Source organism: Phalangium opilio, unplaced genomic scaffold (assembly GCF_054372755.1).
Source record: "Phalangium opilio isolate 3A_F unplaced genomic scaffold, DU_Popi_V2 ptg000053l_1, whole genome shotgun sequence".
NCBI lineage: Eukaryota > Metazoa > Arthropoda > Arachnida > Opiliones > Phalangiidae > Phalangium > Phalangium opilio.
The window spans coordinates 5,169,688-5,228,104 of NW_028324172.1; the positions used below are offsets into that span (position 1 = coordinate 5,169,688).

The window sequence follows — 58,417 nt, forward strand, 5'->3', positions numbered from 1 at the left end:
CAGTTCACCTGGCATAGTTTAGAGCATATGTGAGCACAGAGTGTCGAGGATTGACAGTGACAAAACGGTCTATATGAAAGTAGTCTAAGCCGCGTAAGCGGACAAAGGTCGTAAGATCCGTCACATCGCGACGAACACACAAGGGCTGGAGATTCAAAGTTTGGAGACGCGACGCGTATGGGATATGGCCAGGTAAATGCGGCCGTGATGATTTAAGATAGTACCGGGTAAATCCTCTTTGGACAGACTCGAGTAAGAAGACATCTTTGTGGAGGGAGGGGCTCCAAACTGGGGAAGCGTAATCCAAAAATGGGAGACAGAAAGTCCTGTACAGAGTCAAGGAGGCACGCGTATGCCCAGTAGTACGCCTAATTAAGCCGCAGATCCGCCTAGCTTTGTTGACAACAGTTCTTGTTTGTGAGGTCCACTTCAGATCACTCGATATAATTACGCCCAAGATTCGCATGGTGTAAACTTGAGTTAGCGGGAAGGGATTTAAAGTATAACTGGCGTGATCAGTGAATCGACGTCTGGTTAACACAAGAAAGGTACACTTCCTGACGTTGAGTTCTAAGTTGTTTAAGAGACCCCAATCAGAAACTCTGTTTATATTATCCTGCAATGTCATACTGTCGGCGTTTGAGCGAATGGGGATAGAGATGTAGGAGTCATCGGCGTACTGGGACATCGTACAACCTTCCGTAAGGACCGAAGGCAGATCAGCCTTGAAGATATTGAACAGCAAAGGTCCAAAAATCAAACCTTGTGGTACGCCCGAGGTCACTGGCAAATAATTGCTATACTCTCCACGATACACCACTCGCTGCAAGCGCTGCGCTAGAAAATCTTTGAGCCACTGAAGAATAGCACCGGAAACACCCACGTTCTGAAGCTTGAAAAAAAGTCTCTTATGGCACACGGAATCGAACGCTTTAGACCAGTCGAAACAAACCACATGAACATCCGGAGGATCACGTTCATCTAAGAGGGTTGCCCAGTAGTGGAATGATTGTAGTAGCTGATGTTTACAAGATCGATGACTGCAAAAACCAAACTGAGAAGGCGGAAGAACATCTTTCTCTTCGAGGAAGTCTGTCAATTTCTCTGAGATTATGGACTCCAAAAGCTTGCCAACCACAGACGTCAGAGAGATGGGTCGGTAATTCGAAATATTGTTCCTTTTCCCACTGTTTTTGTAAACAGGAACTACGTTAGCTAATTTCCAGGCCGATGGCAAAGATGACGTAGCGAGTGAAAGATTGAAGAGACGTACAAGTGGGTCTATAATGGCTGGGGCCATGGCTAATAGTAGTCTCGGAGTAATACCATCTGGTCCACATACTGACCGCGGTTTGAGGCGCTATAAAGCAATTTCCACATCTAAACGAGTGACATAATCTATGGAAAAGTGAGGTCCCTGAGCATCTGTTGTGTGCTACACTACAATGATTACGACTAGGTCGGTGTATAAAACTGAAGTTTATTATTTACATGGTTAAAAGGTTTAAGTTTAGAGACCCGCGTTATACAATCGTCAGTCCAGTCGTGCCCCGCAAACATTATCAGTTACAGTTTATATACATGTTGCTTATCTTATCAGTAGTCTACTTTGGTCTACATTAATGTTTTTTTAATAGATAAACATAACATCACATTCTTCCTTTTTTTTTTTTTTTTTTTTTACAATCCGAGCCGATTTACTGGTTTGCGGGGTCTTTGCGAACGGCGAGGACGGACTTGGCAGGTTGTGTCGTCTGCTGCGTTGGTTATGATTGCTTGGCCGGAAGTTGCGTTGGTTTGTGCATCTTCCACAGTTGCTTCTATATCGTGAGCGATTTCGGTAGACGTTGGAAAGGGTGTTGGAAACCACAGATCTTCATTGTCGGATATGTTCGGAGGAAGTGATGGGTACCAGGACTTTGATTGATCTCCGGATTCATTTCCGCGGTACGTGTCTTCGGATGGGGCTTGTCTTTTCCTTAATTGGTTCTGATGTCTTCTCATCACTTTGTCGTCGCTGATAACCTCGTACATAGTATTGCCTATTTTCTTGTTGATGCGACCATGAATCCATCTAGCTCCTCTGGAATAATTTCTGACGAAGACTTCTTCGTTAAGGTGGAACTTGGCCTTTAAATCGGTTTCGTTCTGATTATCGTCTGGCTCATTTCTTGGATGACTCAGGTCCATGCAGGTGACTATGTTTCTTCCCAACATGAGTTCCGCCGGGGATTTTCCACACGCTAGTGGGGTTCTTCTATGACGCATCAAGATTCTAGCTATCCTCTGTTCGAGCGATCCCAAGTTGAACGTCTTAAAACCAGCGTTGAGAATGTCGATGGTTTGGTCATGTCCTCCTGATAGTTTCTTAAGAGAGCCTTTTACGGTCCGGACGGTCCTTTCAGCTTGGCCGTTAGATTGTGGATGATATGGCGCTATGGTGACGTGTTTGATTCCATTCATTTTAGTGAACTCCTTGAATTGGTGACTTGAGAAACACGTTGCATTATCAGTGACAAGTGTGCGTATGATTCCAAATCGAGCCATCTTTGTGCGCAGGGATCGAATTACGCAATCAGTCGATGTAGTGGCGACAACGTCGACCTCAATCCATTTTGTAAATGCGTCTACGGTTATTAATAGAAACTTGTTTTCTATTGGACCGGCAAAGTCGCAATGCACCCTGCTCCAAGGTGTTTTAGCATTGGGCCATGGTACGAAGGTTTTCGAAGGTTCTGGTGCTAAGGCTTGACAGGTTTCACACTGTTTGGTATAGTCCGTGATGTCGTCATCGATCTTCGGCCACCAATACATGGAACGAGCCAACGATTTCATTCGCACGATTCCCTGATGCGTTTCATGGAGTAGCTCCAATATCCTCAATCTCATTTCCTTTGGAATGATGACCCGTTGTCCGATCATGAGAACATCATGCATCGTTGATAATTCTTGTCGACGAGCGTAATATGGTTTTGCCTCGGTTGAGTCTCGATCTTCTTGATTCCAGCCGTTGATTACGTTCGATTTAATTCTTGAAAGCAGTTTGTCGTTCTCCGTTGCGCGTCTTATGTCCACGACGGTTATTGGACTTTTATCTAACTTCTGGATCAATAGTACGTATTCAGTTGGCAAGGGTGTTTCGTCGAGATCTACTGGAAGCGGCAAACGACTCAGCGCGTCGGCGTTTGAGTGCTGTGTTCCTTTCTTGTATTCGATCGTATAGTCGTATGCGGATAGAACTAATGACCATCTTTGGATACGTGCAGCGGACATCTGCGGTATGGGCTTGCTCTCGGACAGGAGGCTAACCAGCGGCTGATGATCGGTTATCAGTTTGAAGTGGCGACCCAACAAGTAGTCTCTGAATTTTGTTACGCCATAGACTAGGGACAAAGCTTCCTTCTCTAGTTGAGAGTAGTTCTTCTCTGCCGTTGAAATAGTTCTTGACGCAAACGATATGGGGCGCTTTTCTCCTTCGATAACATGTGAAAGGACAACTCCGATGCCGACGGGAGACGCATCACACGCGAGCCTTATCTCCTTGGTGGGATCAAAGTGTACCAAAAAGTTTGAATTAAGAAGGAACTCCTTGGCTTTCTTGAACGTGTTGCGCTCCAGATCGGCCCATCTCCATTTTGTAGATTTTTCAAGTAGTTGATATAAAGGTGATAACTTCGTGGCGTAGTTAGGTATGAATTTGGAATAATAATTTAGAAGTCCCAGGAATGAGCGTAGTTCCTCGACGTTTTGAGGTTCAGGAGCATCGGATATTGCTGCAGTTTTGGTCGGTAATGGATGAAGTCCTTGGCCGTCCAAATGATGTCCCAAGAAGTCTATGGAGGCTTTCGCGAACTGGCACTTCTCACGCCTTAATTTCAAGCCGGCGTCTTTCATGACACGGAGTAGGGAGTCTAATTTTCTCAGATGATCGGCTTCATCGATTCCTCCCAACAGAATATCGTCTTGAAAAGGTGTGACGCAGTCTTCATTCCGCAATAAGGTTTCCATATGTTTTTGGAAAATTGCAGACGCCGATGAAATTCCATAAGGTAAGAAATTATATTGGAATAATCCTTTTTGCGTGTTGATAACGACCAAGTCCTTGGATGATTCTTCTAGTTCCAGTTGACTATACGCGTCTCTCATGTCGAGTCTGGTAAATATTTTGCAGCCGGATAATTTGGCGAAGATGTCCTCTGCTTTAGGTAGAGGGTATTTCTCAGTTTCTATTTGCCGATTTGCCGTGACCTTGAAGTCTCCACAGATCCTAACGTTGCCGTTTGGCTTCAGAACCGGAACTATGGGTGCCGCAGACTGGGCGAAGGGTACTGGAGATATGATTCCCGTTTCTTCCAACCGCCGCAATTCCTTGTCGACTTTTTCCTTGTAGGCATAAGGTACGGACCGCGCTTTATAGAACTTCGGCTCCACAGTAGACTTTCTATGTAGTAGAACTTTGACGCCTCTCAAACATCCATTTTTCTTCATGTCGAAAACTTCTTCGTGTTCATCTAGGATCACTTGTAGGGTCTTCACCGGATCCGAGATTCGTAGAACTGCATTCGCCTGAGGTAATACTCCTTTTTGGATAATCGGGAGAGAAGATGACATCCACGACCTTCCGCATAATGTTGGTCCACTTCCCTTGTATATTACTATCGGGAGTACGTCCTCGTGCGAGCGATATGTGACCTTGACTTCGCTGGCGCCAACGACCTCTATGTTATGGCCCGAGAATGATGTCAGTCGAACGTCCGAGGCGGTTATGTGTTTCGTTTCAATTACCCCTTCGGCTGCATGGCTTGAAATCAGCGAGAACGCGGAGCCCGTGTCGACCTCCATTGTGACCTGCTTTCCGTTGATTGCGCAGTCAACTCTGTATGGATCCGACGATCTTTCGTTCTTTCGCTGAGCGGGAATGTAGAACACGTCCTCGGTTTGCCTCGCCAGTTGCGTTGTAGTGTTTGGAATAAAGAACACTTCGTACTCTTTAGATTCTTGAGATTTCGTTTCCTCAGCTTCTATGTACTTCATCGCATCGTTCCCTTTTTGCTGTTTCTTGTAACAGGCTCTGGAAATGTGACCTTTCTTTCCGCATGCGTGACAGGTCGAGTTTACGTAAGGACATTTGGCTGCTAAATGTTCTTGTGCTCCACATCGGTAGCATTTATTTCGAGCTTCTTCAGTGGCTTGCTTAGAGGCTGAGACTTGTTTCCCTTTTCTGGTTGGACGTCTCTTCTTTGACAGTACGGATATGGCATGCACTTTCTCTATGGAGTCTCCGTTTTGTTGATTCCTCATTGTACTGACGTTCTGGACTGCTTGTTCCATGGCTTGGGCAATTGACATGGCCTTGACGAGAGTTAATTTTTCTTCTGACAATAGCCTTTTCTGTAGCGAGTCTTCCTTGCACCCGCATACGAGCCTATCTCTTAGCATGTTATCCAGAGTGGTCCCGTAATTACAAAATTCGCTCATGCGACGAAGTTCGGAAACGTACTTCGCTATTGTCTCTCCTGGCCTACGATCCCGTGAATTGAATTTAAACCGTTCGACGATCTCTGATGGAACCGGGTTGAAGTAGTCCATCAATGCTTTAACCAATTCATCGTAATCTTTGTCGGTGGGTTTAGCTGGTCCCACGATGTTCCTGAGTGTTGCGTACGTAGCTGAGCCAATGACTGTCAGCAAGGTCGCTCTCTTCTTTGCCTCATCATTGATATCTTTTGCGATGAAGTGCTGCTCTAGCCTCTCCGAATACAGTGTCCACGAATCCGTTTGCTCGTCGAAGGGACTGAATTGTGCGGCAAATGACATGATGCTACGGGCAGTCTTCGTGACAGCAAGATATCTTCTTATGAATTGATGACGTAGAACTATCGATGGGATCTCGCCTCCGTCGCCAATTTGTTGTGTGCTACACTACAATGATTACGACTAGGTCGGTGTATAAAACTGAAGTTTATTATTTACATGGTTAAAAGGTTTAAGTTTAGAGACCCGCGTTATACAATCGTCAGTCCAGTCGTGCCCCGCAAACATTATCAGTTACAGTTTATATACATGTTGCTTATCTTATCAGTAGTCTACTTTGGTCTACATTAATGTTTTTTTAATAGATAAACATAACAGCATCCAAAGTCGGAAAAGTTAGATCTGGATCCGGGATACTGAAGCATTTATAAAAGAAGTCGCCAAACACACGCGCCACCATGAAAGGACAGGAGACTTTGCCAAAATCTCCCGTAAAGGAGGACGGTGGCGGTAGTTGATTCTTAGAGCGTATAAAGGTCCAAAAACGTTTAGGGTACATTGCGAGGGTTTCATGAAGACCCGCTACATAATGGTCGTAAGCGATACGCTTTCTACGTCGTAAACCATTGCTAAATACTTTGTAAGCGCTCCAATCCGACTCACGTTGTCTTCGTTTGGCTTTATTAAATAGCGAGTTCTTCACATGACTTTGATGCACGAGGTCACCAGTGATCCAAGGTGATCGTTTATTGCCTCGTAGCGTAGTGCTTGGAATATTAATAATAATAATAATAATAATAATAATAATAATCTAAGCTTGGTCTAGGAAGGGATGTCCACACTAAGTCAACTCGCGACTTATTTACAGGTGGGCCCCTTTACAATGCATAGAGGGGTGGTGGCTAGCCCCTATGCCACAGCTAGCCTACAGCGCCCTATACTAACTATTACCGTTAACCTCTGCAAGTTTTGATGGAAAGGAGAAACCGGGTTAGACCGCGGAGGAAAACTCCTTTTAACAAGCGGGGAGAGAACTTGCAAACTCTACGCAGAAGGATTTGTTCCCAGGTTTTCACCCGGTGCCACAGTCCGGGATCGAACCCGGGATCCTCTTGCTGCGAGGCGAAAGCGCTAACCGCTACGCCACCCCTCCGTAACAACAACTTAACAAGAGCCCAAAAAAGATCCAGGAAAAGGTCCCATGTTTCATTGATGTTTGTCGAGAACGCTAGCTCCCATGGAGCATATCTGACTGAGTCTTGTAGATCAGCCGAAACGATGTTTTTGTAGTTTAGTATAGTTCTGTTGACACGCTGAACGAAGTTACGGGGAAGGTCCAATACACCAGTGACAGCGAGATGATCACAGCCAGGAAGGTGGTCACGGACCAACGTCTCGCCCAAAAATCTAATGTCGTTAACAAAGACTAGGTCATGCCTGCTAGAGCCACGAGTTGGTGCTAATACAGTTTCCTGAAGACCCAAGTCAGTGATCGTGTCGAAGAATAACTGTTCAGCAGCGGATTTCGGAGAAGGGTGTAACCAATCAATATCCATGTTAAAGTCTCCCATCAAAACGAAGAGATCATGTGGAGGTAGAGTTTCATGGAGCTGACCAAGTAGGTCACACATCGTAAGTAGAGTAGACATAGAAGATCTAGGAGGTCTATATAGGCAACCAACAACAGCAGAGCGAGTACAACAACGAAATAACGCAAAAACACCCTCGATGGGCGTACCATCTTCCGCTATTAAAAGTTCCTCAGGAAACTCGATCGGTAACGGACATAAAGAATCATGTAGGGCAAGCTGTACACCACCACCTCTAGTGGGTCGATCCCGACGAAAGAAAACATAGTCTTGGGGGAAAATTTCCGAGTCTAAAATGGAGTCGTCTAACCACGTCTCAGTGAAAGCGTAGATATCAGTGGGAGTTGAAAACAGCTGTAATGAAATGTCCACAAGCTTGTTCCGAACACTTCGCACATTTGAAAGAACAAATGTAATTTTCTTAGAACGAGATGTCCCCATAGCGTGTGGTAAGCTGTCATCACTGGATGAATCCGGCACAGCAAAAAACGAATCACTAAAGGCCGGAAGTGAACATGTTGGGCAAGTGTATGGTAATATTATTAATATTGCACGTCGGACTCAAGAATGGTACAAGAGGTTTTCGAAAATCTATGCAACTCTAGTTTTGTTCCTTCAGAGGTGGTCCCGACTCGGACACATTCTCAACTATTTCAGTTTTCAATAAACATTGAACTTTTGCAAAAAACATTTAAATGTTATATAAAATTAAGAGGGTATACAGTTACAGTTACATATATTGCACGTCGCGCTCAAGAATGGTCTAAGAAGCGTTCGAAAATCTATGCAACTTTGGCTTTATTCGATCAGAGGTGGTCCCGACTCGGACACATTCTCAACTATTTCAGTTTTCAATGTAAATTGAACTTTTGGAAAATATTTAAATGTTATATAAAAATAAGAGGGTATGCAATATTGCACGTCGCACTCAAGAATGGTACAAGAAGCCTTCGAAAAACTATGCAACTCTAGTTTTCTTCTATCAGCGGTGGTTCCGACTCGGACACATTTTCTACTATCTCAGTTTTCAATGTACATTGAACTTTAGCAAAATACTTAAATGTTACATAAAATTAAGAGGATATACAGTTGCAGTTACATATATTGCACGTCGCGCTCAAGAATGGTCTAAGAGGCGTTCGAAAATCTATGCAACTTTGGCTTTATTCGATCAGAGGTGGTCCCGACTCGGACACATTCTCAACTATTTCAGTTTTCAATGTACATTGAACTTTTGGAAAATATTTAAATGTTATATAAAAATAAGAGGGTATGCAATATTGCACGTCGCACTCAAGAATGGTACAAGAAGCCTTCGAAAAACTATGCAACTCTAGTTTTCTTCTATCAGCGGTGGTTCCGACTCGGACACATTTTCTACTATCTCAGTTTTCAATGTACATTGAACTTTAGCAAAATACTTAAATGTTACATAAAATTAAGAGGATATACAGTTGCAGATACATATATTGCACGTCGCGCTCAAGAATGGTCTAAAAAGCGTTCGAAAATCTATGCAACTTTGCTTTTATTCTATCAGAGGTGGTCCCGACTCGGACACATTCTCAACTATTTCAGTTTTCAATGTACAGTGAACTTTTGGAAAATATTTAAATGTTATATAAAATTAAGAGGGTATGCAATATTGCACGTCGCACTCAAGAATGGTACAAGAAGCCTTCGAAAAACCTAGCAACTCTAGTATTCTTCTATCAGAGATGGTTCCGACTCGGACACATTTTCAACTATTTCAGTGTTCAATGTACATTGAACTTTAGCAAAATACTTAAATGTTACATAAAATTAAGAGGATATACAGTTGCAGATACATATATTGCACGTCGCGCTCAAGAATGGTCTAAAACCGTTCGAAAATCTATGCAACTTTGGTTTTTTTCGATCAGAGGTGGTCCCAACTCGGACACATTCTCAACTATTTCAGTTTTCAATAAACATTGAACTTTTGGAAAATATTTAAATGTTATATAAATTAAAAGGGTATGCAATATTGCACGTCGGACTCAAGAATAGTACAAGAGGCCTTCGAAAATCTATGCAACTCTAGTTTTGTTCCTTCAGAGGTGGTCCCGACTCGGACACATTCTCAACTATTTCAGTTTTCAATAAACATTGAACTTTTGCCAGATGGCCACTATCAATTTACCACGATGCCATTCGGCTTATGTAATGCCCTTGCCGTGTTCCAGCGCATGATGAACGCTGTCTTGGGACCGCTAAGATTTACGATTGCATTAGCCTACATGGATGATGTGTTGGTACCTTCCGCCACGATCGAAGAAGGATTTGACCACCTAAGGCAAATATTGGAAGTTTTCCGGAAGGCGAATTTGACACTCAATCTTAAGAAATGCTTCTTCTTCCATGGCGAGATTGATTTTTTGGGCTATGATATCAGCGAACGAGGAATCAGGCCGGGCCAAAGGAAGATATCTTGCGTGAAGAATTACCCGAAACCCGGTGACATCCATGAGCTACGACGGTTTCTGGGTCTTTGCAGTTACTTCCGAAGGTTCCTAAAGGATTTTGCTGTCAAAGCGTCACCACTGTCATATCTCCTACGTAAAGAAGCGACATGGGCATGGACTGAAAGTCAAGAACACGCATTTAACACGCTGAAGGACGAGCTAACGAGGAGACCCGTGTTGGGACCATCTAGGACCCTTTATCAAGAGTGTGTGTCTCTGACCCGCTTGAGTAAATTTCTTGACCAAAATGCGCTGAAATATATATTTATGATGGGCTAAGGGACTTTGAGTCCTTTTGAATTTCCGGTGGAAGTAGGCTTTCCTACGTAAGGCAGTTGAGAACAATTTTGGGGTTTTCTTTTTCTTTTGTGGATGATTGGTAGCATTTTTAGTGTGCCCGATAATCCCATTTTTCCCCCAAAAAAACCAGATTTTAAATGCCCGATAGTCCCATTATCCCCCCCAAAAAAGCCGGATTTAAATGCCCGATACTCCCATTTCCCCCCAAAAAACCGGATTTCAAATGCCCGATAGTCCTAGGTTACCAAAGAAAACCGGATTTCAAGTGCCAGATATTCCCATGTCTCCAAAAAAAGCAGGTTTCAAATGTCAGATATTCCCATTTCTCCCAAAAAACGCGGGTTTCAATGTCAGGTTTTCGCAGTCTCCCAAAAAGACCGGGTTTCAAATCTTTCATATTCCCAGTCTCCCAAAAAGACCGAGTTTCAAATCTTTCATATTCCCAGTCTCCCAAAAAGACCGGGATTCAAATCTTTCATATTCCTAGTCTCCCAAAAAGACCGGGTTAAAAATCTTTCATATTCCCAGTATCCCAAAAAGACCGGGTTTCAAATCTTTCATATTCCCAGTCTCCCAAAAAGACCGGGTTTCAAATCTTTAATATTCCCAGTCTCACAAAAAGACCGGGTTTCAAATCTTTCATATTCCCAGTCTCCCAAAAAGACCCGGTTTCAAATCTTTCATATTCCATATCTCTCAAAATTACCGGGTTTCAAATCCCTGATATTCCCAATAAGCCAAAAACCGGATTTCAAATCCCCGATATTTCAAGTTCCCAAAAAACCAAGTTTCAAATCCGTGATATCTCAAATCGCAGTTAAACGCGCATTGTTGGAACAAAGCACTTCACAAAGTGAATTAGCCGCGCATTTTAGCCAGTTGCGCCTCACTGACCCTATTGTTTCGAGCATCTCACCACCAACAATGTCCACTCCGCCCGTTTCTGTAAGTCAAACTGGTTATCCATTTTCTAATATTAATTCTAGAGTACCGCAAATTAGGTTTAATACTATACAGACAGGTTTCAACCCCTTTTCTGTTGCGCCTTCACAACCAAGGCTTACCACTAATACGCATGCCAATGTTAGTGTGCCTAGCTCTTACGTGAACGTTAGTACTAGGCCCATAACCAGTACTACTTAAGTGGTAGGACAACAACCTGTGGTTACCACAAGTATTTATCCTTCCACAATTCCATTTGGTAAAATATCACCAATTTGGAACATTTCCTCAGTGTAAGGCCACCAACAACTTCTGGTCCTTCACATTATTTTCCTCAAGGAACTGTACCAGTAATAAGTCGGGGTTCTGTAGCTTTGTTAAACGCTAAGCTTACTGAATTAACAGAGCTAGTGTCTACTTATGTAGCTTCCAGTAACACGAACAAATTGAATGCTACTATAGCTTTAAACATGTCACAAGGTGCTAAGGTATGAAAACCGGTTTTTCGATTTAGTGGTTATTTTGCAGAAGCGGCCAATTTCCTGTATCAATGAGACGGGTTTCAATTGCTACATTCCTTCCAGAAGTGATAATTCTCGAAGTATGACCGCAACTACTCAGGATACCCAAGCCACGTCTAGTTCTAGTAGCTCTACTAAGCTAGTTTGCCATCCTGTAAGTGTATCATTTATTTAGTACGGAAATTCCCTACTGGCACTTCCCATAATTTATTTCACTCTACATATGTAAATAGTCATTATCATAAATTATTATTACTAACACCAAAATTATTATTGTGTATAAATACAACTACCCTAACGAACCTGGATAATAAAGAGATCATTATATGCAACCTAAATTTTGGTCTCCATTATTTCTTGACCTGGTAACCACAGCTTTTTAAGCCAATCAGTTATAGGGGATAAATAATTGGCGAGCTTGCCAGGAACCGAATATTTCGAGCGTTAGGTTAGATTAAATTAATTTAATATATTGCATAGCGTAGGCTTAGAGCCGAAGTCTTTAGGATCGGACTTTTAGGCTTATCGGTTAGTGCTAACTTTTTCCCCTCCGATAAACCAGTTTGAACCAGTTTTACAATGTGGCGCAATCGAAACAATGCACCCCTTGACACGACAGCGACTCGGACGATTCCCCCGTGTTGGCTGCGGGAGCTTGTCGCTCAAATAGATTATCCCATCAGAGAGCCGCTAGCGCTGGATCACGTTCAAACGGTAAATCTCTGCAGCCTGCGACCGCGAGTCGCGTGATCCAGGGGGCAATCCTTCCGGCGAAAGGGAATAAGGTGGATTCGAAATTTTTGAGAGAGGGGACTCGCTCTGTAGACTGTCTCTTTAAACTCTAAGCCTTGGCTGCTTTGGCGGGTGTCGCGGGTCTTAAGTTAAAAATAATCACTTACTGGGTCAACTTGAACTTCAACCTTCAAATTTGAGAATATATTTTAGTTGTGCCCTCTCAGTAAGTTGGGGAGATTATAAATATTTACAATATACATTGATTGAATTACTCTTTGCTAAATTGTGGACATCCATGGAGGAAAAATATGCCAATGAATTTGACCGTCCGAGGAAGACAAGAGAACAGGCAATTGCTGAATTCTTTTGTGGCGGGGGCTCGGGCTTCATAAACATTGCCGTAACTTTCCCTATCTACAAAATAATGTTCAGGCAAATGTTACACGGCATAGACATGAAATACGCTTTTAACCAGATACGTAAAGAAGGTATAAAAAACCTTTACAGAGGGTGTCTACCACCCTTAATCCAAAAACCTGTTTCAATGTCTTTCATGTTTGGGACTTATTACGAATATGGGCGGTTTCTAAAACACCATTTTCCCAATATACCACCTCCGGTGTCATTAACTTCGGCAGCTTTATTAGCAGGGTCAACAGAAGCCATCTTAAGTCCTTTAGAATGAGTTCAAACCCTTTTACAAGACCAAAAATATCACAGTCGATTCAAGAACACGTTTCACGCATTCCAGGAACCTAGAGTTTATGGTTTTAAAGAATGCTATCGAGGGTTGACTCCAATTTTAATGCGAAATGGGCCGAGAAACGTCATGTTCCTCGGTTTAAAATCCACAATAAAAGATGTCTTTCCTGAAAGAGAAACGTGGTTAGTTAACTTAATTGAACATTTTATTAGTGGGTCGCTAATTGGGGCCTTCATTGGCACAATTTTTACCCTATCAACGTTATTAAAATCAAAATGGAAGTGTCCTGCGGAACGGAATTCATTTCATTCCGACAAGCGTGCAAATTGACTTACATAGAGAGGGATAGGAGTATAAAGAAAATGTTTTACGGTGTGCATGTAAATTATAAGAGCCTTGCTTTCATGGGGTATTACCAAAAGTGAATAGACTACGTCAGAAAGTCAAGAATTCCAGCGCTCGTATGAAACGTGTTAGTTCCCTCGCTCTCTTAAACGGGCCCGCCTAAGCGCAACGCCACCGTAATGCGGCGGCGAATCACTTGTACCAGCTTGTAGAGTTGTATCCCTACCTCTCGAAAACTTAGTTCCACGGGAACGCTTGCATAGGCTAGCAGACGATTTATTTGTTCTGATGGTTTTTGTTGTTCAAAGTATGAAAACATTGAACTAAAACGATGTAAGGTTTCAACTTTTCGTAATTTAAAATAATGCCCACAAAATTAATTAATGACAAATCATGTCTTAGCAAACATATCAATATGAAGGTGAAAAATGCCAAAAAGACCAAGAGAAATGAAAGTAAAAACGTTGCCAAAGGCTTAGCTCCCCTGCCCGGGGAAGACGATTTCAATCTGAAATAACTAGCTAGATAACTACAATGAGGAATTTTTTGTCATAGATTCAACTGGGAAAGAAAGGGTATTTTAGCGTATCTAGAGACAGAGGGGAAATTGGAAATGTTATTTAATGAAATGAAAGAGACTTATAAAAACTTAGGTGAAAAACTGAAAGATTTTAATCGAGCCTACTCGATCTTTCTGTACGAATGGGCCGAATATGTTCCTCAAAGCATTATGAGGCTTTTAGAATCTAAGTGCTTGAATGCATTTACTGAAAACGAGGTTTTTGTTACCCTCCAGTGGATGGGAATGAGATTTGAAGACGTTGTTTCTACTATTCGACGAGGAAGCTTACCACACCCTAAAGAAAATAAGTCGCCTGGAGTAATTAAAAAGAGTAAACATAAGCCTGTAAGGCATGAAAAGTCAGACAGGCTATATACATTAAATAGGTTAGGGGGTGGCTGTTTGGGAGAGATTTGCAAGTTAAGCAAATCCCGAATGCAGGTTAGGTATAGAATTTTGAAAGGATTAAAGCCTCTGAGAAAAAGACAAAGGGATGCAGCCCACACTCTGGACAAAATAAGGCTCTCCCTACGAAATATGGACCAGTATCCTGACATAACGCTGCCTGCAATCACTGTGATTAATAAAGGAGGGTTGCTTTTGCCAGATGTTACTCTAATCCCGTACATATGCAGAGTTAGTGATCTCGTCGTGCAGGAATACACAAAATGGTCCAGAAATAAACTCGCAGGACACTCTCTCAGTATGTACTAAAGTATTATCTCAAACCGAAGGGTTAATTAATATTTAATTATATCATTACCTAGAACAAGCAATGAATCACCTAGTCCAAGATAAAGAATGCAAATTTCTTTTTCACAAAACTGTACCTGATATTCCTAACATTAAGGCCCAGGGTTTCACCAAAGAGGAACTAGAAGTTTTCCGCAAGGAATACCAAAGGAAGCTTGGCCACGCCAAGCTAGCAGATCTTGTAAGAAGTCCCGTTTTGCAACGAAATGAAAGGAAGGGAAAAAGATCAAATGGAGGGAAAAAATCTCAGATGCAGTCTCTATGGTTTAAGCAAGAGATCAAAGAAAATCGGAAAAATAACGGTTCATAAAAATAATTAAAATAAGTTGGCTGAAAGTGTAAATAAAGATGTCCACAACAAAAAAATGGTGAAGATGCCCACAACAAAAAGAAAGATAGTGAAGATGCCCACAACAAAAAGAATGATGGTAAAGATGCCCACAACAAAAAGAATGATGGTGAAGATGCCCAAAAGACCAAAGCTATCCGAAAGAAGAAAGATGGCCCAAAAAAACTAAACCCAAAAACTAAGCTACCTAAAACGTCCACACCAAAGAAACGTTTGTCTCGTGAAAAGGTTAACGACCCTAGTCAACCATGTACTTCCAAAGATTTTAACAGTCCAACGAGGCGATCGAGATGTGGTAGGGTGATCAAGAAAAGAATTATTTAAAATTTTAAATCCTAGACTTAGTGATATTTTTATTGCAAAATTAACAATCCAAAAATGTGATATTTGAAACTCAATAAAATATGTGATAATATTTTAGGTCGGTAGTAAATGCTTTACGTTAGAAAAAAGAGCAAGGTATAGTTCATGATAAATCGCATGTCTTAATTTAAAATATCAAGGCCAACCTTCCTATAAGAAGCCTCAGCATTTTGAGATGTTCTAGTACAGTTTTTAATTACTAAGGCTCTCATGCCACTTTGGTAGTTTAAGCTAGTTAGTTTTCCTCCGGTAATGTATTTCATTTGACTAAAAACGGTTTCAACCGCGGAACCATTGACTTTGACAGGATAAATATATTGGGTTGGATGTCTTTGAAGGAAGTCTTCAATGAAACCAATAAATCCATAAACGGTGATACGTAACAATTCTCACGTTTGCCATGCAAGAAACCGTCCATCAGTGAGAGTATTCCCATTTTCGAGCCTTTCCGTTGCCCAATTCTCAAAATATTTGAGCCCTTCCAACATAGACTTTATTGGTTCAGAATCCAAGGAAGAAACCTTCTTGTGCGAAAGTAATCCTTCTTCAAATAATTTGTGACAGGCAAAAAAATAGTCGTACGCAGCCATGACTTCCTTCTCATCTTTAGGTTTTTTTTCGTAAAGAGGGTTAGCGCAGTTATACAACTCTCCCTATACAGGCATTCTTTGCATAATAAGAGCAGGAGATACTTTTAATTTGGTCCAAGGGTCCCTGTCGATATGTGCTTGGGTTAGTCCTTTCACTTGTGTTAACTCATGGTTCTCCATACGATCGTCTTCTCGCTTCTTCATGTCTTCAATTTGTTTCCATCCAAATGCAACCCCTTTAGCAGTGAAATTTTTGGAGTCATCAGACTTTGAATGGTGGATGGCATTTATCATATTTTTTAACTGGTGCGTTGGGCAAGTGACCCAGTGAATCCAGCGATCACGTAAACATGGGTTTCGGAATTTCGGCCTTATTGAAAAGTCATAGGTGCCGTCTGGATTGACATGTGTTGGCGCTTTTTTACCTCTCCGTGTGACGTAGTCCAGGAGAGGTTCTGTAACGGCCGTGTCTGTGTGTCTGTCTGTGTGTCTGTCTGTCCGTTGTTACACCCACGTGACCGCGTTCGCAGTTTGCGTATCGGAGCAAACGTGTTCGCCATTTCCGAACTGCTTTCACAGTCACGGAAATGGCTCCTCTACTTGAGTTCTCACACCACCATCTTCTGGTCTTCGTCCATCCCACACGGACACCAGTCTGTTCTTACTGGCTTCTAATCACCACCATCTTCTGTTCTTTGTCAATCCCAACATTGACACCAGTCTGCACTTACACTGGCTTCCAACACCACCATCCACTGGTCTTCCGTCTATTCCACATAGACACCAATCTGTATCATTGGCTTCTACTCCATTATCATCGTTTGGTTTTAGGATACACGCGGCGATCAGCTAGGGTTACGAGAAACGTCTAGCCTCCCTAAGGTGGGATCGCCACCAAAGGTTTTCGCAATTGCGCTTTTTCCTTACTATTATAATGGAAACGAATCGTATATATACCCCAAATTTGAAAAAAGCGGGCAAGAGGGGTACCCTTCACTTTAAACGTCAATATTAGCAAAGTTTGAGAAGATAATAGGTATAACTTTATTTTAAACGATTTAACTATTATTAATGTTAATTATTGAAGATTAAAATAATTAAAAATAATTATATTTATTTAAATATTAAAGATAAACCTCTCGTGCAAAGAGAGAGATTATCATTGCCTCCTATATCTACCAAGGCCCGTGCATGCGATATATTTCCTTCGTTGCCTCCTATATCTATCAAGGCCCGTGCATTGTGATATATTTCATTCATTGCCTCCTATATCTATCAAGGCCCGTGCATTGCGATATATTTTTCAAAACAACAACAAAAATGGGAAACCCCAACTCAGAAACATAATAACGTTTTTATTGGATACTTAAGTTTATATAATCTTCTTGACACGGAGAGGTAATATTTTGGTTTTCCCAACTTGTTAAAGCCTAAACTGTGTCTGAATGAAGCGATGTTGTTACTCCCTCCGTCGCAAATTAAGGCATTTGTTTCAAGGCCAACACTCTGAAATGCCCAAATTACTCATGTTATAACATTTGTTATAAATGAATGGCACGCTGGCTGTGCAAGCATAAAATATGGACCAATGATGTCAAAGTTGGTTGAGACCGATCGCCAAAGGAATTGAATAATACATTCAGCTTCTAGAGTTTCTTTCATCGCGTTTTCTTTGAATAAATCTTCCATTGAAGGAAAATCCTCTGGTGTAAGAGCGCGATCAACGAGTTCGTCATTTTTGGAATTCCATATGAATTTGCCGATAGTTTTGACTTCATCGAATATCATTAAACCTTCTTTAGGTGGCTAGTTTTTAGTGATTAGTTTTTCCACATGGTCGTCAAATATTTTAGACCAACTTTTCAAATAGTTTTGATCTATTCCTTGCTGGCATGGAATTTTTCAAGCTTTATCTTGAACGCTGTAGACACTAGGGAGGTTTAAAATGTCAAAAGAGGCTAATGCTTCATAGGCAGCTTTCGAACGGCTATATACCGCTAGAGCCACTCTATATGTTAGGGGACTCCACCGGTTGCCAGTTGAACCTTTTTTTGTTGCGCTCTTGATCCTTACTGAAGTCATTTTCTTCGGACTTGGTTCTCCAAGCCTTTCGAAGAGCTAATCCCAACATTTTATTCTTAGAACTTGCAATTTTAAATATTTCTTCAAGATCTCCTTTTCCATTACTATTAACTTCAGTAACAAGCTGCCTCATTTCATTATCTTGTTTTTCACTTAACGATATCATGTTTTCCAAAACTTTTCCATCTTATTGTTTAATCTTCTTATTTAACGAAAACCGCAAGCTCCTATTGTTGTATATCCTCTTGGATCGGGATCGAGACTATAAAAAACCTATACGGCATGTGGACCGTACCGACCGTTTGCGCTGGCGTTTGCGGGGTGGTACTTCCTCGCACTTTCTTTTCCTACGCATAATATACCTTTGAAGATAGCGGCATTTCCCACACTGGTAGCTTTTATCATTCAGACTGTCTTTAGAGGCATTAGACGGCGGTTCAAACCACACCAAACAGCCAAGAGCCTGAAATCTTGCTGATGGATAGATTATCTTTTCCATATTTTTGGTAGGCATATTTTGGCAAAGCTTCTATTTAATAACAATAAAATAAACTCTTTAGTTAAAATATAAACCATGATTAGAATTCAATACCATACATACCGCTAAAATTCCTGGGCAAAAAAGTAGATCGTCATCTAGCTTATTTAGAGCATCTATCACAACATTTTCATCTATTTTGTTTAGCTGTTGTGATTAAAGTTAAAGTAACAGTAAAATATATTATATGATCTATAATAATACGATTTCGAAGTTCATACAAAAGTAACAAGACTTATGAAACCAATTATTCTGAAGATTTAGAATTTCAAAATTCCCAGAATTGTATGAACTCTTAATTAGGGAGCAATCCGCTCAAACATAATTACCGATGTTAGATAGGTGAATTTTTCTGATGCTTTAAATATCTTAGAAATTAAAACTTGGCCTTTAGAAGAAAATAACAGTCTAATTGGAACTTCATAATGATCATCTGGTATAGGTATTAAACCATTGGCTTTAGTAACTTCAATTTGCTCCACCGTCTCATATTGGGTTTTGTAATTGTTATGGGTTATAATGATATTCTCTTAACGAAAAAAAGTCAATTGTTATAATAATATCTATCTGTATTCTATTATATAATATCCCCGGTATCGTTATGTCTTACCTTTATTTAGGTTATTAATAAAATCTAAAAGCATTGAAAGTGCCGTGTTAAACGTTAATTTTACGCGTTTAGCCATTGGCTCATCATGGATATTATCCTGCTCATTGCGCCTAAACTTTCGTTTCAAAACACCAAGATCCAAAGGAGGCTGCGTGGAAGCTTCATTGTCATTATCACTTGAAATTTGAAGTATTTCCCCAGGCACACTTAGATTTAATATGCTTTTGTCAGAACACGATAAATCGGTCTGGCTCTCTGCATCTTTTAAAGCCACAATAGCCACTGTTTCTTTAAGAATATCACTATTTCTTCTTGTATCTTCAAGGGCAAGGTGTGGGTGTATTTGTGAAGTTTGCGTTTGAAGCACAAATGTACAAGGCTTAGCTGTTAACAGACCCAAATCTTCACTTTTAACTTGAGTGGATTTGAAAGAAGTCTCTTTTAACGTAAAATCACATCACGTGAATTGATTTTTCGCGCCTACTAATTTTTTCCGTGGCATTTATAATTAAAATTCCGATTTCTAGTTAAGCGAAAAGTACGGCGGTGGGTCGGCGGCCATGTTACAAACACTCGATAGGGGAGTAGAAAACTACTTTCAGTGATGTAATTTTGTTTAGGTTTCATTGGCTGCACGGGAAAGAGGGAAATTTAAATACAACCAATAACGGTTTACTTTCTCATATAAGCATCGTCTGCTTCAGAATTTTCTTTAAAACCACGGGTAAAGGCAACAAAAACTTCTATTTCTTGATTTCTGACGTACTCTATTCACATTTGGTATTACGAACGCCTCTTATGAACTATTTAAGAAAGCCTTACTCGATGCACCTAGCTAAATTATTAGTTATAAATAATCTTAATGTGGTGCTTTAAATTTATAATAGACCATTTTAAAACAAATATTTTATAAAATATTATTAATTTCTGAAAAGTTCAGTAGTAAACTTTGAGAACAATGTACTTTCGTCTTATCAAGTTTAAATTTGACATCTCAAGCTATTTTATAGTTGATTGTCAAAGTTTCAAACATGTGTTAGTGGATTCCATTTTAGGATTGTGATCTTATGCCCAGGATGTCGTAGAATTTCCTAAGTTAATATAAAAACTACTAAGGGGCACCCACGAATTTCCATTGCGACATTCAATCATTAAACATTTCAACTAAAAGGGTTTTCGAAAGACTTTGTTCATGTTCTTAGGTGGAGTTATTAAAGGGATAGTGAAATGGCCAGACAACAATATTTTAATGAATTATGATAAAACAAGATTAAAATAATGAAATTAACTTGCCAAAAACTTTCCGTTAATTTTATACATATTTAACAGACTAGGAGGATTCATACCATTCACACAGGGAGGCCAGGCTTCATGTGTTACACAATGAGGCCTGACTCACTGGTGGAGTCAAAAGAGAGTAAATGATTGAATAATAATGAAGATTGAGAATATTTAAAATGGTCTACTATTCTAAATTACTTGGAAATAAAATAATTCAAAATATGAAATTGAAACTGTTACAATATTAAAGCTATAGATTGGTAGTTTATATTTGTGTCATATAGTTATCCTCCATTCATACTACTAAGAGAAAACGTATATGATTAATTTAACCTGACCTAACTTGATTAGTTAATTACCGTAATGACTCGTCGTCAAACTGCAAACCTTCGCGAATGTGGCAAAAATTTTAAACGGCATTAAATTTATATAAATTCAACTTTGTGTGTATGACCAAAAGTTTATTTTGGTACGACTATTTACTGTGAAATTGTTGAAAATTGTGTTATCTGTAGTCATAATACTTAAGCCAAAAAGAAAAAGTTTATAAAGTGAAACTGGCAGTGTTCTAAGCTAAAATTTATATATTGAATGGTAATAACGATAATATATAAATCCAATTTGTGAGATATGTATTTTAGTTGAATTTTTTATCATTTTATTACTGTTGATGTACATCTTTCTTCTGGGCGCGACGGAGAATACCCCAATGGTGGTCCCATCTGTGTGTTGGTTTCATTGTATGTAAATTCCGAAATTGTCTACTCAGAAGACGTTTTGGTTCCGTTTGATTGTCAAAGAGTGTTTTAATATAGTCTTATTCTTGTTTAAATATCGCGCCTAGCGCCACAGCCTACTTTATATTCTAATATCATTTTATTGGCACCGCTATAAAAAATAACGGTAAGATAAGATAAGGTCACGTGATGTTAAAAATAGCAATAAATACTGGAAGCAGGAGTAAGAGAGGGGAGTTCTTGTATGATTAACAGCGCGGAGTAGTACCTAAAGTTGTGAACCTATTTTTCATAAATTATACCAGTTTGTTTTAACCCACGTCTCGGTTATTTCATTCAACCCAAAGGGCACGAGTTATAGGTCGGGTAGCGCTAATTCTTCAGAAGTGGGATAAGCCAACAAAGTTACTACGAAACTCACAACGACCACGTGTTTCTGCCGCCAACGCAACAATTGGAATTACATGGACGGCCGCGCTTAACTTCAACGTACACTATCCGAAGTCATCGAATTCAACGAATGTACATTGAACTTTTGCAAAACATTTAAATGTTACATAAAATTAAGAGGATATACGGTTACAGATACATATATTGCACGTCGCGCTCAAGAATGGTCTAAGAAGCGTTCGAAAACCTATGCAACTTTGCTTTTATTCTATCAGAGGTGGTCCCGACTCGGACACATTTTCAACTATTTCAGTTTTCTATGTACATTGAACTTTTGCAAAACATTTAAATCTTTTATAATATTAAGAGGGCATATAGTTACAGATACAGATACTGCACGTCGCTCTCTAAAATTGCCCAAGAAGCCTTCGAAAAACTATGCAACTCTAGTTTTGTTCTATCAGAGGTGGTCCCGACTCGGACACATTCTCAACTATTTCAGTTTTCAATAAACATTGAACTTTTGGAAAATATTTGAATGTTATATAAAATTAAGAGGGTATGCAATATTGCACGTAGCACTAAAGAATGGTACAAGAAGCCTTCGAAAATCTATGCAACTTTGGTTTTGTTCTATCAGAGTTGGTCAAGACTCGGACACATTTTCAACTATTTCAGTTTTCAATGTACATTGAACTTTTGCAAAACATTTAAATGTTATATAAAATTAAGAGGGTATGCAATATTGCACGTTGGACTCAAGAATGGTACAAGAGGCCTTCGAAAATCTATGCAACTCTAGTTTTGTTCTATCAGAGGTGGTCCCGACTCGGACACACTCTCAACTATTTCAGTTTTCAATGTGCATTGAACTTTTGCAAAATATTTAAATGTTACATAAAATTAAGAGGATATACAGTTACAGATACATATATTGAACGTCGGACTCAAGAATGGTACAAGAGGCCTTCGAAAATCTATGCAACTTTGGTTTTATTCGATCAGAGATGGTCCCGACTCGGACACATTCTCAACTATTTCAGTTTACAATCAATATTGAACTTTTGCAAAACATTTAAATGTTATATAAAATTAAGAGGGTATACAGTTACAGACACATATTGCACGTCATAGTCAAGAGTGGTCTAAGAAGCGTTCGAAAATCTATGCAACTTTGCTTTTATTCTATCAGAGGTGGTCCCGACTCGGACACATTATAAACTATTTCAGTGTTCAATGAACATTGAACTTTTGCAAAACATTTAAATGTTATATAAAAATAAGAGGGTATGCAATATTGCACGTCAGACTCAATAATGGTATAAGAAGCCTTCGATAATCTATGCAACTTTGGTTTTGTTCTATCAGAGGTGGTTCCGACTCGGACACATTTTCAACTGCGTGCCATTGGCTTTTACACTTTAGTTTCCTTTTTTGAAAATCCACCAAATACGAGAAAAGCAAACAAAGTTTCTTTTTGTTTTATTTAAAAACATGCAGAAGGGTAATTTGTCTAATTAGTTTTAAATTCGAATAATTCACAAATATTCTCGGCAACGGCCATAGCACGCTGAAAACACCGGTTCTCGTCCGATCACCGAAGTTAAGCAGCGTCGAGCGCAGTCTGTACTTGGGAGACAGACCACTTACGAACACTGTGTGCCGTTGGCTTTTACACTTTAGTCGAGGGGCTACTTACTTCCCAAAAAAATGTACACCAGATTTCATATTTCCAAATATTTCCGATTTATTTCTATTATTTTTGTATTTCTTTATTTCCCGATATTTCTCCTAAAATTTCCAATATTTTCACTATATTTCCCTTAAATTTCCAATATTTCGATTATTCCTTCGTATTTCTAATATTTCTCAGTATTTCTATTATTTTTGTATTTCTTTATTTCACGATATTTCTCCTAATATTTCCAATATTTTCACGATATTTCCCTTTTTCCTTCGTATTTCCAATATTTCCGATATTTCTCATCATTTCCGATATTTCTCATTATTTCCCATTATTTCCCAATATTTCTCATTATTTCCAAATATTTCCGGTATTTCTCATTATTTCAGATATTTCCCTATATTTCCGATATTTCTCAATATTACGATATTTCTCGAAATATTGAAATATATTTCAATATTACGATATTTCTCGAAATATTGAAATATATTTCTTAAGGCTTGTACACCATATTTCGTAAGTGGCTAGCCCCTCGACTTTAGTTTCCTTTTTTAAAATCAACCAGATATGAGAAAAGCAAACAGAGTTTCTTTTTGTTATTTTTTTAAGAACATACAAGAAATGTAATTTGTCTAATTGGTTTTAAGTTCGAATAATTAAGTAGTCCATTCGGCAACGGCCATATCATGATGAAATCACCGGTTCTCGTCCGATCACCGAAGTTAAGCTGCGTCGAGCGCAGCCAGTACTTGGGAGGGAGGCCACTTAGGAACACTATGTGCCGTTGGCTTTTACACTTTAGTTTCCTTTTTTTAAATCAACCAGAAATGAGAAAAGCAAACAGAGTTTCTTTTTGTTATTTTTTAAAAACATGGAGAAGGGTAATTTGTCTAATTGGTTTTAAGTTCGAATAATTAACTAGTCCACTCGGCAACGGCCATTTCACGCTGAAAACACCGGTTCTCGTCCGATCACCGAAGTTAAGCAGCGTCGATCGCAGTCTGTACTTGGGATTGAGACCACTTACGAACATTGCGTGCCGTTGGCTTTTACACTTTAGTTTCCTTTTTTAAAATCAACCAGATATGAGAAAAGCAAACAGAGTTTCTTTTTGTTATTTTTAAATAACATGCAGGAAATGTAATTTGTCTAATTGGTTTTTTTTGTGTTTTCTATTTAACATGAAAACACATTTAGTTCTTAAAATAAACGTAACTTTATTCGTCAACGTGACTGCGTCTAAATCATTACAACATGCTAGGTAGAGAGCCCGAACTAGACTCGATAGTACCGATGTTCGTCTGCTTATATATATAATTAGTGGGTGATGCAGGGCTGATCATAAGCTACCAACACATCCCCCTTTCTTAGTTCAATTTCAGACATATTATACAACTGGTAAAATTACGTACAGTATTAATTTAACAATTAATCATTCCAAATCAATTCTAACGATTTCGTGTTATAAATTAAGTTTGACAACTCTCTTCAGTTTTCTACCGTATCTTGTGTGAGTTGTTAAGGACTGGTCGCGTGTCTTCTGTTCTGGAGATCCAGTTGATGGCTGAACGTTGTCGGGTTGCGAAGGCGGCATGTCTTCACCGTCGTCGCGCGGTTGTTCCGGATCTGGCATCGTTCTAGGGGTTAGGGTGATTCTTCGCTCTGGAGAGTCTGGCGTGATACAGGAGGCTATGGTGTTTCTTTGTTTCGGTGACGCTTGCGTTGGAATTAAATGAAATCTGTTCCTCCTGATAGTGCCGTTGGGTGTCTTAACTAGGTATGACCTATTGTATGTTAGTTTTTCTTCGATGATTCCGTGTGTCCGTAGGTCAGTCACCCACACTCTCGCTCCTCTTGACAAGGGAGAAAGAGTTTTAGCTCGGTGGCGAACATCGTACTGGTCTTTCTGATTTCTTTTTCGTTGTTCCTCTCGAATGTGTACGACCTTTGGTGGCAGAATCCGTGGCAGTAATTCCTTTTCGGTCGAGCGTAGTTTTCTACTCATCAGGAGTTCGGCAGGGCTGTAGCCATTGGCTAGAGGCGTAGAACGATACGATAAAATAAATGGGCCATGTTCATGTCCTCGCTCTTTTCCATGCATCGTTTTACTATTTTGACAGCGGCCTCGACGAAGCCGTTACTCTGTGGGAAGTTCGGACTGGAGGTAACGTGTTTGAACCCGTATTCCAAATTGCAAATCTTCGAAACGCTGATCTCATATTGTTCTGGAACTGTGGTCCGTTGTCGTTACGAACTTCTTCTGTGATGCCATGAATAGAAAAGATGGATTTGTCGTGATCGATTACTGACGTTGATGTTAAGCTGTTTAGTTTTCTGATTTCCACAAATCTCGAGTATAAGTCGGTTACCAGTAGTTACCACTGTTTGTTTAAGTGGAATAAATCCATCGCGATCGTTTTCCTTGGGCGACTCGGGAATTCACTTGGTTGAAGGGGTTCATGATGGTTAGTTGACTCTTGTACGCATACGTCACAACTCCTAACCGTAGCTTCAATTTCCCGTGACATTCCGGCCCATCAAACTGAAGACTTGGCTCTTGCTCGGCATTTATTAATTCCTTGATGTCCTTCATGTATTTTCTCTAGAATGTCTTTTCGCATAGAGGTTGGTATTACGATCCTGGATCCTTTCATGATTAGACCATGTTCTATCGTAATCTCGTCGCGGTACTGATAGAACTTGGCTATTTCTTGATTTAGTGCTTTTCGTCTTGGCCATGATGTTCGGCAGAATTGATGTAATTGTCTGCAAGTGGCGTCTTCATTTTGCGATTTCCAGACTTCTGCTAATCGTTCGTTGGATATCGGCAGGGTTGATGTGACAAGTTGACTGTGAGCCGTGATTTCTTCGTCCATTTCTGAGGAGCCTATATCAGGTAGAGGGCTTCGTGACAGAGTGTCGGCGATAGTTAAGTCCTTTCCAGGTGTATAGTAGACGATGTAATCATACCGCATTTGACGAATGCGAAGTCGTTGTAGACGCGGTGACAGGTCGTCTAATGATTTTGTCTGCATGATCGCTACCAACGGCTTGTGATCTGTCTCGATCAGAATTCGGATGCCAAGAACATAGTCCTCGAAACGCTCACAGGCCCATGTCATTGCCAACGCTTCTTTTTCAATTTGGGCATATCTGGTCTCGGCCGGACTGAGAGTTCTTGAGGCGTAGGCTACGACCTTCTGTTCGTTCTCGTGCTCCTGTCGTAGGACGGCTCCGAAGCCATAGGAGGATGCATCGGCGGAGACGGTTGTTTTCTTCTTCGGATCGTATAACGCCAGTATGGGTTTGGACGAAAGGATGTTCCTCTTGTCTTCGAAGGCTTTACGCTGGGGTGCCTCCCATACCCACTGGTTCTTCGTGCTTAAAAAATCCGTTCAAGGGGCGGGCGATGTCCGCCATATTTGGGATGAATTTACCGAGGTAATTGGCAAGCCCGAGGAATCTTTTCAACTCCGTGGCGTCCGATGGCGTCTTGATGTTGGTGACGGCTTTTAATTTTTCGTCGTCTGGATGTATTCCAGATTGGTTAATGACGTGTCCTACGAATTTTATGCTTGCAACGGAGAATACGCATTTCTTTTTATTCAGCGTTATGCCTGCTTCTTGTAGTCGGGTTAGTACTGAGCGAAGGTTCGCGTCGTGTTCTTCTTGCGTTGACCCGAATATCAGTAAATTGACATTCCCAGGGATGCCTTCCAGGGTGGTGCTGATAAGGCGCTGGTAGTGTTCCGCAGCGGAGCTCAGGCCAAACGGTAGGTGGTTAAAACAAAACCGACCAAACGGCGTGACAAACGTGGTTAATAGGGCTGTCTCCTTTTCCAATGGTACTTGCCAGTAGCCGCTGTTTGCGTCTAGTTTTGAAAATATCTTCGCTCCCGCCAACTGGCCCAGTAGGTGGTCGACCGCTGGTAGTTGGAAACGTTCCCTTTTTATATACTTGTTCAAGCGCGTAAGGTCGACGCAGATTCTGAGGTTGTGTTTTGGCGAGCCATCACTTGATTTCGACATGTTCGAATCTTTCTTCTTCACCATGACCATTGGTGCGCACCAGCCGGTGGGTTCTGCTATTTTAGAAATTACTCCTTAATCGACCATGCGATTTAATTCCTTCTCTACGTCATCCATGAGAGCTATCGGGACTCGTCTTGGCGTCATCAGTGCAAAGGGAATCGCGTTATCCACCAGTTGAATGCGGTACGTTGTCTTCATTTTTCCCAAGCCATTGAACAAGTCCGGGAATTCATTGGTAGCATCCACGGTTGTGGTTGTTGCTGTTGACTTGTTTACTTCGTCTAGCCGTTTTACCAAGTGCAATTTTTCGCTGGCGGAGAGACCAAGAAGTGGAATCTGAAGGCCGTGGATGACATATAAATCTTCCTCAATCGTGTTCCCTTTTAGTCTCAGTTTAACTCGGATTCTCCCTGCTGTTTTCAGTCGGGTATGGCCTGGACCAAATAGGCATTTGTCTGACGGCAAAAGTGGATAGTGCGCTAACCTCGACTCATAGTGACGGAGAGATATGGCATTGACTTCAGCGCCGGTGTCTACCTTGAATTCTATGGGCTCGTCGTCGACATGAATTTTGATGATCCATTTTCCGACCTTTTCGCTACTTATTGAGCAGAGATAAATCGATGTGTCCTTGGCTGCATTTTCGTCGGAAAATAGTCTTTCGAGGCAGAGGTCATCGAGAATTTCTACGTCTTGTACTGTAGATTGATTTTGGCAGGTAATTGAATCGATGTAGAAGTCCTCTTCTGCTTGGATCTGATCTATACGTTTTCCTCGGCATAGTTTTCCATAGTGTCCAATTTTGTTTCACTTGTAGCATTTTTGGCTTGCAGCGGGGCATTCCTCCCTTGAGTGTTCTTCCTTATTTCCGCATCGATTACAGCCATTTTTGTTCGTTGGAAAGTGGTTTCGTGAACTTCTAGTCTGTGGTCTCGTGGACTCACGCGCAGGCTTCTTGTAGGGTTTTCATTCTTTCCATTGAGGTCGTGAACGTTGATGGTAATGTTGTTTACTACCACTCACGTGATCAACTTGACTATGTGGGATCTTGCCATTGAGATCGTGCTGTTCTCGTTTCCGTTCGTCCGAGCTACGAATGGTTTGAATGGCCTGCTCCAACATCAATTTAGGGTCGTCTTGTAGTCTTTCGGACAGTTGTTTGTTAGAAATACCCACGATGATGCGTGTTTGTCAAGATGCGTACTCTCACCCTAAAAAGTTCTGGAGTCTTGTCAATGGTAACATTCGAGAAGATTCCAGAACAATAACTCTTAAACTTGGTACCGATATGGTTTCAGACCCCGATCGCCTGGCATCGAAGTTTTCCGAGCATTTTTCTCGCGTATCCGTAGATAATACTCAATCTAGTGAGCCGTATAACTTTGATAGTTCTAGTATTACATCTGTGCAATTACACTCATTAGTTATCTCGCGCCAGGATATCCATAACGCTATTAAAAAGCTTCCGAACAAGTTCTCTACGGGTGTGGATGGTATCCCAGCCCTTACCTTAAAGGGCTGCGAGGCCATCTTTCTTCCGTTGTTAGACCACATTTACAATCTGTCAATCAAGACCAGTACCTTTCCTACTCTTTGGAAAAAAGCCGTTGTTGCTACAGTTTACAAATCGGGTGCTTCTTGCGATCCTGGTAATTACAGACCTATTTCACTTCTCTGTGTTTTTGCAAAAGTATTTGATATGGTCATGCACAGGCATTTGCAACAATGGTTTAATTTTTTCCCTAACGATTGCCAGCACGGTTTCACACCAGGAAAATCAGTTGAGACTAATCATGCTGCCTTTATGAACCACGTAGGTCCGGTGGTGGAAAGCTGCGGCCAAGTTGACGTAATATATTTGGACCTTGCAAAGGCTTTTGATCGCGTTTCGCATAACTTCTTGAGGTACAAGCTTTGCGCCTTGGGTGTAAACGGCATATTGCTCAACTGGATTGGTGATTATTTGAATGACAGAGCCTATGTTCTCAAATGCAATGGCAAGCTTACCTCCATCGAGTACCATTTAAGTTGTGGAGTTCCTCAGGGTTCTTCCTTAGGGCCTTTGCTCTTCAATATGTACATTTACGACCTACACTTGCTTATCCGTCATTCCACTCTCCTCCAATTTGCTGATGACAATAAACTAAGTATGGTAATAAACAATGAACTCGATGGCTCCTTACTGCAGGAGGACATAGACACTGTCTCGCACTGGTGCCGGAAAAATAATATTCCCGTAAACCCCGCTAAATCTGTCCATGTGACCTTTACAAGAAGAGTCAGTCGTACTATTCTGAACTCCTATAAAATAGACTCCACTTTAATTCGCTCAGCAAAAGAGACTAAAGATCTTGGTACGATATTTGATGCTAAACTTCACTTTTCAAACCATATCACAAAGACAGTTAGCTTATGCCGCCGTACCTTAGCCGTTTCCCTAAAGATCTGTCGCAAATTACAATCTCTAAGTCATGTTCGGCTTCTATATTTGAGCCTCGTTCGCTCACGTTTGATATTAGGTTGGGTTGCCTGGGCTAACTGCAGCCAGTATCTTAAAAATAAAATTGAAGGCGTGCAACGAAAATTTATTGAGTTCTGCCACACATTCTTTATACCACGATCTAAATATAATTATACCTTACTGTTAACTATTCTTAATATCCTAAAAATTGACGATTATGTCAGTATTAATGATTTTACTTTTCTGTTTAAATTGATAAATTACAAAATCCCCCTCTCTAATCTCTTAATGAACCTAAAATTTTCAACTCGTAAAAATTTGCGTTGCCCGGACACCTTCTATATTAATCGTAAAAGTTTAAACCCGATAGTTCGCATGCAAATTACATGTAATAAATTTGCTAATATTGTAGACATTTTTCTGATACCCTGCATGATGCCAAGAGGCTAATCCGTCTTCAATTGTTTAATAATAATAAAATAGAACATTTCACAATATAACTTCCTAATCTCAATGTACTGTCGTGGCTATTGTATTCTTTTATATAATTGTAAATAATTTCGTATAATCCTATATAATTTGGATTCATTCTAAGTAATTTCGTTTAATTCTGTAAAATTTTGTGTAATTATGTATAATTTGTTTACTGTATGCTTTGAAATATTCTACTAAGTGTGTATAATCTCGTGAGTTGTGAACCAACTTTTTTTATACACAATAAACTTCAATTTCATTCATTCATTCATTATTATTATTGAATTGTATTGAATTGAATTATTATTACTATAAATCTTTCTAAACATAATAAAAAAAATCATAAATCTTTCTAATCATAATAATAATCATAAATCTTTCTAATCATAATAATCATAAATCTTTCCAATCATAACAAATTAATAATAATAATCATAGATCTTTCCAATCATAATAAATTAATAATAATAATCATAGATCTTTCCAATCAAAATAATAATCATAAATCTTTCTAGTCATAATAATAATAATTATAAATCTTTCTAATCATAATAATAATAATTATAAATCTTTCTAGTCATAATAATGATAATTATTAATCTTTCTAATCATAATTGAAATTGATGTTTATTTTTAAATCCTGTATTACAACATAACAATGTTACTTTTTACAGAAATACAGGATTTGATAAATTATATTAATTACATTTAAAACTTCCTTATACAATTTTTAGAATTTATTTATACAATTTTAAAAGAGTACTCTTCTATATACATATTTACTCAGAGTGTACTAAGAAATTTTGAAGCAAATTTTAGCGTTGCATTAATAGAGGTCAGATTTCTTATTTGTACGAAAAGTTTTCAAATAGTTATTTCTAAAAATGATTCGGTTTTTCTCAAATAAATCATAATAATAATAAATCTAACTAATAATAAAAATATATAATATTAGAATATTTGAATAATAAATACGTATTATTAGCATTGAAACGCTGAAAATATTATTAAAAAATTTGGCCCATCAAATTTATGCACGGTCCCTCCAATTTCAAATAAATGGAAGATCCCTTAAAATGGGATTGCTACGACCGCCGTTTTCGAAGAGAAAAGAGCAAAAAACAAGGTGGCGCGTTCCTTAAAAGTCCCCCCCCCCTAGCCAAGCCAGAAGAGCGTACTCGGGGCTTGATATAGCGTAGGCAACGTTTTGACATATGGAAGCGCGAACTCAGCTGGCAGCTTTAGACCACAATTTTAATTTCGGTAGGAAAACCTTATCTGATATTGCCTCTAGCAAAACTGAAAAGGAAAAATTCGCCTATTACTATTCCAAAGCAACTGGAGCGTGGCACGCGAGACCTCTAAAAGAAAAAAAAGCTACTATTATATCTACAATATCCTCGAAAATATTTTAAATAGGCAGATGAATAATAATATAAAGAAACGAAAAGAGATCAGATCGATGGGTTCTATCGCACCAATTTCCAGACCCAATAAAACGGAACTTGTTTCTGCGGCTAAGAGACGTAGGTTAGATTTAAATTAACAATCATAACTCTCATAGCAAATACAAATTGTATAGTCTGATTTGTTTTTGGTAATGGTTTATAATTTGCATTACAAAAAACTTAATAAAAAAAAACCAAAATTTTTGATTTTACAGTGTTGTATTTATCAACCTTCAATTAAGACTAAAAATTAAGTTTAATGTTTTGTACGGAGTATCACAATAATAATGACAACCTTTCTTAATTTGTTTTCTAATATATATCACAGCTAGAAACTATAAATTAATTTTTCAAGTAATCAAACATACTTGCAAATTAATTTGTTTATGAAGGTTGAATATCACAATACTAACGTTAACAACAACCTTTATGATTAGAGAATACTTAAGATTTGGCAATAAATATATTACAGGAATGTTTTGAAAGTATGAATTATTTTTTGGCATTTTTAAATAGAAATTAACATTTTAAAATGTTTACTTTAGTGAAGGTTGCATATTCAAATAATTACTTAGTAATTTTAACTGGGACAGTTGGATATTTGACACTTTATATTACTAAACAAAAACACCATAAAATATTTGACTTTTCCTAACTAAAAATAAATTATTATTACTTTCCGTTAGTTATGGGGATTTAATCATTGAGCGCTACATCAACTTCCCTAGGGTTGAAAATTTGATATCCCTACATAAAAGTAAAAGGTTTTATCATATTTATATATATATATTTACAATTTCCGTTATCTGTTAATAATTGACCTTAAAGCAATTCCAACTATAAATTTGAAATATAAATATTTTTGATTGTGTCATTTAGAACTCATTGATTTGTAAAGACATCTGGTAGATCTTGTCTTCGTCTCCGGTAATTTAAGTTTAATTTACGATTAGTTTCTAGAACTATTCGGTTTAAGCACATGGACTTGAAGCCCATATGCTTTCCTATGCATTCTGGCTGAAGCATGTCTGGTTTCTCTCTCATAAATCGTGAAATTCTTCCTATTTGTTTGCAACAAATAACCCCTAATCTCGTGTCACGAATGCTGAAATACTTTTGGAGCTCTTGTTCTAGGGTTAAACCTTCTTCCAATACTACAGTTGTGCGGCCTGCACATGAACAATTTTCTCGTACCTTGTCAATGTCCATATGTGCTACATTGTTTACATTAGCACTATTATTTTCCGTTTCGATTGCCAAGGCCCTCCTCTTCGGTGTATTCTGGTTCAAATTGGTATCCTTCCACCCTTCTAGCCCCAGCCATAGCACTATTTTATTCTACAGGGCCGGTAGGCCCTTGTAGATATGACATGACACCCTTCCGTAATGTTAAAGAAAAGTTCACAGTTTTTAGGGTTAGCGTCCCATAGAAAAAGCATTAAAAAATTTTCAGTTTTTTAAGGCAATTGTGGCAGGCCATACGGAAAAACTATAGCGAAGTTAGTTTTCGGAATACTTCTAAATTAACAAGCATTTATTAAATGGGAAACTTACGTGTTTCGATTTTTAATTAATGAAGTCTAATTTTTGTAATTTAACTAATTAAGATAGTACGTCAAAAAATTACTTTTGGGTCAGAGGTCAGCCTAACCTTATAGCGCGCTTAAACCTATTTTCTTCATTTCGTTCTCGTTGACAACTAGAAGGTCCTAAGTTTGTGAGTGCTAACAAGTTACGTTTACTAATTGTAAATGTTGGCTTTCTTGCTGATTTTCCTAATTTCTTAGCAGTAGACTAACAAATTACTTTGGTATTTCGTCCGAGCTTGAGCACCTTTATATGTATTTTCTAATTAACTGTAGCACCCTTAATAAGAAATACGTCGTTATCAGGTCGAATTTTCGTCTTGAATTTAAATCAAAGGTTTTACATATAAATCTTTAAATCTAGCAGCGAGCAATAGTTACCTTAATTTTAAATTTTGTTATTTGTATTCCAAAACTAAGGAAACAGGAACCCTAAGACGCCTTACTTTCCCTAACAGCGATTTAGCGAAATAATTCATCGAGCAGACGACGCGTTCTTCCCTCTATTGGTGTCCCACATTTCTAGAAAATATTGGTTGACTCTAAACAAATAACGGACGTGTGCCTAAACCCATTTCCAGTAAATAGTCAAGTAACATGGGCTCCGAATTAAACCAATATGCGCAACCTATACACGCCACGTCACACCAAACACGAAATTCGTTAGAGACCAATTTTGATATTATAAGAGACTTAAATATTTTAAAATATAATAACTATAATAATTTTTGAGATGTAGTGTTAATAATTTTAGTGTACGTCCTTTCAGTTAAGGTGGAGTTTTTTTTATCCCGGAATGTACCTTTAAGTAGAAATACAATCTTAGCTTGGACGAATGATACTTTGTTTTTGTTATTTTCGTGACATTTAAATTGTTATTCGTCTTAAGGTTAAAATTCTTCTTTAAACTGACCCATATTTTTGGTAGGATAGAAATGCACTTCAACGCTATCCTGTTTTATACTTTATTTGCTGTAATATCATCTTCATATTCCTTAAAACATCCTGGTTTTCGATGGGTTTAAAAGCAAGAGTAAAAATACCAGTTTTTTTCCTCTTCCTAAGATTCCGTTGGCGCGTACTGAAATCTCTGATCGAGATTCTGGTCCGAGAAAAGCTCTATAGTTTGTATCGGAACTGTATATAGGCAACCCCCCTCCCCTGCCCGTATATATATCCAATCTCATAAAGCTAAAACGGATCTTTCAGTGCTATATTCGAATTTAGTTTTTATTTTTTATTCCCTTTCCTTTGGCGTTTCGCTGGTTTTTTTTTCCTTATTTTTAATTTCCTTCAATTCTATCTTCCCCTGGCTAAATACCATCCCCTTTGGAAGTTTTTTGAAACTAGGGATAAATTGTCTACTTGGCTAAGCTATTTTTCTTCCAGGAGCCACCTTTCATTCATAGATACGTGAAGTAGGTTTTCTTCCTTCGAATTAGGCTTAGCTAATTTGTTTCAAATTGAAGAAGTAGACGATACGTTAGCAATTTTGCAATTGCACCCGATTGTCCATGATTTAGTAGTTTTGTATTTTTTACATTTTAGGAAGTGTCCAGACTTCTTATTAATTAAAAAATGCATGCAACACAATTAATGGTGCTGGTTTTAATAAATTATTTCTGAGAATTAGGCTTAACGAAAATATCCTTAAAAATTGAAAAAGCAGACGATAAACTGCATGCACGTGAATTTCTTTTTAGCTCGCGTTACTCGTGATTATATTTCGTTAACTGTTTAATGATAGGAGAGAAAACTGGAAAACTGAGACATCGTCTGCTACTTGAATTGTAAGATTGCGCCATATTTAAGATATTTAAGCAATTCTTTGATCCTTTTTCGGGTCCTTCTCTTTAAAAAGAATGGAATAAAGCTTGTCCTTCCCCTACAGATATAAGGAGAGTCACTGAAAACGCGTTTGAAACGTTTAGGGATTGGGAAGAGATAGCTTTAGATGCAGAAATTCTTCTTCCTAGAATCTGAGAGAGACAGAGAGAGAGAGAGAGTTGATGATCATTACTTTATTTAGGAGTAAAAACTGCCCTAACCATTATAGGGTTGCATATACACAGTGTACCTACATCAGTCACTTACTATTGTCAGAACATTTGATTCGGCGTTGCCCCCCCCCCCAATTGTCGTTCATCATTTTGCCTGCGGAACCGCCGTCAAGGCACATGGGTTCGGCCAGCGGGGCCCGACAACGCCCCTTGAGCAGGTGACTGAGGCGCGTCAGTGGCGAGCCCAGCCAGGAGGTGGTCGACGACAGGAATGGACTAAGGCAGCAGAAGGCTCGAGGGGACGGAGGATTTCCCTCCGAGCACAGCATTGCCATACGGTCCGAATATGTATCCGTGACCCCCAGAGGGTAAGAGAGAGCTGGGGATGAGCCAAAGCAACACCCGGGCGGAGGCGAAGCGGCCGAGCAAAACGTTCGTGGAACGGGGCATAGAAAGGTCCGAACCAAGGGCGAACCCAAGGAAGCATCCTAACCGGCACACCGAACTCTGGCCCCTCCGCCACGGCATGGCCTTTTGCTCTGCACCACCAGGTTGACCACCCGATGGTGCGGGAGGGGTCACCTACCATGGTGTATGCGCGTATTAAATTATGAGTATAATAAAGCCGATAAGTATGACACTTGATCATGAAGGCGTTTCGCTGTAAAACAATTTTCGCCACGGATAATTAAAAACCAAAAGCCATAAGACCCGTGTACTAAAGGAATCTGTTGAAATGTACGGATAAGAAGGTCTTTTTCTTTCAGGGCCGCCATTGTTTAAGAAAAGATGGTGACAAATTGGAAAGCACCTTTATTTTAGCGCTCCAGCTACTACTTAAGAATAACGTCCCTTGAAAAAATGTCAGCCTTCTAGGTCAAACAGTTTGGGCTGTGTGTTGAATATCAATCCGCCAGTCAGCACTTTCACCTACATAGATCTTATGTTTCAACGTATATGTCGGCGTGAAAGTGTCAGACACATCACTTCGGCGTCTATGGAGCATTATATATTTTCTCACCCAACAATGGTTCGTTTTTTTAAAATATTCGTCTGCTAATGACCCAGCCATCGGAAGAGCCGTCCCAACCATCGGGAGAGCCGACCCAACCATCGGAAGAGCCAATCCAAAACACCCCAGGACCAGAGTCTTGATTCTCAAAAGCAAGAGAAGAAGAAAAGTGCCAAGACTCCGGAGAGTATACCCGTAAATTCCAAGAAAACGCCAGCCAATGGAGCTCCAAATAAGAAGTAAACTATATTCTGATATTTAGGACTCGGTTGTGTTTTTACATTGAATAAATTGCGTTGCTTTTCTATGATGTTCTTTAATATTATGTTATATAACTTCAATAATTGATCGAAATTGCAAATAAAATTTACGGCATTTTTAGACTCATAATTTTTGTTTTCACAAATTCCGTCACCCTAAGACATCTCCAAGGTTGAATTAAGTATTATAAACTTGTAAGTTATTTTCAATTTACGCTCCATGTAAATCTAATTTTCAGAACTATTGGCGTTTTAATATTGAACATATATAATAATAGACCTTGCGTTGCTTAAGATTTTCAGTTTTTTTTCTCATAAATTTTTGATGCATGGGAGTTGTGGTTGTGGAATGTGTGTGTGATGTTTGGAGATATTATATATTTGAAAAACAACCTGTATATGGGTAGGAACGTAATTCTATTATGTAAGATCCCCATAAAACAGAAACAATGTCAATTTAAGTCCTTACCAAATGCCCCTCATGAAGGAAGCGGGTAAGTAAACTTCGTCGGACTCTGGAGCTACCACAAAGCGGAGCTGACGTCATCGAATTTCGTATTGCGCGTGTCTTAGTCTTAAAGAATGAATAGTCGGCAGGTTTAAAATGGCGGCGGCCAGGAATGGAGCTGCGAGGTATTAGCCTAAACTAAAGTAGTATTTAAACGAACAAGTGCGTATAATTAACACATAAAGAGGTAGGTAGAATGTAATGTAAGGTTAGTAGAAAACAATTTGCACGAAAAGTATCTAGTCTTATTATTAGATTATCTTCAGTTAGTTGAAAGCGTAGCTTGTTTTCATCTTGTAACTTAACTTAATCCTCCACGCAAAGATGACAATGACCGCTTTTATTTGTCTCCGCCGTTATATTAAAAGTATGTGACATGATTTTACCAAATAAACAGCAATGTAAACGGTACCCGCCGCCCGCCATTCCCAATTGGTGAAAAGGTTAAAAGTCCTATCCTAACTTCTGGTATAAGCAAACAGCCTAGGAATTATAAATGGCGCTTTTATCGTAGCCGCCAAATTTTCAAAATGTTAATACGAGTACAATGCCGCGGGTAGTATAGGACCAAATTGGGGACTCATACTTATGGGGACCTTACATAATAGACTTATGGTAGCAACTTGTTACGCGTAAAACACGAAACCTCGAAGTTAAAACAAGGAATACTATTGGAAATATGATTTTCCCCCTTTTGAACCGTTTTATAAAACAGTAAGTGGCTGCTCTTGTTTCAAATTGCGTGTCGTATTCGTAGGTAATGTACCTTCCCGTATAGCAAACAAACTCTATCTTATTACGTGGTTAATATTTGACTTAGGAAAGTTTAAATACAATATTTATTGTTTCGCGAAGAAAGAAAAATTGGCAAAGATCAATAGTCGAGTCCCCTCCATCCAACACCTAACGAAAAGTTTAAATCATCAAAACAGATTCAAATAACTTCGACAAGCGCTCCGTCTTTTTACGATGTGGCTGGCTTTTCTTCTCCTTCTCATTCTTAAAATTCTACAATAAGTTAATCATATTGCAGCTCCCTATAAGTACTGGACGTAGGTTATGCTTTTGTAAAAAGCGTTTTCTTCCAAGACATCCAAGCTCGCCATCTATAGCTCAGTTTTACAAGGTTAGTTTGCCCATTAACCCAGATATGGAGTTACGTTAACTTTCGGAAGTTACAGTTGATGGCAATGGATGCCAGACTGCCGTCAGTGTCGTGATTAGTTTGACTTTTGTTATCGCCTTATAATTTAGATTTAAAATGGCTTATGTTTCTTTGCTAATTGGAGAAAAAAACGCCGAGGTTCAATGTAACTAATTACAATCGTCGCATGCCCAAATGAAAGACACATCTGAACACGTAAACAACTAAAACGTTAAGTAAAACTGAAAAATATTGACCAGCATCTTTCGCAAACGGAAAACGTTAAAACATTGAAAAAATTTGTCAGACTTTAAAAAGGAAAACAAATTTCATGTTGACGCACATAACCTTTAATTAGAAATAAATCGGTCCAACTATCCCGCTAAAAACCTTTAAATAGGTGGAAACTCAGTGCTGCATTAAGGATGCATTAAAAATGTTCTAGGATGATGAAGGCTATTTTGATAATTTGAATTCATAATAGATTCCTTTTCAACATAAGTGTTTAAAAATATCGCGAAATACCTATAGACCGCCAATTATTTTTTAAAATCAGAGAAATAAAGTGGAATTCTATTATTACATTCACAACCCAACACTATATATGAATCAATTTGTTTCCTTCCGCGCTCTTCTCTTTCAAACCTTTCCTCATTGGCTAACACTTCCGTTTCCTTGCCCCCGCTTATTAAAAATTTATTTCGCGCCAAAATCATTCCTCTAATTTAGTTCACAATTCGCCGCTACGTTTCGCATATACCCATATCTCTTTTGACGGGTCTGGGCTCTAAGAAGTTTGGCGTGACCATCGGCGTGCACCCGGCGAATGGTGTGACTTAATCGCAACGCATGGATTTTCTGGGCAGTTGAGCACAAATGTTCGTCGATATCGAAATCGTCTGGAATGGGGAAATGAGGGGGACGCAATTCTCGTCCTAAATTTAGAAATGCGGGGGTGTAACCTGTCTATTCCTGCACTGCTGTTCGCATGGCGAACGCCAGTTGTTGAAGCCCGAGGTCCCAATCACGATGGGTATCTTTGATATACATGGCTAACATTGTGCCCAGGGTCTGATTGACTCTCTCTACGGGGTTTCCTTGAGGGGAATATATTGTGTTTGACTCCTAATTGGTCGAAGGTTGTTTTCATAATTTTCGACACAAAGACACTACCGTTATCCGAAATAACTCTAGATGGAACACCGTAACGAGTATAGGGACATAGTTTATCTGGAATGGTTCAAGCGCTTGAAGACGAAGCATCCATCTGGTCAACTTACCAGTAGGATCTTTGGCTTAAGAGGAAGTGACGTCCATTTGGACGTATCCGAATGACGATAAGGATTGGGGTTAGAGAATACGGTTTTTTCGCTCCACTCCGAATGAGCCCGATCCGAATCATAAGGATTCGGAGTGATCCGAATGATATTCGATTTTTAGAGAATAGCCTCCCAGATCTCTCTTTGTGACTCCATTTACACCTCTATAACCGGCTACTAATCGGTCATCTTTATTTTCTTTCCGTACTAGGAATATAGGGGCGCACCAGGGGCTATCGGCAGGTTCTATAAGGTCCTTTTCTAACATATCCTCCACTAAACTATTAATTTTATTTTGTAAAGAAGGGGGGCGTACCTATAGGGACGACAAGCGATAGGGGGACCCTCGGTTTCAATGCGATACTCTGTGGTTTTGGTTCTACCTGCGATTTTACTAAAAACGGTTCGATGTCGATGTACAACCTCGCAAAGGCGCTTTTTCTTTTCGTTATCTAAAGGGGCGTTATTGAGGGCATTGTGATATCGTCCGGCAAGACAGCCTAAAAATTCTGACGTGGCTATTGTTAAATCGCTGCCTACGTTAACGTAGGCGTTTGTTGAGACGTGTGATCCATAAGGCAATAGCCACTCAGTCTTTAGAAGTTCATAGACTAGAAAAATCCATTAAACGTTCAAAGGGTAATGGGTATTATGAACTAGTCGTTGAACTTCAACGTAACATGTCACTAAAGTATACCTATTAAAAAGTATGGTATCACCATGGAAGAGCTCATAAACTGCAAAGCGAGTAGGAATATATTGACAACTAACCTAATTTTGATTAAAATAAAACATTGGTTCGTTCTAAAGTTAAGGTTTGAAATACTTTTGAATTATGAAGCAACTATTGAATGTTGAACAATGTTGGCTAGTTCAAAGGTATTTTGCAAATTTTCCTTCTGGTGCGTGCTCACAAGTTAAGTTGACACATTACCCTTTCATATTATTTGAGTGACCATCCGCCTACCAATGGTGAATTGAGTCACCATCCGCCTACCAATATTGAATTGAGTCACTATCCGCCTGCCAGTGGTGAATAGGTTACCATACGCCTACTAAAGGTTAATTTTGTTACCACCCGCACATCAATGGTGAAATTATTTACCACTCGCCTCCCAAGTCATTTAAACTTTGCCATAAAATAATGACAGGCACTCAGTACGAACCAATATTCTCACGAACGTCTTGCTGGAACCTCAAATGAATGACGTTTGACAAGCATAAAATTATTTTTATAACAAAGTAACACTGAAGGAACAGATATTATAAAAAAGACTTGGTTTGCCCAAGACTAAAAAACAAAACGATAAGAGTTTTACCAGTTGACTGAAGCGCGGATATTTTTTTTCCATATAATTATAAAGACAATCCGTAATTTACTACTATTGACAATTCAAATCAATCTCATAATTTTAATGGTAATTGATTTATTTCCTATAAATTAATTGAAACAAAAAATTACTTATCTCAGATTTTTCAACAATTCCATTTTCCTAAAACATTTTATCATGAAATTTATTTTTAAGAGATATCGTGTAAATTTAATCTAATTGACACATTGTTTTCTAATTTCTGAGGATTTTCCTTTCGAAAGCTTTTAAATACAAGACGTTTTCATGCTGTTTTTAACTAAACACGAACTTTACTATTTCGTACCTCGAGGTTAATGAATATAAAAAAATTTATCTTATGGATAACGTGACTATTCAACTGTACTTAACCCAGCTCTCTTGAAAATAAAAATTCATTGGCTATTAAAGTTTATTTTCTAGAAATCTTTGACCCCCTAAAAAAACTGTTACAAAGCCAATATTTTTATTCTTGTGTGCATTACTCTCTTTGTTTCACCATTATGATCAAATAACTAAGCTACCCTGTGTTGCTTTATGCAACTCAACCAACACTTCTATAATCTTCCCTACACCATCCAATAATTGTGACTGTGCATAAAGAAGAAACAAACTCCTTTATAACATATATTAAAGCTGATGAAAGTCCTTCTTTCTGTAGTCGAATAGATCGCTTATAATATGTATTTTTTGAAATGAGTATTATTTGAAAGTTAAAACACGATATCCCTTAAAAATTAATTTCATGATAAAATGTTTTAGGAAAATGGAATTGTTGTTGAAAAATCTGAGATAAGTAATTTTTTATTTCAATTAATTTATAGGAAATAAATCCATTACCAGTAAAATCAGGTGATTGAATTAAATTCTAAAGAGTAGTAAAATACGGATTGTCTTTAAAATTATATAGAAAAAAAAATATCCGCGCTTCAGTCAACTGGAAAAACTCTTATCGTTTTGTTTTTTAGACTTGGGCAAACCAAGTCTTTTTTATAATAACTGTCTAGGATTATTAAACAGTAAAACATGCGTGTCTCAAGATTGAGGGCATTTGCTTCAAAGTTTAAGAACGACAAATCCAAATCCAAAATCAAAAAATTAAAATCCTTAACAAAAGAAGAACTTATTGGTTTAGTTAAAAGAAGCAACAAAAACGAACGCAACATTAGCAAAACAAGTTCAAAGATTGCAAAAGAAATGTAAAAAATATTTAGATAAGGATTCAAAGCCATTGCCAGAAGCTGACGATGGTTGCTTTGAAGAAATATTAAAGAAGTCAATGCCTAAAAAGGAAGATAATTCTTTCATTTCAATATTCTTAAGAGAACAGCTTAAAATGATCAATAAAGCTTATGCAAGAGGACGAAGATGGCATCCACTCGTATTTCAGTGGTGTTTATTCCAATGCCACAAATCTACTAAGGCATATAGGAGCTTGGCTCACTCAAATATTCTAAAGTTGCCCTCCTACAGAACACTATTCCATCATTCGTCGCACGACTCCAGAACACTTGGATTTTCTGACCAGATATTGAATCGTATGAAAGAGGATATAAAACCAGAAACCTTAGCACCAGAGCATCAGTGCTTCAATTTACTACTGGACGAAATGAAAACCAAAGGATCTAATATATAAAACAAACACGGGAGATATTGTGGGCAATACCCACTTGAATGAGGCCCGAAACAAAATTAATAGTCTGACAGAAGAATCTCACAAAGATATAAACAGTGGCGGCGCCAGGATATTCATTGGTGTAGGCTAAAGGTTTTTCACAAATTTGGGCCCCCTTAATTATTGTTAAGAAAATTTAAGAATACATTGTTTAAATTGTTTGTGAGTATTTAATATCGTAACTCAAAGCCTATAACTACGATGACGACGAAATTGTTTACACCCACAATTTTGGGACCGTCCACAAACGCTGACCCCCGCCCCCCCCCGATCACGCTTTTGTCACGATTTCTCGGAGCCCTCCCCTAAAAACCATGTCACATTTTTAGGCCACCTCCAACGAAATGCTATCTGTCTTAATTTACAAATTTAACTTGATCAATTTGAAAACAGACCCTTTTTACTCGTGCGGGGGTGAATCCCCCCTCGCACGAGGTATTGGTCCCGGTTTTCAAGGTCTCTCTAGCGTAGCTTTGGCAATGCATGGCGACAGGAATACCGTGTGTTCGGGCTTTTCATCCCCATCATTGCGATTTCGATTTTTAAAAGTAAACACTTATTTGGTGACTCCACCAGAACGCAATCTAGCTGAAGCCGCAAAAAAGGATAAATAGACTCCGCCTCCTCCGAAGCACGCGTTGGTGCGGTGGGTTAAGGATGGTGGCGCGCGATGGTGCTAGTGGATAGCTTAAGTCTTTAGAAGGAGTTGTCTGCTGCGAGTTCTACTGTTAATATTTATTAGACTCTCACAAGTTCACAACTGGAGGTATGGCGTCTAGCAAAGAGTTTTTTATCTAATGCTCGCTTTTTTAGCCCCTATTGTTTAAATTTTTATTATCTTACATATCCCGCACGAGTATCCTTTCTGCTGGGGCAGCTTGTTTCTTGAGTGATATGACGTTCCCTTCAGAAATATTTTGGTCGGCTTGAAATTCAAAAGTTCTCTTCTACTTAGCCTCTGATTTAGCTTCAGAACTTTAATGTCTGGTTGTGCTTTTTTTGTAAGCTTCAAAACATTTTCCATGAAGCTTAGTTAAAGGGGCACACTTTATAGGTTTCGACATTGATGGTCAAAAACCTTAGTCTAATAAAAGTGAGATGAGACTAGAAGTGAAGGGCTCTAGCATTGGTAATAGATCCTGGTACTAGTGAACAAGTTTGAGGATTGTATGCCGCTTCAATCGCGCCTACACTACAGAGAAAAAAATTGGTCGAGTTCCAAAAAAATTTCCTACCCCCTTCCCCTCGAACTAAAGCCGCGGAACAAGGACACCTGTACTTGAATCTAGTTCGGCCGTCTACCGCCACGAGCGTTTAACGTTTTGGAGGGAAAATTCAGAAACCGCTACCAGAGGGCCAACCGTTGGTGTGTCATCAAGAATATTCACTTTCGCCGAGTGAAGAATTTGGTTAGCTCAGTACTTCTGGTCTCATCTCACTTCTGGTCTAATCGATCATGATATTCAGATTTCAAAAATGTGCGAAAGAAACGAAACCATTTCAATCCGAAAGGGGATCCGACTCATCCTAGCTAATGCTAGTGGCGAATAAACAGTTACATTAGAGAGTTTAAGCTGAAACTACGCGTACTCTATATTTAGCAGTCCTTAAGGCCGTTTTCCATCAAGATTTTCAAGAAGCTTTTGCTTCAAAAACTGAAGCAAAACACTAAAGCGAAATCAGAACCCGTTTTCAACCGCGCTTTTTTGGGCGCTTTTCAATCAGATTCGCGTGAAATAATCGAAAAGCTGATATCCTACATGGGTAGATATTTGCTTTTGCTTTTCTCCTAAAAAGGGCTTGGCCAGTTAGTCAAGTAGTTACGTTATTTCTCTCGACCAATAGAGTAATGGCACTCCATGTTAATTTTTCATAGAGCGTAACATAGCCAAGGCATGCAGATGCCATTACTTTATAGATCATCAATATTTTCTAGCGTCATATTTATTGCGATTTTTTTTTTCTCGAGAGCCGCCGGTTTTTACCTCGCCGAGTGACGTATGTCACGGAGAGGTTCTAATTTCGACGTATCTGTGTGTTTGTCTGTCTGTCTGTCCGTTGTTACACCCACGTGACCGCGTTCGCAGTTTGCAAATCGGAGCAAACGTGTATCAATTTCCAGACCGCATATACAGTCCCGGAAATTGTATTCCACTTACAGGCTATTACTCCATTGCCTGTCTAACAACTCTGTTCATTTGTCCACCCCACATGGACAGCAGTCTGAACTTACTGGCTTCTAAACACCACCATCTTCTAGTCTTTCGCCCATTCCACATGGACACCAGTCTGTACTTACTGGCTTCTAAACACCAACACCTTCTCGTCTTTGAACACCACCAGTCTGTACACCTGGCTTCTAACACCACAATCTTCTGGTCTTTGTTTTTGTCCATCCCACATGGACACCAGTCTGTACACCTGGCTTCTAACACCACCATCTTCTGGTCTTTGTTTTTGTCCATCCCACATGGACACCAGTCTGTACACCTGGCTTCTAACACCACCATCTTCTGGTCTTTGTTTTTGTCCATCCCACATGGACACCAGTCTTTACACCTGGCTTCTAACACCACCATCATCTTTAAAGTTAAGACATACGCGGCGATAAGGTTAAGACATACGCGGCGATCGGCTAGGGTTACGAGAAACGTCTAGCCTTCCATTAGAGGGCTCTTCCTCCACGGTTCACGCAATTGCGGTTGTTCTTGCTTTTAACTGTAGTTCGACACCCTTATATACTACCTTTTTGAGTAAGGCGAAGCAACCGGCGTATGCTTCATTTCAAACGCCAATATTAGTCAAGTCTCTCAAGAATGTTTAATTGTTCTTTATCAAAACGATGTAACGCTCAAAAAGGCGAACAACTAACGAAGAAAATATTAAATATTAATTATATTTATTTTAATATTTAAGATAATCTCTTTTCTCAGTTCAAAATTAATACGGAAAGAGTTAAAAAGTAGTCTATTTTTTTTGTCTGAGTGTGTCTGTCCGTTGTCACACTAGTGCACCGAGTTAGCAGTTCTCGTTGTTTTGATGTGTTAAGAAATCCTACAGAACCTTAATATTCACTTTTCCATAATATAAAGTGAATATGTGGAAATCTTTTTCGTAATTACGATGCATTTAGTACCTTTGTAGCTTTAAAGCTCTGTTTCATTTTGATATTCCAAGGATGTTTTTTAATATTATTATTTGAAATGGCTGTTTATATATTACTTAAGCTATACTAATCTGTATATAGAATAATCCTTGGTTTAGTTATTTCAAGAAGAAAGCCAAGGCCTGGATTCTGTCGGGTAAATCAAGTTTGATCCGCAATAGGCTTAGTGAACCAAAGAGTAAATAATTGAGAACTGAGGTGGAGTAAACTTTGGGTTTTGATTATCGTGTCTGTAATGAAGGGACATTAACGGTTCAGAGTGAGCCGAAAGTTAAATACACGTTTAAATAATCAGATTTAGATTTTATAATAGAAGAAAGCATCATGGTAGCAATTAGATCAAAGAAAGGGCTAATCTATATCGGGTTAGTGGTATGCATCAGAGAATAAAATTTAACATAGAACTTATATTATTATTATTATTATTATTATTATTATTTAAAGCTTTTTTATTTTGGATATTCCTTTCAGTTACAAAAAGTTCCTGATTTACAAAGGAGTCCAGTTGGTTTAAATTAAAATCAGAATAAAGTCAATGCAGAGTCAAGTGCTTGCATTACAAATAAATGCCCTAATGTCTTGTTTAAATTGTTTTGGGGAATCAACACTCTTAATACTGTTTGGTAATAAGTTCCATAGCATACTTCCTCTAGTTTTAACACTTTTTTGACTAAGGCTCGATATTTTTGTTGGTAAAACGAAACAGGTGTGACAGGCACGTGTACTGTATGTATTTGTCACAGTTTCAAACACGTCCAAAATATAGGCTGGGGCTTTTTTGTAATATATCTTATGCATTAGTATCAACAAGTTTTTTTTATTTGTAAATAATGATTTGAAACCTAGGATTAGCGGATGATTATATATTTTGACAATATAGAGAAAACTATTCAATGACTTAAGCCTCGTTAGACAAAACAAAGCGAGAAAATGTTGCTCTAGTATTTCGATATTGAGTCGTATACTAGTCTTTTCCCCTACTCGGAGAGGTAATATTTTGGTTTTCCCAACTTGTATAATAATAATAGTAATAATAACAATAACTTTATTACATGGATATCGCTATCAGTTTAAAACTGGTTTAAGTAGGAGTCCGGTTTAAGTTAAAAATGTTAATTAAAATTAAACAATATCTTTGACATATTCCAGGATCTTTGTTTTAAAAACAGATATTGAATTAATTCTTTTTATGTCGTGTGGGATAGAGTTCCATAATTTTATTCCCGTGCTTTTTACGGAATGGAAGAATTTGGATTTTGAAACATAGTCTTTATGTACTCGGGACACTTATTGTTAAAATCCTTTTGCGTCAAAATAGCTAAATGCAATGCATGGAGTTGGTTAAGTGTTAATCTCACTCGCATTTAATTACATTCAACTACACAACAGGCCTCCTTCTGACTTCGTATCAAAATGAATGTTAAATCTGACACCACCCCTCATTTGTCACGGACCGTCACAAATTTCGAAACCCCCTCCCCCCAATAAGAGTGTGACGTAGTTTATTTACGATCCCTTAGACATGTTTATTTTAACGTGAAATTTTTCACATCCTTTTTGGCAGTAGAAACAATGGGCTTTAATAATTTCCATTCTCAACGAAAGTGGGGCCAAAATATACTACATTAAATTCAGGGCGTCGCTGGGCCACTAACGGCGTTTATGGGCCCCCAAATTGAAACGAAAAGTAGGCTATAGCCTGTGTCGCCTACCCCTGGCGCCGCCACTGGATATAAAGTTGCAAATCATATGTTGATGTAGGCTTCGAGGAGCAACAACATGTATTAAGTACCCATTTGCGCACTTTGCGACCAATAGTCTTACCGCTGATGATCTTAGTTCCATTGTTTTGGAGGCAATCAAGAAGCTTGAATCTTTGGGATTTAATTTTTTTCTGTTATTAATGATGGTGCTGCTACAAACCGCAAGTTTTTTTACTATGAACACAACTGAAGATTCATCTAATTTTTGCATAAACCCATACAGTCTTGACGAACAAAGACCCCTGTACTTCGTTGTTGATCCCCCACATCTTTTAAAAACTACGAAAAATGGGTCATATTCTAGTGAAGAAACGTGCAAAGTGAGACTAATGTATAAGAATGGACAAAATATAGTTTGGAAAACTGTTAGGGTTCTATATGAAACAGAAAGATCGAAACCAGGAAACCTTAAAAGAGCACACAATTTTACAAATGACGACGTGTATCCAAATTCGTATAGTAAAATAAAGTACGGTTTTCTGCTCAAGTATTGAGTAAAACAACTGCAAATGCAATCCGTGCAGAATTTGGAGAAACGTTTTTGGAGACAGTGAAGTTTTTAGAACTCTTTGATACTTGGTTTGACATATTGAACACTTCATATTTCACACTAAGCTATTATAAAAGGTAACCCAATAAAAGACCATTCCGTAGTATTAACGCTAGGCGACTTGCTGTAAGTAACTACCAAAAAAAGGAAATATTACATATTAATGTTTTCGTTTCCCTATCTCTAGTGGTTTCAAAATGAATTCCTGGGGTATTTAGATGATTCAGAAATTGATGTCGAAAACCGTCCTGGAAAATTTGAACCAAAAGATGGGAAGAAAATGCTACTCTCGACAGAAACCTTTTCTGGTTTAAGGCAAAGCAGTACGTACCAATAATTAATGATACTATATCGTAAATTAACGCTGTTTTCCTTATTTGATAGCCCAAGCCATGATTGGTATTATTAATTTTCTGTTAAAGACGGGGTTGAAATATGTACTCACAGCAAATTTCAACCAAGACCCACTTGAAATTTCCAGACATAGACAAGCTTGTGGTTCAAACCAAAATCCGACAAAATACACATTTGGAAATAACTGCGAATCTCTTTACTTACTAAAGAAACAAAACCTGAATTTGCACAGTGCGACTATTTTGTAAATTGGTAAATTGGATGATCCAATTTATCTCCAATTTAAGCCGAATACCAACAGTAGTTCCATAACTCTGGTAGAACATGAATGTAAATATGAAATATAATTGTAAGCCTTCACTCGCGTAAAAAATAATATTTCTCTTGAGCGAAATAAATTTGAAGAAAAATATTTCACTGTTTTATTAAAAAGATTATATATAAATAATATATATCGCCTTATTCGGCTCAACAATAAATAGTTGTTATACAAATAATGTCTCTGTTTCTAACATCGTGTTAAAATCTTGGAAGTTTTAGGGAACAACAAATTTAAAATCTTACCTAACTAGCCCACAAGCTTTTTGCATTTGCCTGCCTAATCTCTCTTTAGAGTTAGTTTTTGATTTTAGCGCTTTTAAACTCATTTCAGCTTTTAAATCGTCTTTAAGTTTATTCAATTACCCATTGGCTATATTATTAATGAAATACTTTAAGGTATGGTTCAGTAAAGGTACCACGTTGCGTTCCTCAACAGAGCCTTCACAAAACATATTTTTTGATAATACGCTCATCGTTTAATATTTCTTGCGTAGCTTTTTCAGCTCTATTTAGCCTGTAAATTTTCCCATAAACTTTGGCGACATGATTGTTTACAGACAAAATAAAATAGTAGGCATCCTCCGTCGGATAAAGCCTATCCAACTTCTCAATTTTTCTGCTACATTTCCTTTGTCAGTATAGAGCTTTTGGGAAACTCTTCTTCCTTCATCACATTTCCTACTAAGTGATCTCTTAACCGCTCCAACAACGAATATCATCATTTCCGGAGCCTCATCTCCTGGGACATTTGTATCTATGGCTTATAATTGTAATTTCTTTGTGCCACATTAGATTGTTCTCCTTATAATGATTTTAATTCCTCGAACTTTTTCCTGACTGTTTAGTTCTCCGAAGTTCTGAAAAAATCAATATCAGAATAGTAACCTTAAAATGTTACACTTTTGACTTACCGCTCTATGTTTTAAAGAGTTCTTATACGATCCTTTTTCTTTTGTATATGAAATAGAGAAATCATTTCCCCAGATACTTTTCTTTCGGGGTTTTGAGTTGATATCGCCCTAACTACACCCTTCAGTTCCATGAGATCTTTGGCATTTAAAGTGCTAGCCAATTGTAACTTCGTATCGCTGCTTCAGTGAATTTCAATTTAGATGCGCATTCTTTAATATCACCCTGAACTTCCAAAACTACACCTTAAATAGCGTAGTCATAATTCGCAGCTAAAAAAAAGAAATAAATAATTTGCTGTCTGTTGATCAAAGTAATAGTTTCGAAATTCAGCTTAAGACTTACGATGTATCATAAAATATCTTTTGGTTTTTGTCACTTTTTTGTTTGAGGATTATCTGATTTTGTTTTAACTTTATCAGGAACAATGAAAGAATATTTATTACATTATTTAAAAAATGTTTTATTATTCGTGTTTACTTATAAATAGCTTCAAGAGGAACAGGCTTGTTTCCTGTTGCGATTTCCTTCGAAATATTTTTCATCGCTTCGTCTAACTCTCTATCGTCACTCAAAAGATAATCTTCTTCAATTTCATTCCCAGGATAATTTTCCGAGTCAAATTTGATTTAAGAAACATTTTTAAATTATTAATATAGTCTATGATTTTTGGCCTAAATTTCATACTCAAGAAATACGCGTTACGCGTAAAATCCGAGTACCTGACACTGTTACAAATTTTAATTAAAATAACTAGTAATATGGCTATTATAAAACTTGGAACTTACCAGAATTAGAGAGCGAATCGTAACAAATAGATCCCACGTCTTTATTACCACTAAACTGAGGATCTAAGTTACTGACCCTAGGTTAATTTATTTATTGGAGGGATAGGGTTGCTAAGCCAAATTGACTTATGTGCAACCCCCCAAAAGCATTAAGGAACATCAAATGAACCGAAAAATATTAGATTCAGGCGTTGTTCAGGATCCAAGCCTTTAAACTGTGACGGAAATTAGTAGAAGCTTCCAATGATAACAACTCCTCAGGTATCGAGTTCCAATCATTGATGACCCTTGAGGTAAAGTGACTAGCTTTAGGAAATGACTTCGCCACAGGTTTCGCCAGTTTAGCAGGATGTCCTCTGGTGCGTAGATTAGTTGACGGGAGAAATAGTGAAGACATGTCAGGATGCACATTGCCTTTACAAATGTCGAAAACGTAGACCAGGTCATTAACACGTTGTCTAAGAGACGGGGAAAGTAAGCGGAGTTGCTCATCACGCGTAGCAGGGGAGTGGTGGCTAAATCCCTTTGCGACCTTTGTGAACCTATGGTGGGCCTTCAAGATTAGAGATTGCTGCGTAATTCGAGGAGGGCGCCAGATGACAGAAGCGTAGTCAATTAATGGTAAAACCAGGGAATTATAAATTGTACGCATGAAAGTTGGCGAATGGTGGCAAAAATTCCGTCGCGTTAGCCCAGTAATGCTATTTATACGATTGGCGGTGCGTTGAGCATGGGTGCTAAAGGCAAATGTTTCATCCATAAAAACGCCTAGGTCCCGCACTGAAGCCGCATTAGACAGAGAGATACCGTTGATATTGTAATAAAAATTTGGAATCTGCCGATAATTGCAAATTCTACAATAGTAATTTTTCCACTGTGTGTCGTCTGCTAGAAAACACCCTTATGCTAGATTGACTTGGCTTTCGAATTTGATGGAAAAAAGTGTATTAATTCGGCAAATCAAAAGATTGTAATAGCACGGATCATCGCGTTTATTTTAGTATAATCGAAATTACGATTTCGACCAAGGGGGAATAGCTCAGTGGTGGAGCATTCGACTGCAGATCGAGAGGTCCTTGGTACGAACCAGAGTTCCCCCCATAACAGCAATGATCATTGTGTTTAATTTAATGGACATTACGATTATGATTGAGGGGGAATGGCTCAGTGGTAGAGCTTTCGACTGCAGAGCGAGAGGTCAATAGTTCAAACCCGAGTTCCCCCTAAAACAGCACGGATCATTGCGTTAATTTTAATTTAATTGACATTACGATTATGATCATGGGGCAATAATTCAGTGGTAGAGCATTCGACTGAAGATCGAGCCTACAACGCCACCTGTATCTATGGAAATTGTTGGCGTTGTTGCTACCGACTCGTCAAACCAAACAGAAGGTGTGTATGGGTTTCCGCTGACGCGCTCCGTTGGCCGTTGCCGCTACCGTTCCGTTTACCACTCTCAAACCCATGTATGCATCCGCCTAGATACGTCGCGACGTGAAAATAACTACGCAGCTAGCTGTACGCATTACCGCCTTAAGCAGCGTTTCTTTGAAGCCACGGAGAGAGGAAGTAAAACAAGTGATAGCGAAACGTAATATAGTAACAAACAATCAGCTTAGATAGATGTTAATATGTAGCAAGTCGGGAAACCAAAATAAACCTCTCCGAGTCGAGACGAATTTACTTTCCAAACACAGGTCCACCATGGACGAACAAATACTGAAGGACGGATGGCAGATGGAGAAAGTTGAAAAATACTTGTTGATTCGCCTTCTAGTGGCAGATAGTAGCAAACCGGATAGTGGGGAAATCAACGTTCTAACGAGGGAAGCAGCTAACGTCTTATTTTGTCTAGATGGCGCTAGCGTTTTCCGGGATTTGACTCCGCATTTTGATAACCCCCTCCATTTTGGAGCTGTAAGCTTTACATTGGTTGTTTTGTCGCTTAGTAATGGGGGCAGTAATGGGCTGCCATTGGTTCTTCAGTATTACTTCGTCCATGGGTCCACCAGCCAATGAGAAAACCGGAAATACGTAGCTCAAATTGGCGGGATATCGCGAAGGCCATTTGTAAAGATTTAATCGTTTAACATTTCCCTGTGTATTCTCATAAGTCTAATGAGGACCTAATATCTATCACTTAAGTGTGTATTTAACTTTCGGCTCACTCTGAACCGTTAACACCTCTTGTAAGAGGACACGAAACAAGGTCAATTCTAGTTTAAATCTAGGGTATCTTGTTTCATAGACTCAATCGCTTCAACACTTACAGAGAGACGAAGTATTTAAATCCATATTATGTGGTGAAATTAAAAGTTGCGTTTACACTATACAGGGTGTTTCTGAAAAGTCCATCACAAATTAAGGGGCGTGTTTATGGGACCAAACTGAGCGGAAAGTTACAAAGAACATGGGGTGTACAACATTTTGTTACGGAGATATGGCCTTCCAAACATTCGCCCCTAAAACAAGGAAATATCCAAAAATGAGGAGTAACACTTAAGACCGACTAACCAGCTTGTTTAAAATTACTAGACAATTTCAATAGCCTTTAATCGAACAATTGATTTCTACCTTTACTAATCAGAAGCGTATAAATGAGTAGAAGTATGCCTAAGGTGGTAATGTAAAATTAATCCCAAGTGACATGATGTTTCAAGATCTTCCCAGCACCAAGTAAAATGGTTCTGATTGAAGGGACTTTTATTAGCACAGCGTAAACAACGTTATTTTCAGGAATTAGTCCAAATATCCACGGGCGGCATTACAAAAACGAGGCAGTCTTTCGAATGATACTTGGACATGTTGGAAGATCCCTGGCTTGTTCCTGTTATCTCAAACCGTAAAAAGCTACGCAAATCTTCATCATCACGGACAACACTCTTGTACGTTAGGTATGACCTTGAGAAAACCTAAAAGGACATCTCGAATGTATTTGAAAAACCCATCTCCAATTAAGGGGCGTGTTGTTTGTTTCCAACAGAGTAAACTCGCCCAGAGAACAATTACAATGCAGAGCCACGTTTAGGCGTTAATGGCCCACAAAGGTGGTCCCAAAAACAAGAACAAACTTTAATTTGTTTCGTTCAGTAAGTGTTTCATGTGTCATAGATAAAACGCCATGATTAATGCACGAAGAAAATGAATTTATTGACAAGTTTTAACATTTAATTGCAACTAGTTACAAAAATTGTTCAAAGTGTTCACCACCCGCGTTAAGGCACACATTAGCACGTCTTACAAATGATTCCCTTACACGTTGAAAAATGCCTGGAGTTTCGCGAATTGTTTGACAGCCGTGAATTATTCGTCGACGTAGCTCTTCAACATCGGGCACTTCAGTCTGATAAACTAAGTCTTTCAGGTGGCCCCAAAGAAAGAAATCACAAGGGTTCAGATCGGGTGATCGAGCAGGCCACTCCACAGGTCCACCTCGACCTAACCACCGCAAAGGGAAGGTCGCGTTAAGATAATTTCGGACCGCGATGCTGAAATGTGGTGGTGCACCATCGTGCATGAACCACATTCTGTTTACCAAACCTAAGGGTACGTCTTCGAGTAGTTCCGGTAAATCGTCCCGTAAGAACTGCAAGTAAGCCACACCGTTTAACCTGGGCTCTAGGAAATATGACCCAATTAAATTGTCACCCACAATACCACACCACACGTTTAAACTGAATTGTACTTGGTGACTTCTAACGCAAGTTGCGTGGGGGTTTAGCTGGGACCATTGATGTTTATTATGTAAGTTAATAATACCATCCCGTGAAAAGTTAGCTTCGTCAGTAACCAACAAATCCCGTGGGAAATCGATATCGTTTACTTTAGCCAGAAACCACTGACAAAACGCCGTGCGTCGTGGGTAGTCCGCTGGATTCAAACCTTGAACTTTTTGAACATGGAAAGGATGAAACCGGTGGCTTCTGAGGATTTTCCACACGAGCGTGTGGTTTACGCCTAATCGGCGACCAACTTTGCGGGTACTTGATTCAGGCTCGTCCTCGAAAATGGTGAGAACTTCGTCTTCTACGGCCTCTGGGATGGCTCTCGCTCTAGGTTGAGGTCCAGCCGGTTGGATTCGTCCATCTTGCCTCAAACGTCTGTCCACAGCCTCGAACGTCAGTCGATTTGGTAGTCGCCTCTGCGGAAATCTTTCCTGATACAAGCGTACAGCTGCAGCGGCATTCCCCTCGGCTAGTCCATACATTAGGTGCATATCCGCATATTCGGCATTTGTGAAGAAAGGCATTGTAACAGACTTCGTTGAATTATGAGTTTAATAAAACAAACACATGTACGTGAAACCTCTTTTATTCCTTTCTTAAAAAACATAGTGCTCTGTTTTAGTGCTCTGTTTTTTAAGAATAGGCGAAGTTCTCACTATTTTCGAGGACGATCCAAAAACAAGCAGCCGCCAATTGGTTTGCTGATTAAGAAAAAACCACACGCAACTTGCGTTAGAATTCACAAAGTACAATTCAGCTTAAACGTGTGGTGTAGTATTGTGGGTGACAATTTAATTGGGCCATATTTCCTAGAGCCCAGGTTAAACGGTGTGGCTTACTTGTAGTTCTTACGGGACGATTTACCAGAACTACTCGAAGACGTACCCTTAGGTTTAATAAACAGAATGTGGTTCATGCACGATGGTGCACCACCACATTTCAGCATCGCGGTCCGAAAACTTGTCAATAACATTTTCTTTGTGCATTAATCATGGCGTTTTATCTATGACACATGAAACACTTACTGAACGAAACAAATTAAAGTTTGTTCTTGTTTTTGGGACCACCTTTGTGGGCCATTAACGCCGAAACGTGGCTCTGCATTGCAATTGTTCTCTGGGCGAGTTTACTCTGTTGGAAACAAACAACACGCCCCTTAATTGGAGATGGGTTTTTCAAATACATTCGAGATGTCCTTTTAGGTTTTCTCAAGGTCATACCTAACGTACAAGAGTGTTGTCCGTGATGATGAAGATTTGCGTAGCTTTTTACGGTTTGAGATAACAGGAACAAGCCAGGGATCTTCCAACATGTCCAAGTATCATTCGAAAGACTGCCTCGTTTTTGTAATGCCGCCCGTGGACATTTGGACTAATTCCTGAAAATAACGTTGTTTACGCTGTGCTAATAAAAGTCCCTTCAATCAGAACCATTTTACTTGGTGCTGGGAAGATCTTGAAACATCATGTCACTTGGGATTAATTTTACATTACCACCGTAGGCATACTTCTACTCATTTATACGCTTCTGATTAGTAAAGGTAGAAATCAATTGTTCGATTAAAGGCTATTGAAATTGTCTAGTAATTTTAAACAAGCTGGTTAGTCGGTCTTAAGTGTTACTCCTCATTTTTGGATATTTCCTTGTTTTAGGGGCGAATGTTTGGAAGGCCATATCTCCGTAACAAAATGTTGTACACCCCATGTTCTTTGGTACTTTCCGCTCAGTTTGGTCCCATAAACACGCCCCTTAATTTGTGATGGACTTTTCAGAAACACCCTGTATATAAATGTAGTAAAGCTGAATTAAAAAGTAAACACCAAATTTGAAATGTTAATATCAAAAGATGTTCTTGGAATATTGAGATGAAACAGAGCTTTATAGCTACACAACTACTAAAAGAATCGTAATGCCAAAAATTATTTAAAATATTTCCATTTAATATTCTGCAAAAAGGAAATGTTATCGTTTTGTAAGAGATCTTATCATCCTACTCGCTTTATATTAGCTTTGATATGCGTGTAGTGTTTCGATTCAGATGCAATCTTCATTACTCGTTCTATATAAACTCTCACTTGTGTCACTTCAAAGAAATAAGTTTATCTTAAATAATTAATTAAATATAAATGATATAAATGATATTAATTATTTTAATCGCCAGTAAATAACTTAGATAGATATAGGAGGCAACGAAGGAAATATATCGCATGCACGGGCCTTGGTAGATATAGGAGGCAATGATAATCTCTCTCTTTGCACGAGAGGTTTATCTTTAATATTTAAATAAATATAATTATTTTTAATTATTTTAATCTTCAATAATTAACATTAATAATAGTTAAATCGTTTAAAATAAAGTTGTTCCTATTATCTTTCGAAACTTTGCTAATATTGACGTTTAAAGTGAAGAGTACCCCTCTTGCCCGCTTTCTTCAAATTTTGGGGTATATATACGATTCGATTCCATTATATTAATAGATAAAAACGCATTCGCGTGAACCGATGGTGGAAGCCCTGCCATTGAAAGGCTAGACGTTTCTCGTAACCCTAGCCGATCGCCGCGTATATCTTGAAACCAATAATAGATAAAAACGCATTCGCGTAAACCGATGGTGGAAGCCCTGCCATTGGGAGGCTAGACGTTTCTCGTAACCCTAGCCGCTCGCCGCGTATATCTTGAAACCAAACGATGACGAAGGAAAAGAAGCCAGAATGGACTGACTGGAATGGACAAAGACCTGAAGATGGTGGTGCATAGAAGCTGGTGTCAATGTGGAATTGACGAAGAACAGAAGCTGGTGGTGGTTGGAAGCCAGCAAGTACAGACTAGTGTCCATGTGGAGTGGACGAAAAACAAAACTGGTGGTGTGGGAACTCAAGTAGAATAGCCAGCGGAGACAAACACAATTTTCCAAATTTCCGTGAACTGTCAATGCAGTCCGGAAATTGGGAACACGTTTGCTCCGATACGCAAAATGCGAACGCGGTCACGTGGGGTGTGACAGACAGACACACACACACACACACATACAGACACGTCCGTGGCGTCATCGTCACTCGAAGCTAGGTAATGATACGGCCAGTAACAAGCATGGGATAAAAAATTTATTATTTTGCTACACTTATAATAAAAGGGATTTCAAAGGTACTACAAAATACCTCCGCGACCTTTTTAGTACCCAAGAACTTATTCTATTAGTTGTCTCACAGTGAGAGTATTAAATGATTTCGATAAAGGTAAAATGGAAATTTAAGTTATGTAATGAAGTCTTTAAAGCTAGATTTTCACTCGACCGAATAAAAACGTCGGAAATCACACTGCTGACGGTAGATATTTCAACTTACTCCAGCGTCCGGCGGTAGACCGTTCACACTACGACTGAAATTTGAGTTTGGCGGTAGATATTTTTGGATCACACGACAGATGGCAGTGGTTTCCACAACATCTATTTCCTGCTCTGAATTGGTGTCTTTGTCCCCTTGTCGCTTAGATCGCACACAAGTAGGGATACTTTCTAACCTCCTCAAAAAAGTCTTCCTTATTAACATCTAATTTCTTTACACTTCCATTAGTTTAATTTTTCTTTCTTGGTGGCATGAATCCGATAAGCCTTGGTCAAGCCCTATTTGTAATAGCGCTAAAAACAATGGCGACTATCAATCGATTTCGCGTATGCGTGCCCTCTTGAATTTGAGACGCAGTCAGTGGGATAATTTCATTGGCTGAAACTCCGACGTAACGCCCAACACGACCGAAAAAGTAGAACACAACTTACGCCCGACCGAACGGAAATTCCGTCAGGCTCGGCCTAAATATTTTTCGGTCGAATCCCTTTCCGCCGGATTTCCGTCGTGATTTCGGGCGGGTGTGAATCTAGCTTTTAAGTTTCGGCGCTTCTGGTGGTATGTGTACCCTAGAAGTTGAGAAGGACTTAACAAATCCCATCAAAGGAATTTTTTGCTGCTGATTATTACTAATACTACGAAAGTAAAATACGTGATATAATACTTCTAGCCCAACTTCTCTAACACTTTACTTCACCATTTGCACTAGTAATGACAGAGTAGAAGGAATCTCTATTTGAAGAATATATATAAACGTAAAGAATAGATTCGGTTAGTTTTGGTTTGATATTTCCACTTAATAGGAGATTACATTACACTAGCTTACGTTGCAACATTTAAAGGTAATACAATTATGATTTAAGGTATACATAAATAATATAATAAGTGAATCATATTACAGCTCCCTATAA

The 58,417-nt window shown here is 38.8% G+C and overlaps 2 protein-coding genes and 3 pseudogenes across 2 annotated transcripts; 4 read left to right on the top strand and 1 right to left on the bottom strand.

Annotated features, from left to right (window-relative positions):
- Window positions 1-1,680: 1,680 nt before the first annotated feature.
- On the bottom strand, window positions 1,681-7,784 carry LOC149673214 (uncharacterized). The gene is made up of 2 exons (XM_089840231.1): window positions 7,008-7,784; window positions 1,681-5,922 (listed from the first exon to the last, which is right to left on the bottom strand). The coding sequence occupies exons 1-2, from the start codon at window positions 7,782-7,784 to the stop codon at window positions 1,681-1,683; spliced, it is 5,019 nt and encodes a 1,672-aa protein (XP_089696357.1).
- Window positions 7,785-23,182: 15,398 nt separating this feature from the next.
- Window positions 23,183-23,301, top strand: LOC149673215 (5S ribosomal RNA; annotated as a pseudogene).
- A 684-nt stretch (window positions 23,302-23,985) lies between these two features.
- LOC149673216 (5S ribosomal RNA) lies at window positions 23,986-24,104 on the top strand (annotated as a pseudogene).
- Window positions 24,105-24,243: 139 nt separating this feature from the next.
- On the top strand, window positions 24,244-24,362 carry LOC149673217 (5S ribosomal RNA; annotated as a pseudogene).
- A 4,164-nt stretch (window positions 24,363-28,526) lies between these two features.
- Window positions 28,527-29,154, top strand: LOC149673218 (uncharacterized). Its single transcript, XM_089840232.1, has 2 exons — window positions 28,527-28,995; window positions 29,060-29,154. Exons 1-2 carry the CDS (start codon window positions 28,527-28,529, stop codon window positions 29,152-29,154), a joined length of 564 nt encoding a protein of 187 aa, XP_089696358.1.
- Window positions 29,155-58,417: the final 29,263 nt, after the last annotated feature.

Excerpts from the sequence above, each read along its gene's own strand:
- LOC149673214 (XM_089840231.1), bottom strand. The coding sequence starts at position 7,784 with ATGGGGACATCTCGTTCTAAGAAAATTACATTTGTTCTTTCAAATGTG. Across the intron at positions 5,923-7,007 it reads CGGCTGATCTACAAGACTCA|TGTAGCACACAACAAATTGG; the intron begins GTCAGATATGCT and ends TAATCATTGTAG.
- LOC149673218 (XM_089840232.1), top strand. The coding sequence starts at position 28,527 with ATGCGTGTTTGTCAAGATGCGTACTCTCACCCTAAAAAGTTCTGGAGT. Across the intron at positions 28,996-29,059 it reads GGGTGCTTCTTGCGATCCTG|GCATTTGCAACAATGGTTTA; the intron begins GTAATTACAGAC and ends GGTCATGCACAG.